We start from the raw sequence: 72089 nt of genomic DNA on the forward strand, positions 1-72089 counted from the left end.
CTACCACTGCTCGTAGCTCAAAACTCCACTACCAAATGTGTTTGCTCTTTCATTTTTTTTGAAGATATTGAGATCATCTGTTGAGCCCAGCCTCTGCCTTTTCGGTAAAGGCTCCTGTTCGAATTAAGAATGGAATTAAGTATGGAATTAAGAATTTGTCCCAGCGTTATGGCTCAGCAGTTACTGCCATGCCTCTTTATACCAGTTTCAGGTGCTTGCCAGCTACATGACTCACAGGAGCGACTGTCTCGGGTTGTACATCCCACCAACCTGTCGGCATTCTGGTTAGCTGGATTTCATAGTATCAGCAAAGTACGACAACTTCTGGCAGTTCAGACAGAAAGAACACAAATGCTTGTCCTGTTTGCATCCAAGAGAGCATCTGCAGCAGGCTTTAACTGCTTCAGAGCATGCGGTGGGAATGCCTTCAAATGAATTTAAATTGTAAGCTTGGCCAGCTAAAATGCTTTTAATTGTTCATTGGCAGCAATTCAATCCATTTTTTACACTCTGATTACAGTGCATAGCTGCTTTGGTGTGTGCATGTTAATAATACATACATCTCTCCATCTATAACCATTCTGTAGATGTATGTAACATCATGTGTCACAGTGAAAAAAGTTACATTCATAGATAATATATTTGTACTGACACATTCCCAGATCCACCTACTAAGCAAATAGTTTCCCTTTTCTATGTTTTCATTTTCTTTAACTGAATCTTTCACCTACAAAACGAAAGGGGGAGGTGGGATGTCAGTGAAGAATTGTTCATAAAAGGATACATCATCTCTCCTTCCCCATTCCTCCCTCAGAGCAGCACTGTCCCTTATCTCAGTGGCAGGAGAGTCAATATAGGAAAAAATGGAGGCAGTGGAAAGGGTCTCTACACACGTGGAATATTTCACTGGCCAGCTCCAGGTATTTTTGTTTTCCATCAAGTATGTCCCAGAGAATCGAGTTGAAAAACTTATAGTAAACATATGTTTTTTGACATGTTGTCCAACTTTGACTCATCATAATTTTCCATTCCTTTTTCTCTAGGCCACTTTACTTTTTTGCACTAACCTTTTGCACAGTAGATTCATTGAAGTTGTTTTGGCTTATGAAGTACCGGTGAAAGCCATGTTTGCTTTATCTCATGCCTCATGGTTTCAAAATTCAATAGTGGAAGTTACCTTTCTGCATTGCAGATCCATTTTAAAACAATATATAGTAGATGATTTATGTGATAAAGAGATTTCTTATTAACGTCATGGAGGTCCTTTAAGTTGGTCAGTAGTTTTTTCCTTAGTTAAATGCTATCTTTGTGAAAGATATTCTCCGCAGTATTGCAGGGTTGTCATTATGGTTTGTGAAAGCTTTGCCAAGATATTCGAAGTGACTGGCTCTAGCACTTGATTATCTAATATAATATTTATGGAGTCATCTGTTCCATTGGAGTACGTAATTTTGGTCTTTGCTTTTCTGGAGTCTTGCCTGCTGTTTCTTTTATTCATATCTATTTCTTCTTTTATTGTGTTCACTGCATTCTTGTTGATGTCTAACAGGCTGGCATTATCTGAAGCATAATGCCATGAGTTAAATTTAGAGAAAATTTCTGCGGATAGTATGCTTCAATCATCTCTATCAAATGATTATTTTTATATAATCTTGAGAGCTGACTAGAAGGATGGAAATACAGCACTGAAGAAAACTGGGTTTTGTGCATGGCAATTGATTTTATTGCAACTCTTATCAGTTAATACTGAAGTGAAAAATTTCCTGCAAAATATTTTTCAATTAATTAAGATAAGGTATATTTTTGTCACTGAAAGCTCTCCCAAGTTTGGTAAAAAATGCAAATGAAAATTTCTAAAGTCTCTGGTTAAATCAATAATGAGTTAAATTAAGACTAACAAGCATACAACATTTCACTGAATTACACTCAGAACCCACATGCAACTTTCGTTTGCTACAAAGTTAAGGCACTAAAAATTTAATTGACTACAGCCTCTATGCTGGTGAGGTTTGTTTTAACCCATAAACTGCTTACTGTAGTGATTTTTCTCTGTGTGTGGGTATAACCTGCAAGCTGAGGTTGTGCACATTACAGTCCCTATAGAGATTAATAACCAGTAATTGTAGCTACTGTGCCAGAGTTTCTTAAAAATACACAAACACCAAAGTATCCCCACAATAAAAAAACACAACTGAATTATACCTGTGACGGGTCCATCTGGGGACTCTGCCGAATGCTACAGCACAGTTAAGTGCTGTTCCCCCCCACACACGCTGGGTTTAGTAATCTTGGATCAACTGGCATTCCCTAGGAAGTCATTGAAGTTGCGCAAGTTTCCTAAATAGAGGGCTTTTTAAAGCATTTTTAATTGAGATATTTTAGAAATATCCAGAAATATGCTCTACTAATTTTCTTTACTTAATAGAGTAAACCAAGGTAAGCCGTTGGAGACTGTGTAGTCTTTCAAGGCAGTGTCCTCATCAGCCGGAGATTAAATTAGGTCATCTTGATAACCTGATTTGGTGAACCAAATTGGTTTGATATTTGATACTACCTTCCCTGGAGATTTGGGTTAAATATAGTGAAATAGTAAAAGAGAATCTCCAAAAGGGATTTGGCATCTCAATGGATGTTTTTCCTTTGAACAAAATGATGTTTCATTTTAGAATTGAAATACAGTATGCCTTTGAACTTTTGGTAGCTAAAGCTATTAAGTAAGAGTATCACATTTTATTTATTGTATGGCAATTTAAGTTAAGTTCATGCATTTTTAATTCTGTTTATGTCTTGAGAGCTTGCCTCTAGTGGAATAAAACCAATCACGAATCTGGAATAAGAATTAAAAAGTTACGTCCTAATTCACCATTGCCTCTGTGCTTGCTTGAATAAGTACAAAGGACAACTAAAGTGAAAGCCTCTAAGTACAGGCTCAGCTACTGCTCGGGTTTTGCCCGGTCCACCTCAGGGAAGAGGCACCCCGCAGTGGTTAAAGGTAGAGGGAAGTGTATTAGGTGTATGCCAGAGCAAGGTGGGAGGAAGACCGGCTGAAATAAATGGTTCCACAGAGAATCTGTGTTCAAAACGCTCCAAAAAGTGAATGAATTGACAGTGGAGGTCAGAGCTGTGCGAGTTAGCCTCCATCTAAACTAATGGTGGTGACTAGCTTCCAAGAGTCTGGGGATAAAAAAAGATATGATAGATGGCAGGTGGAAGGAGAGGAGGTGTCAGGGGACTGGGAACAAAACATTTTAAGCATCTGTCTCTTAAGATTAAGAGTCTTCAGAATGGAAACATGGGAAATCCATTACTGTGGTGTTTGCGTAAGAGGAGAATTTGTAAGAGTTGCTCCAGGCCTAGGACCTGGGGCTGTCTTCCTCCTGTGCTGCTGAGCGGGTGCGTGGCTGTGTGTGCGTTTCTGTTATTCTTTCACTGCCGACCTTGCTGAATAATGTTTAGTTTTCCTTCTTTTAAATCAGGAAAAATAATATGATCTTACAGTACAATCAGAGCTCAGTTTTGTTTAGCAGAAGGATTTTCAGCCAGAAGTTAGCAGGATTTTGTACATTCAGTTATTTTCTTTGTCGTTGATGGACATCATAATTGTGTCAAAACAAAGATTGAAAAAATGACACGTATGATTTAAAATCCATCTTTTTAAAGGGTACAACTCTGCCATGTACGGGGGAAGGAGGATTAAGGGCTCGATGATTCGGTAGCTTTCACACATCTTTACTGTGGGTCCTCACTCCTTTAGAGGCAGATCTACTCCTTGGGAGCGGCATTTCCACTCTTTGCACTTCCATCCTTTCATCTCGAGTCACGAGGCAGTTGTAACTCTTCTGGGTAGGACTTCGGCAGAAATGTCTCAGTCCCCGGTAATACAAACTATTTCTTCCTCTGCTTAATTAGGAAGGAGGGCAAGGCAAAATGAGGAGTCAGGCAAATCCGCCACTTGTTCCCGAGTCTTCCTTCCTGTGCCGGAGGAGGGAGGGAGGTGGAAGCCTGCAGGAAGGGATGCCGCCGCGAGCTGGCACCGTTCTGCCACCGTCTGCGCTGGTGCTGCTGTGTTGAGCAAGGCGCTAGCTCAAGCAAGAGAGTAAGGTTCGGAGAATCCAAACCATAATGCTATTTCATTTCAGAATATATACTATTTCTCAATAAACACAGCGAAGACTTTTCTCGTGTATTTTTGCTTTCACTTGACTGACAGTCTTGCTTTTATCTGGGATGTGGAAAAGTGCAGGAGATGACGAAATGTTTTAAACTTTTCCACAAAGACTTTGATGTGTTGTTTGTTTTTTTTTTTGCTTCTTCCTCCTTCCCTGGCATCCTTCTGCACTCCCAAGGTTTACTTTTTGTTAGAGGGCTGGGAATGGCTTTAGCTGCTTGTGCTCGCGTGTCACACACTTCTCCGGACTTGCTTATTCCCTTCTCGCTCCCTCGGTCTGGCACCTTCTGACCCTCGGATGAGTCACCGCTGCATTATTTCTTGGTTGTTAGATTGATTTCATATGTGAAATTCATTTCAAATGCCTGCTCTAAATATACTTGTCTACCTTGCATTTGCCTGGCGTATTGAACAGCGTTTCCGATTAGATGTGTTTATAAAATGACTTATCTCCCAGGCCTGCGACGCTGCTGGACGCCTGAGATGACGGGGAATTTGTTGCTGGCAAGCTTCAATTGCTGGAACGTACTGGGTCATCAAATATAGGCACCTTTCTAGAGGCTGAGCGCGTTTCACCTTAGGTATTTAATTGTATTGCGCAGCCTGGCTGGGTATGTGTGGGCGTTCGTGGCAGCCAAGTCTAGGGCAGAGCTGCTGAGGAATAGCTGACGAGCCTTGTTTTATTTAACAGACTAGACCTGGGTTCAGACCCCAGAGGTATAACTCGTGTTTGAGAGCGCATGATAAAATGTGAAATTCCCTGCACAAAACTTGACCATAAAATGCAAAATATATGCCACACATTTCTATTCCAAGCTTTGTTTCTAAATCTGATATTTGTCTGGAAACATACCTCCTTCCAACTGGTTGTAAAAACTTAATTGCTATATATAGGGTTTCAGTATTATATCCTCTTGACGGTGTCTAATTATGAGAGTTTACTGTAACTGTTGTTTTAGGCTTCTTTCCTGTATTGCCTTGAGAACCGGTTGTGATTGTATGCTGCAGGCAGTCAGCATTTTGACAAGCATTTGTAATACCCTTTGATAATAGAAAATAACTAGAAAATAATTTAGTACTATTAACAGTGCTGTGTTATGACAATAGCTTTGACCAAATATCTGTTGATAGGTGTAGGTGGATATTTTGAAGATTTTCTTTACCGTCAGAATAGGAATGTGGTTCTACTGTTACATTTACATTTCACTCTTCCTCTGCACCAGGCAACAATGATGTACTATTTCTGGATGAATATAGTCAGCAAACCATGTATTCAAGTTTTAATCAGTAAAGTTTTATATAATTTTAAAACTATAAACACAGAGATGCTAATCTTGCAATAATGGTAATAATCCTAAAATTGCATGTGCACACTGAGAATATTCTCTGGTTTCTTGTTGTGAAGGCAAATTAGAGTAACATAGGTGATATTTTTTTCTATTTATCTCTTTCTCATATAGTATAATTATACTTACAAATTCTAATAAGACTATCTACTCTGCTTTACTATGCCGTGTAGAGTTATATATGTTACACAGAGGGTGTTAATGGCAGGTCAGTATAGAACGTGCAGTGTATCTACTATTATCTTTTATGGAATCTGTGCTGCTGCTGTCTTTGCGTAATATATCATTAAAGTATTTTATCCTTATACTGTAACGTATTGTTAAAACAACAATTTCTGGTGATGCACTACTGTGATGTATCATCAACACTAGGCACCTTACTGCGACATTCCTTAGAGCATAATATTAAAAAAGAAAAAGGAAAAAGGAAGAATGCTACAAAAATATGGTGTTACCATCCTGAATATGTTGTGGTACCTCTTTTGTTGATTCAGGACCTCAATCTCTCCTCTAAGTACTGCTGATACAATGTCAGAAAGCCTGTATGATTATGATTAAAGCATTATGTCATCAATTATCTTCCTTGCTTTAGGATAAAACCTTACTGATATTTGCAATTTTTTGCTAACATTTGCAAGTATTTCCTTTAAATTTGAATATTATTCCAATGAAAAGGCTACATCAAAGCACAGCCCAAATTTGGCAAAGTTCAGGCATAGGTTATATAGCCAAGGTCTTTCTTTAATCAGAATTTTAAACATTTCAGGGAAAAGGTCAATAAAATCAATTCTAAGCAATCTTGGAAATGAGGTAATAGTCCATTAATCTAGTCAATATGAGCATGAAACTTTCTGCTGTGCTTTTTGAGTGTAAATTTCTACAAATTCTATCAGTGAAAATGGAACAAAAGCCGCAGGATGGCTGTAGAGGAGATCACCTCCCCACACCTCTGCTGGAGACTTTCTTTTTGATTTGTTTATTTTTTAATTAAATTTTGTTTCTCAAATGAAAATACATTATTAATTTGTGGAAAGATGCCAGCCAAAACTTGTTATGGGCTCCATGTTAAATAAAAGTTAGTGGCAAGCTTACAATGTATGAATCACATGATAAATCAGTGTCGAGGTGTCAGATATTAAAGAAAGTAATACCGAGATCTGCATGGTGCAATTAAAGATGAGGTCTGTTACTGATCAGACTACTTAGGAGCGGAGATGAAGATATGTTGTTACTTTGGTATGGTTGTGCCTTAGCTTACTCTCCTTTAATTCCTGTAAACAGAAACCGCTAGAGAATATTCAGAAATTGTTTCTTTCAAAGTCTTCCTTTGGGAAGTGTCATGTATGAGCTGACAGCTCAGCCAGGCACCTCTTCTCCCACCAGAGAAACCAGAGCATCTGCAAACCATGCGAAACTGAGGAGACTCAGTTTCTGGGAACTGCCAAACACATTCTGCAGGCTCTTAGAAAACTGATAATTTTATTTTTCTCTTTCCCCTAGAGGCTTCCCACCCTTTAGAGACCTTTGCTATACCTAACAAAGTGCAGTTGCCTTTACAGAAGTGGGATCCACGTGGCCTTCAGGACTGGACTCTCCCCAGTCTCTGGAGGTGAGTGAGGACATCCCTTTGCTCCTCCTTTCCCTGGGAGTTGTTCTATTCTGTTAAGTTCAATTATATTTTCTCACACTAGAAAAATAATCTGTGGTTCATGCCGTGATGGTGGGGGCCGAGCGGAATAGCTCAGCGTTGCAAAGATACCTAGCATACAGCGTGCTGTAGCAGTCCTGATTCATTGAAATCGATGGCAAAATTTCTGTGTCAGGCACACAAGGCATAAATATTCCTGCTAAGCTGTGCAAGGCTCACGTTATTGAGCTAAGCAGAAGGAGAAGATAATTAGAACTGAGTACTGGAAGGATATTTGCCAATATGGCTTTTCTTGAGTTTTTGATGAAGAACTTGTATTTTTCTCAAGTGTATTCATTACTTAAAAATCTGATCTGAATAATTCTGTTTAGTCATGCTTGCCATCTATGCTGTACGCTAGCAATTCACTGTCTCTATTATGCAGAAATCTTAGATTTGTGCTTAGCCTTGCTTAAACTCCAAGGTAAGAAAAGGGGGAATTCTGTGTGGCTCACAAGGGCAAGTTCTTGTTCTTTGGTACTGGTCATTTTTGATCATTTTTCCTACAACAAAATGAAAGATACCCTGTATTCCAATTCAAGGGCTAAGTGCGGGTACTAAGATGACTTACTTCATACTCACTTAAGACAGCTAGTGATATAAATAGTGCTTCAAAAGTTTCTCAGGGAATTCCACTATGCTCCTTATTAGATTTTCATTCTAGACAAAATGCTACAATCTTTGGTACTTATTTTTTCTACTGCAAGATCTATTTGTGAGGCATATCTCACTTTAAATGGAGAAGCAACTTTGAGACTTTATTGAAGATTTTTCCTCTTAAGTAAATTAAAAAAGTAATATTTACTGATATTGTGAGTGTAGCTGTGTTACGTGTACTACATACATAAAGACATACGGCTCAACTACTGTGGAACTATTAGGGGAAGCATACAGTGATACAATTTCTCCATACTGTAAAAAACTTCTTGTATATATCCCTTTTCTTAAAATCCCGATATGTATCTAACAGAACAGATGTTCACTGAAACAAAAAAATATTTTTGGGATTTGGTTCTTGTATAAGGCTCTAGCTACAGGTACACTCCTTCATTATGTTTTCTACTGACATTCACAATATGTTGCTTTTTAAAGCAAGTGCTACTGAAACAGGGCCTTCTTCCCTTTTTTCAGTATGAATATAGTATGAGCTATATCCATAAAGGACGTTATGTTCTCTGAATTTATTGTACAACTGTTATTGTGTGCTTTGTTGCTAAAGGTGACGTTACTGTAGGGTTTTCACAGCCAGGGTGCAGTCGCAACGTCTTCGTCCGTATCTTATGGAACACTTTTGTTCCAACGAGCACTTGCTGGGATAGTCTGCTATTAAAACTGTGCAAGTGCTTTGGTTTTATTCTAAATACTACCTACCTGATCCTGTAATAAATGCCAAACTGTAATATTAACTGTAATTTTTCCCCTCAAAAAAAAAAGAAGATGGTCCTGAATTTGTGTAGACTGTACCCAATTTATATATTGGGACTGTTTGCACAGATTAGAGAACTTTGTGTGAATGCATACTCATATAAAAGAAAAGTTGTATTTATGCAGCTAGTGATTTCAAAATTAGAATCATTTTTATTTTACCTACTTTACATGATTCTCCCCTGACTGATTATCAAAAGCAGTATAAAGCTGTAGATGGAAGAAGTGGTATCCATTTATTCCTACAGCTTTTTTGAAATCTCATCTTAAACTGCTGTAAACCAGAAGATGTTCTAATGAATCAGATGTAATTATGTCCACATGATACAGAAGTGTGCTGTATAAGACTTATCCGTATATGTCCCTTTTCTTATGAAATGCTGCCCATTGTCGTGGTTAATTTTCCCCCTAAACACTTGCCACATAATTTTGCCTTAAATAAAAATGTAGCAGTTGCATGTTAAATGAAGATGTATGTGATATTCTCAGTGCAGAATACTTAAAAATTTATGACCCTATAGTCACTGAGTAAATTATGAGTTTGGATCAGAAGCTGCTGAAAACCGCCGGATACAATATATCTTTGCTTCCTGCAGTAATCTAAAGATTTAGGGAAGAAGCTCATTGACAAAAAATTCTAATAATCTGACTCATAAAACAACTTGTCTGCTTGAGCAAAAGAACTGTTAGAGAGACAGAGAAAATACAATTGGTTGAAACGCTTTGGCATGCTTAGATCTTCCCAGATGGGATGGATGTCCTGCACTGAAGTAACTTCGAGGTGGCCTCCCCTCTCCCAACCTGGATGGCAGACATCCAGCATGGATTTAAAACACTAATGTGAAATTCCCTTTTGATTCTCTGATGACCTTGCACTCATGTCTGCTTTTTTGTTGATTTTTAAGTCTCTCTAAAACAATGCTTCTTGTTGCTTTGCGTTTGATAAAATCAGTCAAAATATGTCTTGGAGAGCAATCAAAAGGAATCAATTATAGCACTTAAATTTTATCTTCCTGTTGTTGTCTTCCCATTTAGCTGACCATCCAATAAATCATTTATCCAGATTAAGTAATAAAGTCTAAGGGGGGAAGAGAAAAAAAGGAAAACCATGAATTAATTCTGTATGGCAGAGGACACTGTATTCTAAATAGCAGAAGTGTTTGAGTACCTGCGGGGAGAGCACCATTACTGAATCTGAAAAAATGTGCATGGACAAAAATCAATATAATCTCCACGATGACTGAAGTTATTTTAAAATTGTAATTTCTTTATCATTTGTTAAACAAAGTTATGATGGGGTTAGCACGCAGTGGACAAGGTAGTGCGATAGCATGCTTCCCGCAAATCCTGTGTGCCTCCTGACAAGCCGTAGCGGGGACTTTTCTAAAAAGGACTATGGGCAGATCTGCCACAAGAGCAGAAAGGGGATGTGGAGGCATCCCAGCCACACAGTCCACCCACAGTGCCCGGTTTGGTTTAAAGTAGGCTTTTTCCTCATTCCCTCCCTCGGTTCCTCTGGGAGCACCTCCAGATTTACCCTGCTCCTGTGAGAGCCGAGGGGCCAGCACGGGCCCTTGCAGAGTGAACCGGTGGGTAATGAGATGTCAGGCGTACCGAGGTACACACTGGTTTCAGTGGGACCACTTAATCAGGGCCCAGAATTACAAAATCATTTAAATGCATAATGCAGGAATTGTCAGGAAAATTGCCGTAATTGCTTTTATGTCTTAAACACGTTTGCTGTTGACTCAGTGGCAGCCTTCACTGCTGGCGAGACGCACCCGTCGGTTATACAGTCCGTCTGTAGGCTTCCTATCCTTGAAGTTGTCCAAGTGAGGTGTTCGCAAAGCAACTGGGATAGGAAACGCAGAAGGTGACCCAGTGAAGCTTACTGCTTTTGTTTCAAGATCAAAAAGGTGGTCTTGTGCTTTGAGCATATATAAAACTAGATTGAAAGAATGATAGCGTTAGCAGTTCAGATGCTCTTCACCCACATAAAAGCTGTGTTGTTCAGGAAAAACACAGAGTAAAGATGAAATAAAGTATGGCATATAAGTTGTTTTGGATCTGCATTTTACAAGAGTTAGATATCACAGAGTTTCAGAAGGGATATTATGTTTATTCTAGCCTATTCTGGACTTTATCCTGACCTGCAGCACTTGCTGTTGGAGCGCACACTGCTGTGTGTCCTTGCTGATGTCCAGCCCCGGAGCGACCATGAGGCGGCTGCAGCCCGCGGATACACATGCGGGCTCTGCTTCAAGTTGTGAGCCTCCGACTTTTTATTCTAGAGGGCTTTGATTCCCTGTCCCTCACGGATTATCAAATGACTGTTTCTGATACAGACTCTCAGGTGCGATGTGAGTGTTCAGTGTATGACATTGTCTCTTCTGCAAGTTTCCCCAGGGAACTGCTACAGATCCTGTCGGCAGCAGGAGCCTTGCCCCTGGCTCCAGCGGTCTGTGGGTGTGAGACTGAATAGGGTAAGTTAAACATCTATTGCCATATAAAAAAAAGGACTACATTTTTATAGGGCTAGTCAGGTAAAAATTTCCATTTGCTGCAATATGCTGAATTAACAGTACTACAATTAAACAATGTTTATCTTTTCAAATACGTTAAGTTCCTGGCAGATGCAAGGCCGTTGCGCCTGTTGCGTTAGAGGTGCAGATTGCGGCAGAGGGCTGGTTTTGGCGTACCTGGCGGCTGCCCTGCTGCTCAGGTAGGAACAGCCGTACGAGGCCCCCGCGCAGAAGCGAGCACGCTGCCCTCCTGCCCCGGCTGGCCGCCGGGCTGGCGTCGTCTCTGCTGGCACTCTGCTTTTCTTCCTTTAGCATGTGTTAAATAAGCAAAGGTTTGCAGTGACAGTGAGAGCGAAATCGAGCTCTGCTGGATGTATGCGAATACTGAGCAGTGACTCTTCCCCCTTCACAGCCCCCTATATAAATCTCAAGGAAGAACTGCATTATCATCTGTATGAGCTCCACGCTTGGTACGCGTTTGGGCATTACATTGCCGCCTGGCTCTGGTAACGTGTCAGAAGATATTTCTGAACAGTTTCTAACATATGAATGAATTTCTGTGAGCGATAAGTTGTGTTCGCTATAATGTCACTCATTATTCTGTTTGACTTCGCTGATGTTCTCAGGTTGATATCTTTAAGATTAATGAGGCATTAGCTCTCAATCAAGGAACTACTTAAGAATATCCATTTAACTTCAGTGGGTTGTGTAGTTGCATTAATTAATACCATTTGACCTTTGTATTTGGGTGGAATGATGTAGAGCAATTTTTTTTCTGTGAGCAGTGTCATAAAATTGATAGCTGGAATATAGCTCGTAGTATGGCCCGGCAATTAATGTAAGTTAAGTGCTGTGCCTGCCATGCAGCTCGGAGAAGATGATGTCCATTGAGTGATGCAGCAGTTGCCGCAGTAAATACTTGCTATGATCGTGTAAATGTTGTCTGAAAAGGCAAGATTATAAGTTGATTAAGTTAGAAATGGCCTTGTGCTGTATGTTCTCACCATTCAAATGCTACTATACATATTTTTTATATGTATAATGTAAAATCAGTTACTGACAATTAACAGAGATGAGTGGTTTCCTGGAGAGGGAAAACAGGTAAAGAAGAATTGGAGAACACAGTCTCTTGGGGAACTTGGAAGGTGAGGGGCCATAACTGAGCTTTTTTTCTTTGTTTTGGAGAGTGGTAAAAGAACAGCAGAAGGAGGTGTGCTGACTCGGTAGTTGGTTTACTTACCTTACTTCTATGAAGAAAAGCTTTTGAGATAAATTCATCTCTTAACATTTGATTGTCAACATGGAATTTATATCAGCAATATTATCTTTGTGGAAGGCTTGTCATCGAGGTAAACAGGAATATTATCTTTTCTTCAGAAACTAGTGTAATGCCCACAAAATTGCTCAGGTGTTAATACACTCTTATTTCATTTAAAAGATGGTAAAGGTGTGTATATCAACATTTCTGCCTACATGCATGTGTGTTTTTGTAGAGTTTGGACTGTGTGTGTTATGTAGACAGAGAAAGGAAACAAATAAATAAACATGCATATTTAGACATAAGTCAAAGCAAAGTGAAGATTCAAAGACAGGAAGCAAAGCCTGTCAGTGGTGGTTGTCTAATCATCATAATTCAAAAGAGGTTTTTTGTCATCATTAAACGGGTGATTCTTGCAAATGTGCCTGATAGCTCTGAATAAGGCGCAATGCACTTGGACTGATATTTAGAAAACATGTCTAGTTAAGGAAATAACAAAGGCAAACTAATGCAAAAGGCTGTAAGAAAGCCTCGGATAAAAGCTTCCCTTCCCCCATGGCTATCCCATCATCTCTTGGTCAGGACGATATAACAGGGGTGGCGACATAGCTCACTTCTCTAACACTATTACTGTACCTCATCATTCAGAATCAAATATAGTATTTTGAAGTCGCTCACAGTTTTTTCCCTAAGATTTTATAACTCACCTGGCAGAAATTAAGGATGAATAATTACTATTCAATTCAAAAGAGTGAAAAAAGAATAGTTTACTTATATATTTGAAAGAATGAATAAATACCTAATGCTAATGACAGTATTTTGCATTTAAAAATATTGAATTGCACATAATATATCACAGTAATGAAATGTTGTTGTTGCAAGGCATATATATTACTGCAAGAGCATATAGAATATGCTTAAAAATGTGACTTGGATGACTTTTATCCATCTTTTAGTCATGACTAGAAGCATAAACCTTACTGAAATACTGGCAAAGGCTATCTTAAAGCAAACTGTTTTCCTCTGTTTCATGACATCAGTTACGTGAAGCAGTGCTCTACGTGACCGTTCGCGACTCTGACTCTGTCTGCAACGGTTGCCCTCCTGTGTTGCTGGGCGGTTGTTCCGTTTCGGCTCACTCCTCTTTAGGCCATCGTAGCTGCTGACCTGTTTGGTGCAGTACCGAGCAGCACTGCGGCTGAACGAGGCTAATCCCAGTTCCAGCTGGTGGGGTCTTCGATTCCTTGTGGCCTCGTTTTAGCCATTTCAAGTGTAGCGTCCTAGAATATTTGCCTAGGATGCACTATAATTTCAGCCTCGTTTAGTTTTCCAAAGCTTTCTGCTGTCTAGAATTCTTCTATTACCAATGTGCTGTAATAAAATAAATTTAATTTTTGATTCTTTTAGGATTTATGATGGTTTTGTTCCTTGCATCTCTGGAATGCAAACCTTACCTGAGTTGTAAGCTGTTAACAAGCAGATGTACGTCTATGCATTTTCATAATGTGATGTCTTATTTTGATTATTTTTAAATGGTTTGTGGTTTGGCTGTTCAGAACACTTCTGGCTCAATTTTTCTACACTTGTATAAATAAGAAGGAAATTCAGTGATGCTATGATAAAGCTATGAAAATATAAACTCAGTATGAGGGCCAAGTCATGCCTGTAAGCTCCTCGGTTACTCCTGCTCTGCTCCGTGCTGAGCCTGTACGTTTGGCACAACTTTCTCTGGTGAGCATCCAGTTTCATGAAGCAAAAAGGATGATGAGTGACAGTAATTTAGTAATCAACACTTTTGTTATAATTGGGTATTTTTCAACTTACTTTCAGGTAAAGATCACAATCAGAAACTGTTTAATGGTCATTTTTAATAGTTATTGTTAGTTTGTAGTGTTGCCAGGTTCCAAATGAATATTCCATTGTTTTCTAAATAAAGCTTTCAAAAAAGTAAATAAGCAAATTCAATTTTACACATAATTGCACTTTTGATTAACAACAGCGGATTCCTGTTTTGTATTACTGTCTTCATCTCCGTGGGGTTTTTATCATTTGTTAATTTGACATAGTGAAGGTGGTTTTCAATCTATTGCTGTAGAAAGACTATGAAAAAGAATAGAAAATCCATACTTGAGATCTCTGTGGAGAATGAGCACCTTCTCTGAATTTTATCTTAGAGGTAAACCACATATATGTGTAAGGTAAACCCTTACATGAACAATATATTGGGTTTTCATGTTTATTTTGGTATTGTTGTTTATTTTGCTTTTTATCAGTTACATACACAAGGTAGCATTTTTGCTTTATTCCTGTATGTCATTTTAATTAATGTCGAGGGAACTGTAGTCTTCTAACTCATGAAAGAATGATAGCAGCATACGTAAAGGTAAGTCGTGTTGCTTGGGTAATTTAAACAGCTGACTCGAGATGAATCCTCACAATCACAATATCTCGTAAAGACATTTCTACTCGTGGGATTGCCTTACCGCTATTAGAAGAAACGATTATGGGTAGCAAATTACTGCAAATAGCACTGTTCTTGAAAAGGACCAAGCTTAGCTTGGTCAAGTCCTGGTAGCTGTTACAGGACCAGTCGTCTGGTCCACAAATTCATCTTCTTCCACAGAGGTTTGTAAGCCAGACTGAATGCTCCTTTAGTTCAAGTACTTTTACCTAGGCTTGCTAACCCAGTTTAGATAGTTTTATGATACTTGTGAACCTGTTGGAGAAGTTTACAAAAAAAACCCTCCTAGCAGAAACAGCAATCAAGAGGTTTAAAGAATTTTACATGTAGAAATGAGCAATACCGACTGAAAATAACAAAAAAAGGGTTGACAAATCTTTTTCCCGTCAACAGTTGTTGGTTTATTTACTGTAGTAAATCCAGTCATCTACTACTATGATCCTCCTGTGAAAAACTTTGGAATACTTTGACCTAAAATGGGAAACAAATTGAATTTCTGTGTGGATATCTGTAGAACAGTGTCAAGTCTCATGGCCTTAAATAGTCTTTCACAAACTTTTCAGTACCTCTTTGTCTTCTGACACTTTACAGAAGATGAAGAATGCTCACTGAAAACACCTAAATCAGGAGACATCTGCAAAACTTCCTGACCCCTTTACTACTTTGGAGCGCTCAAGTGGTGGAGAGCTCACACTCAGCTCTCAATTAGTTGCAGGTTGTCCAGTTAAGAGAAATAAATAAAATAGAGTAGAATACAAGGATATAAAGCCACTATTACAGAAGAGAGAAATGGGGAAAAGCGTAGGTACAAGAAAGAGCATAGGAAGCAATGGAGGATGAGGGCAAGAATTTTATATTTAATGCACTAAAATGAAAAATCAAGAAAAGGGTAAAGGGAAATGATTTTGTCAGTGCTGTGGAAGAATTATGTCTTGCCAGAGAATTTCCATAGATTTTTAATTCTAACAGATAAATGCTAATTGTTGTGAAGTTCATTTTACTTCTTTGGTATTCAGTCAAATGTGTCCTTCAAGGACAGATTTAGTATCCTGATTGAGGATTTCCATTTTTTCTATGTGTTAACACTGAAATTTAAGCATAATCACTTATATGGCAGTATTAATTGGTCTGCTAATGACCAATTCATGGAAAACACTCACAAAAATGTGTATTTTCCACATCCCGAGGCATTTTGCTTGCCTTCTCTGTTGTTTTCTAATGAATCAAATCAGTGATTCTGTTGTTGATGCTAAAGCGAAGCTGACACCAACTTTCCAGAGTGCTGCAGAAACCAGTGGTCCTTGCGAAAGGTCTCTGTTTTCCCTGCCACACAGCTCAGAGATTTTACATCTTACAGTTTTACTAACTGAACAAAATGTTTACACCATCCTGTCCGCCTGTTTACCAAATCCCCCCAAATGGACATTTCCCATTACTATTGCAGAAGCACAAGCCAAACACTGTACAAAGAAGGAAAGAGAAATCGTGTTGTAGATATATACTGGTCACCAATTACAAGGCAAATATTACCTACACAGCAAGTGGATTTTTTTTCCCTATGCTGAAGAATTCTAACTGCATTTGGTATAAGAGTACACTATAAACCCCAGTTTTATATGCTTCTGGCATCTTTTACCTCGGAATCCTTATAGAGAATAGTCCAGCCCCTTTTCAGGAGGGGACATAAAAACTGTGAAATACTTCTTTTTAAAGATAGGGCACATTTTGCCACACACACTCGTGGAAAAGCATTCTTTTACCCTACAATTAGTCCCCTTGCAATCAGCTAAAGGGCATGAGTTAATTGGTGTTCACCAACCCTGGAACCAACCTTGGAATTGTAACTGAAGGGGGTTTGCAAAAGCAGTAGGTGCCGAGTTTAACGCCCACTGAAATTAATGTTACTCATAGTCTTGGTTAGCCTGTCGCACCCTGTTTTGTCCTCAGTGTAAAACTACTGTAGGTTCATTAACACTTTAACCCATAATTAAGTCTGTGTGGGAGACTGGAAAATAAAGTATCCTTTTTTTATTGACCTTATTCTGTAAAAACATAACTTCTTAATGCCTTACAATATTTCAAGCGGTTCTCCAATTAACATGTGCCCTTTATTTGCGTAAAGACAATTCACAAAGGTGAATGGCAGAGCTCAGAGAGTTGTGATCAGCGGCACAGAGTCTAGTTGGAGGCCTGTAGCTAGCGGTGTCCCCCAGGGGTCAGTACTGGGTCCAGTCTTGTTCAACTTCTTCATCAATGACCTGGATGAAGGCACAGAGTGCACACTCAGCAAGTTTGCTGATGATACAAAACTGGGAGGAGTGGCCGATACACCAGAGGGCTGTGCTGCCATTCAGAGAGACCTGGACAGGCTGGAGAGGTGGGCAGAGAGGAACCTCCTGAAGTCCAACAAAGGGAAGTGCAGGGTCCTGCACCTGGGGAGGAATAACCCCAGTCACCAGTACAGGCTGGGGGTTGACCTGCTGGAAAGCAGCTCTGCGGAGAAGGACCTGGGAGTGCTGGTGGACACCAAGTTAAGCATGAGGCAGCAATGTGCCCTTGTGGCCAAGAAGGCCAATGGTATCCTGGGCTGCATGAGGAAGAGTGTTGCCAGCAGGTCGAGGGAGGTGATTCTCCCCCTCTACTCAGCCCTGGTGAGGCCACATCTGGAGTACTGCGTCCAGTTCTGGGCTCCCCAGAACAAGAGACACATGGCACTACTGGAGCAAGTGCAGCGAAGGGCCACAAAGATGATTAGGGGACTGGAGCATCTCTCTTATGAGGAAAGGCTGCGAGAGCTGGGCCTGTTTAGCTTGGAGAAGAGAAGGCTGAGAGGGGATCTTATCAACGTGTACAAGTATCTGAAGGGAGGGTGTCGAGAGGATGGGACCAGACTCTTTTCAGTGGTGCCAAGCGACAGGACACGAGGCAACGGGCACAAACTGAAACACAGACGCTTCCATCTGAACATGAGGAAAAACTTCTTCACTGTGAGGGTGACAGAGCACTGGAACAGGTTGCCCCGAGAGGTGGTGGAGTCTCCTTCTCTGGAGATATTCAAAATGCGCCTGGATGCGATCCTGTGCAATGTGCTCTAGGTGACCCTGCTTGATCAGGGGGGTTGGACTAGATGATCTCCAGAGGTCCCTTCCAACCTCAGTGATTCTGTGATTCTGTGATTCTGTGATTTGTAAAAATATAAAAAGTGTCATTTTTCTACATGAATTTAAATGACATTTTCTACATTGATTGAATGGATGCAAATATAGGTTAGAAAAACGTTGGCATGTATTGAGGGACAGCACCATTCTTATGAGTAAAAAATTTATTGTCTTTATTAAGACAGGTATAGCTGAAATTCACTTGCTCTGAAGAGAGCAGTAGAAGGTTATGAGTCAGTTGTAGTTTTTAATTTCTAAAGATATGAGTGTAGCACAGTGAATGATGGTAAAGGGGGCACTGGACACAGCTCTCCTGTAGTAACCTGAAGAGATGCAGACTGGTCTGCCAGTACAAATCTTTTGTACATCCATTTTGATTACGATGTCAATGATATAATCCACCCTATGAGCAAAAAATAAATACCTGCTTTCACTCATTTTCTTGATGAATCCTTTTCTTGAGGAGAAGGAAATTCTTCTGACAGATTAAGCATGGGCAGAATATAGTCATTTAAACTGGTATAAAATCTTATGAAAATCTGATTTATTTTAAAACTCTGGTGCCATAGACACAGAAATCAAATCAGTGACTATCCATGTAAACTTACTTTTCAGTACAGACTCTATCCGAGCATTAGTGTCCATCAGCATCTCTTCATCTCACACAATGCTGGAGAAGAGCTGCTCTTTGTAGCAGAGCCTAGAAGTCATTAGAGCCAAAATACTGCAGATCAGATTGCTCAGCTGCTACGGCAGTCATCATTTCAAGAATCCTTATCACTTGCCAAGACAAAGGTAGCGATCAATCTCCGAGTGTCCTCTCTTAAACGTGCTAAAAAACGTTTAAGGTTCCATACGTTATCACACTGCATTAAAGATCCCATTAATCTAACCCACATTACCAGAAATGCAAAACCCTAAAATAAATAGTATGTTATGCCCCCCCGCCCCACAGCCTCTAGTAAGTCTGACTGTGACGTACTCCCACCTGACAACAGTCTGTAGAAATTGCTCAGTTAAGAAGCAGCAAAAACATTTTTTTTTTTGGAGTTGCATAGCCAACTGCTGAGAAAGTTTTCCTAATCATTTTCCAATAATTTACAGAGCTTGGCCATTGTCAATAAAGGACAGAAAAACCTCAAAGGTGGTATTTCCAGAGGAGTTTATTATTAGAAAGACCTGATATTTGAGGAGCTTTATTTTATTAAAAATGTGCAAGAGCTCCTAAGTGTCTAGTTTCACATAAAGTTTAGTAAAAGGTTAGAAAATTAGCTCATATATGCTGTTTGCAGAGTTGGGTGGATGAAGGAGGTTTTTGTTTCTGACACGTTCTAAAGTTCCAGTGAATTATTTACGTGGCCACTTATCCCTTAAAAACTGAACTGGGGGTACAGACTGATTTCACAAATGTTACTAAAAAGCCTTCAGGTGATAAGATGGCACTGGATCCTGATCACTGCTGATCCCATGCCTGGACTTTATGGCCAACAGATGAAGGGCTCCATGTCCTCAATTTTTCAGTTTCCAACTTCTGAATTTTTGCAGTTTATGAACAATTCATGAACTTCTCTTTATCTTCAGCAATTGATTTATGAATCAAGGATTTAACTGGAATAAGATCCAGGAAATAGTAACTTCTAATTCATTTTTATGAATCTACTCCTATTTCTAATATGTATTCAACATATGAGAGCAGAGATGTGAAAGTATTAGTAGTAAAAATACTAGAAAGAAACTACCCATTTCTATAACTGTAGTTTAATTCCCAAAGACACATAGCCAGAGATTATCAAGCAGATCTGCCTTTTTGCAGCTTTTCAATTTTCTGGGACTCTCTCCCCTTAAGAATGAAGGAATGCTCCTCTGTAGATTTTTTTCCTCTATTATTCTTTATTTATAATGTGCTACTTTTAGTTTGACTCTCTCTAGAGCAATATGGGTCCACAACTAAATGCTTTGGAAAATATTTCATGATTTCCAGGGAATTTTTCTTTTTCTCCTGGCTAAGCTTTAGTTTCTCCATACTTTCTGTTGATAAAGCTGTTATAATCCTTTCTCTGCTCTCAGACATAGAATTAGGTATGATGTTAGTAAGAGGTTGTAGGTTACATTGGTCCACACTCCAGGATTTGCCATCTTCAGTTTTGCAGTAATGCCCAAATCATGTTGTTAGGCTGAAAGGCACGCGATAATTTTACAGTCCAGTAAGTCAGGAGCTACAAAGGCTAGCTAGCAACTCGTGCTTTGGAGCATTGGGAATCAAGCTGTTTTTACAAAAGATTTTTTTGCAGATTCTGTCTTTGAGCACTGGTATTTAAATAAATATTTTAATTAAGAACTTTCAGTTTGGCATATATGTAAATGCAGGTGTTTATGAATTAGCTCCCCAAACATGGGGGAAGAAGTCAAAGCATGTGATGAAACAGCACGTTCTGAAGAGGTGATAGATGCCAGTTGGTTCAGACAGCTCTGGAAAGAGGGAAGTCCATAATCTGCAAGTATGCAAAGAGAACTTCCAAAGCCTGTACACGAGTCACAATTTAAAAGATTATTAATTACAGCATAATCAAAAAGTTGCAGTTGAAGAAACCATACAAACTGTCAGTCCTCCCATCCCTCTGAACCCTGCTATGGCAATCCAAGAATTAAAGACGACCTATTACAACGCTGAGTATACCCTGAATGCCTTCTCACATTGCTTAACCCAACTCTCCTGTTCAGGTATTTTCCTGAAGTTTGATCACATGAATTATTACCTCGGTATTCAGAAGATGAGTATGCCCGCTACTCCGTCACCATATTCATGATAAAAGCTACAAAGACTTTCTGTAGCATCTGCAATATTTATTTTGCGTAAAAAGAAGAGCATACTCTTGGATCAACAATGGCATAATCCATACAGGTCAGTACTGAATTTCTCAGTAGCTTGGCTACATCTCTGCAGCTGAGTAGTCCAGTAGCTCTTAATGTTTTACAAGGAAAGCCAGGATCATTATTCTCATTTTATGGGTAAGAAAACTACTGGAGAGCTGAAGAGAAAGGGAAAGCGTCTGGTCCAGCAGCAACCACCAGGCAGAGCTGGAATTGAATGAAAATTTCCTGAGTCCTGCTCTGGTTCTTTATCTAGTAGGGCAGGCTTCCTCCCTTGCAAATGCCCCATAACAAACTAAAAAAATGCTTAAATCATTGCTTTTAACAATTCTTTTCAACACCTCTGCAGCCCTGCATAATTTAAATGGAAATGAAAATGGAAATGGAAAAGGAAGCACAGAACCTGATAATGTTTAATCTGTGAACCAGTCCATCCACGTAGGATAACAAAAAGGCAACATGCAAACCTGTAATTTTCCTACGAGAAAGGTCAGTTAAACCAGCTTGACCTTTTTCCACATACAAAGCAATAAGCTATCAGCCCTATCTGAAGAGTCTCCAATCCCAAGGCTCTCTCAAAATAACTTGGAGATCAAGCATGGAGATAAAACTCAGTAGATGCTGATGAGTTGGGCATGCGGTTGTTTCTTCAAGATGTTTCAAAAGAAATTTTACATATGCTCTAAGTTGAAGTAAGGAGAGAGAAAAATGATATTTCAGAATAACAAATCCATGGAGAAATGAAACAGATGAACATTTTATCATACACACAAATAAATTGGACTTTCTCTAATTTATAGATATTTAGACCTTATAACAAGCACATGAGGATGATGCTCTCAGGACGTTAAAAATAAAACAGTTTTAGTCTTCTACATCTTAAAGGTTCTACTAAATTCCCGTTGTTTTCTAATTAAATAGATGTTAAATCTAAATACATCATCAACTGCCACAAATGCATTTACTTTACTCTAAGGTTGCATATTTCACAGCAAGTGGCTTATATGCTCCCTTACGCACTGGTGAGGGAATGAACAGCCCTTAAAATACCATAACGCATTTGCAGTGGTTGTAGATGTGTTCATTCTTTGGTGCAAATACATTATAAATTTTTAAATCATTAAATATAAGTGTATGCACATGTACACACGTGCCCATTTGGTTTCCTGTGTTACACCTCTGTTGTTGTTCTCAGCCTGAAATACGGTTTGGGTCGTGCTGAGCAATCACTGCCGCACGCTCGTTGGGAGCAGCGGCCGGCGAAGGGCCCTGGGCAGCTCCAGCCGCGGCGTTTTCGGCGAGTTGCACGGAGGCAACGACGAGCCTCTCGGCGTCCTGGCGCTGCTTAGACGGCAGGAAGCAAATCCCACCCTCTCTGCTGCCAGCTCTGCTCCCCAAATCCTAGGTGCAGAATTTAGTCCAGCACCACTTGCAGTCGCTTTATTGGCGCTGATACCATGGAAGAAGGCGACCGAAGGAGGGGGCTGGGCGGTCTGGCCAGCTGAAAGTGAGGGTGCTGACTGCTTGGCAAGGGCGTGCGGGAGGAGGGCCAGGAAACTCCTTGAGGGCGTCTGAAGACACCTAAGCAGGCCAACGGCAGACGGAACATGGCCTCGAGGAACCCGTGTCACTGCGGCCTCAGAGGATCAAGACAGTGGATGAAAGAGGCAGGAAGACTAAAATATTTCAGTAAAACTGGGGGAAACTTCTGCTCATTGAATGATTTCCTATAAGAACCCCATCCTCAATTCTTGATTTTTTGGCCAGAAACTTCCAGTAGTTTATTAGGTTGAATGAGTTTTATGCAGGCATGCTGGGTCTTGCCCTTGTGGTGTGCTTGGTGCTGCAGCTCCCTGCAGCTCCGGGAGATTCCATCTAATCCAAAATTCAGCAGCCAAGAAAACCAGAACAGCTTTTCTTTTGCTGACCAGCTATTTTCTTTTAACTAATATATACGATGTACCACATTTATGTACAGAAACTAGAAACAACCAAATAAATCAATTTGTCACAGACTGTGAGATTTGTTCCTATTTCTTCCAAGTATATGTGGGAACAATTTATTATTTATAAACCGGTTCTCCATAACTCAGAGCTCTTAAATCCAGAATTTGCATCTTTCTACTAGCTGTACTTTTTTTTTCAGACAGATGCTCTAAGTTTGACATAGACATTATTAGAGGAGGGTCTTTGGGCATGCACAGATCAGGCTGAATGACTGCAATGACCTTTGTCTTTTGCCTTGAAAATCTGTGACAGTGCCAAACTCTAAGGCATTTAACTAAGATGCAAAACGTGTTGTCTTTCATAAGAATCTGTGTGCAGAGATTTATATTTTAAATCTAGTGTATACTAATAAATACTTAGTTAAATTCTAGAAATAGGAGTACAGTCTGTAAAGAGATGTGAATTAATCTGTCCTCTTTTTCAGCGTTGTTGAGCCTCTGATGGAAGTATTATATCCAGATTTGGGCCCCATGTTTCCGAAGTAGACTGGGGAGAGTCCAGAACAGAGTAGCAGCAATAATCAGGAATACAGAAAACACGAGGGAAATTTGAAAGATGAGTTGTGGGGTGTATGAAGGAGAAAGGGGCACGTGTCAAGGAGGGAAGAGGAGAAGGGATGACATGATAACTTGTTTTCCCTACATTAAAGACTGTTGCAAACAGGACTGGAACAGTGGTTCTCTGCGTGTTATCTGAGGGACAGGACAGTAGGAAATAGGCTTAAATTACAGAAGAAAGATTCACTTTAGAAGAAAGGCTTTCTAATAATAAAAGGTATACTGCCTAGTGATTTGCAGAATCCTTATTACTAAAGCTCTGTAAGAATGAATTAGGAATGACACAATTATGGTTTTCCCAGTGGTGGGCAGGGAGGGACTAGGTGACATCTAGAGGACCCTCCAGGTCATATTTTTGAAACTAAAATCCTGTTGCTATTGAAATGAATCTGTGCCTTGTGATGAATTCAAATGGATCAAAGAATCACCTGTGCTTTTTAGAAATAGAATTATGTTCCTATGAAGAGTTAGGCTGTATTATTTTGTATTGATTCTGGTACAGTTCTGAATTGCAGAAAAGTGCTTCTCTTCATCAAATAAAACTTCTCTGTGTGATTTTTCCTCCATGATCATCTACCCAAATCTGTAGCAATAAATACTCTGAGGCACCTGGCTTGGATGTATGATACCATGATTTTTTGAGATGACTAGCTCCTGTGAAATAAAATATATCACCAAGTGTGTGATATATTTACCAATTTTCCTCTTGATTATAATAATTGCACATCAGTTTTATTACCAATACTATCTGAAAAAATCTAAGATTGGAATTAAACTATGAATACATTTTTCTTTAAAGGGAAAAATGTTTCAAATCCTGACAAAACTTGAAATAGGCTTTTATTCAGAAAAGAGGTCTGTTACAAGATTTTAATTAATCCCTGTTTGGGAATTTGTTCAAAACATTGCGTTTAAACAGAACTTCTCATTACCTGCCATTTACTTAGTTCTCCTTACTGATAATTTGCTTTAAAATGGGAAGTGTTTCCTTCATAAGCCAACTCGTGTAAGTGCATGACTGTTTTCTTTGCGAATATTTCTTACTGGAATTAGTATGAATTGCGGCTTCATTGTCTTACCACTTTAGGGTAAAATTGCCAACACTTTTTATCAAACGCTTAAAACATACTCTTGTTTTACAAAGCCTAGCAAATGGCAAGATCTCTTTCTGAAAGAAGTTACTGTCTAAGTGACATACAGGCAATTACATTGGGACACAACATGTAGGAAAGAAAATATTTTAGTGCCGGGAGCTCTGCGACGGAGCTGGGCACACCTGGGTTCTGTGCTCTCCTCTGACTGTGTGAAGAATATGCTGCCATTTGTGTTGGCTTCTGTTTCTCTGCCATCATGTACCCATTATATCTTCTAATCAGTGATGATTTCTTCCTATAGCTGCCTAACAAAGCAAAAATTTGACCTCAGGCTATATGTGCTAAGGTACCACCGCACCAGCAATGGAAAACTTCTGAGTGTGGAGAGCTTTTAAGAAAGATATTCAAAGATAACTTGCAGTTCAAAGTTCTTTTATGTGAAGGGAACAGAGGGAAAATGGACATGAAAACTGAAAAGAAACTTTTAAAACACTATTTCTATAAAAAAGTGAGCATGTGATTATTGAGACTCTAAAATTAGACGACCTCTGCTGTAGTTGATTAAAATACACTGATTTCTGTAATCAGGTACAGATGCAACTAACGAGCACCTGGGCATGTTTTAGTTTTAATCCTGTGAGTAGCTCTTACTACTCTAGTGCGTATTCACTGCTCAGTGGCAGCACTCCAATGGTTAAAGGTAAGTGTACGTCTAAGGGTAGCAATGTTTTATTAATTGCAATTTTTGAGATTTCAGTGTTCTTTAATGAAGGATTTTAGTACAGCTTGCATATTTATATGAACTTTGCCTGTTTGTTATTTTAGAGCCTTAAAATAGTTTTCAATTGTTCATTCTTCAAACAGCCAGATGGCTAGAGAAATATTATCACCGTTTTACAGATAGATGAGTGAACTAAGGGTCAGATTTTGAGAGAAATCCATTCTAGAAACCTGTCTAGGTTTTAGTAGTGTTTTTGTTTTTTTTTTTTTTTCCCTTTCTAGGAACCTTGACAAGTCTGATTATTGGTGCCACTCTGCAAATCACATAAATAGAGAAAAGGAAGGAATTACAGCCTGTGTAATCTGGGATGTTACTGGATGGTCCATTTTCCTTGCTGTGTTTCATAAACCTAGACCCGCAAGGCCCAGTGCAAGTGTCTTTGAGGACATGTGCGGTATTATGTAGAGTGAAATCGATAGTAAACTCTATGGGAGCTGGGATTGACCCCGAAGAAACTAATGGCAAAACTCCCAAAACTTCAACAGGAAGAAAGCTGGGCTCATACCGCATGAGCGTTTATCACCCAAGGGTAGTATTTTGTGCACCGAAGTTTGGCTTTCAGGTTTTTTATCAGTTCAGTCGTAACAAAAGTACTGAAGAATTAGGAGATATTTGGGCACATTACAAACCTGTCAAAGTAGGCAGTAAAACTTAATCAGAAGCAAAAGGTAATGTTGACAATTACTTGCTTATAAGGGGACCTAAATACACACAAAAATTGAGGAAGAGCTAAGGAAATAATGTCAGCATTGTGTTTAATTTATACTCTGTAAGTTTCTATTAACATCACTTTCTCATAGACGTATTAGTAAATATGGGTTTAGATATCTTCTACAGCCAAGGATAACAGTAGATAGCCACTGTAAAATAATTCTGCAGGAGTTTAAAGAACTTTAGCATAACGAAGCCTCCCATTGCCGCCTTTGTTTTGCTTTTTTGAGTGAGTTAGAAGGCTGAAACAAGAATCACAGAAGACCCACAGAGGTGGCTTTAGAGATGCATCTGAGATCTTTAAGTTAAATTAATAGGGATCAGCCAACCTGGATCACAGAGGGAGACATAGATTTTTGAGAGAATCCATCATAATTATTTGATACTCTAGATTTTGAGCCTGCAAACGCACATTTGACTAACTACACCTCTCAGTAATCTCACGGACTTAAACAATATGGTGTTAAAGGTTTCCAGCTGTTAGTTTGACACAGTTTCATGTTTGATAAACAAAAATAAATTCTAAATTTCTTGATTAGAGCAACCTTGCTCCATAAACCAGTATGATTTGGTAAATGTACATGAGCAGTTCCACTAACTCCACTATTTAGAGTTTCAGGATCATACCTGGGGCCATAAAATAGAAGATGAAAGAGGCCAAGCCTTGAGGGATAGGGTTAAGGTTAGGGTTAGGAGAGAGAGAAAGCCTAGAGCACCACATGGAGTGGGGCTGCAAAGGGCAAGCCAAAAGAAATGTGGGGCTGCACTGAGCTTGCTGCCAGGACAGCTTTTTCCTTGAGGGCAGGAATGGGGCTGGTGAGCTCAGGTTCGGGTTAGCCTGGGGTTAGGGTTAGGAGCACCCTTGCTGAGGGTGCACTCTGTCTCTCATCCAGGTCATTGATGAATAAGTTGAACAGGATTGGAGCCAGTATTGACCCCTGGGGGACACCTCTAGCTACAGGCCTCCAACTAGACTTTGCACCACTGATCACAACCCTCTGAGCTCTGCCATTCAGCCAATTCTCAATCCACCTTGCTGTCTGCTCATCTAACCTGTGCTTCCTGAGCTTGCCTGTGAGGTGATATGGGAGACAGTGTCAAAAGCCTTACTGAAGTCAAGGTAGACCACATCCACTGCTCTCCCCTCATCTACCCAGCCAGCCATTCCATTGGAGAAGGCTATCAGGCTGGTTAAGCATGATTTGCCCTTCGAGAATCCATGCTGACTACTCTTGATCACCTTCTTTCTCCAGACTTCCTCCTTGGTCTCCAGGGCCTGGGATTCCTGAGGGCCGGTCTTACCAGGTGAGACTGAAGCAGAGAAGGCATTCAATATCTCTGTCTTTTCTGTGTCCTTTGTCACCAGGGCCCCTGCCCTATTCAGCAGTGGGCCCCCATTTTCCCTAGTTGTCCTTTTGTTCCCAGTGTATTTGAAGAAGCCCTTCTTGTTGTCCTTGACATTGCTCACCGCATTAAACTCCGAATGGTCCTTGGCCTTCCTAGCCCCATCCCTCCATACTCCGACAACATCCCTATATTCTCCCAGGCTATCTGTCCCTGCTTCCACCTTCTGTGCACTTCCTTCTTCTGTATGAGTTTTGCCAGGAGCTCCATGTTCATCTGTGCAGGTCTCCTGTCCCCTTTGCTCGACTTCCTGCTCATTGGGATGCCCCATTCTTGAGCTGGGAGGAGGTGATCCTTGAATATCAACCTGCTTTCTTGGACCCCTCTTCCTTCTAGGGCCCTATCCCATGGTTTCTTCCAAGCAGGTCCCTGAAGAGGCCAATGTTTGCTCCCCTGAAGTCCAGGGTTGTGATTCTGCTTTTTGCCCTGCTCCCTCCTTGCAGGATCCTGAACTCCACCATCTCATGGTCACTGCAGCCAAGGCTGCCCCCAACCTTCACATCTCCGACTAGCCCTTCCTTGTTTGTAAGCATGACGTCCAGCAGCACACCTTGCATCCGGGGCTGCATCACGCCTGCTCCCAGGACAAGTTTTTCCATTAGGTCAGCAATAGACCTGTATGTATTTGTCTTTGAGCTACTTCTATTTTGTGATATACATGCAATCTGGAGTTGAATTTAAGAATATTGTGGCTCTATTTTTTGCACAGACAGAATAATATATAAGACACTGTTCCTGAAGAGCATGTTAAAGAGTCATGAATGTATGATTTAAAGCTTGCTTCCTCACATCACCTGTATTCCTATGTTATTACTGTTTTCCATTTTCAGTCTATACACTTAAAACAACTCCCTACTGCTAAACCATAGGGAGTACATATCTATCTCATTCTCAGAGTGCCCATATGTGATCCATACAAGTTTATATGTTAATTTAAATGTGAGTGACACTAAGGTATTGGAACTGTATGTTGAACATCACAATAATATATGATCATTCCACAATTAATAGTTAATGTATTAAAAAGGATAAGCCCCTCTTTTGAGAGGTCTTAATATTTCTTTTTTCTTTTTTTTTTCCCCTAAACTTTCGCATAAATAGCTGCTGTCAGCTTGATTTAACAGTAATTCCTGCAGTTCGGGATGCCGCAGTGCTCTTCTCATCAGTCCTGTTTTAGAATTCTGGTAAGATTTGGGCAGGAGGAGGAAGGGGAGGAAGGCGGCAGAGAGGCCCGAGTACCGCCGAGGGCGTAATTCTAGTCACCGGTCTCCCAAGCGCCGCTTTCTGCACCGGTTTATTTCTCTGGCGGGCGCCCGCAGCAGTGACGGCCCCTGCCCGCTGCTGCCGGTTTCCCGGGACGGCCCCGGTGTCGGGGCGCCGAGCAGAAAAGTTGTGGCGGTGCCGGGGGCGGCGAGGCGAGGCGGTGCCGCCCCCCCCGCCCGGCTCCGCCGCCGCAGGTGATGCGCGGCCGCAGGTGATGCGCGGCGGGGGGCGGGGGGCGGCGGAGCGGGGCCCGCGGGGAGCCGGGCGCCGCCGCGCGGCCGCCAATCCCGGGCGCGGGCGTGCCGGTGCCGCTGCCGGTGCCGCTGCCGGTGCCGCCGCCGAGACCCGCTCCCCGCCCGGCGCAGCGGGGGCTCCGCGCCGCCGCGTCTCGCCGCCGCCCGCCGCCCGTGAAGGTCACCTCCTGCCGCCCCGAAGCCGCTTCGCCGCGCAGCGCCCGCGCCTCCGCCCGCAGCCGCGCAGCGCCTCCCGCCGCGGCACGGTCCCGCCGCCGCGGCCGGCCGCGAAGCCGCCGCCTCCCGCCGCGGCGCCCCGGCTCGCCGCCGCCCCGCGGACGGGCGGGCTCGGCGCCCCGCTGCCGGTGGGCGAGCGGCTCCCGGGGCAGAGGCGGGCGGCGGCCGCGGCATGCGGCGGTGAGCGCGGCGGCGCTGCCCGCGGGAAGGGGCTGCGGCGGCGGCCGCCCGCGTCCCGCCGCCACTCGCGAGCCCGGCGCCGCGGCCGCCCTGCTCCGCCCGGCTCTGCATGGTGAGTGCCCGGCGCGGGGCGTCCCGCCGGCGGGCGGTGCGCGGGGGCCCGCGGCCGCCGCGCCAAAGTTTCGGGCGGCGGCGCAGGGGCCGGCGCCGGGGGCAGCGCGGCGGCGCAGGGGCCGGCGCCGGGGGCAGCGCGGGGCGCGGCCGGCGCGCAGCGGGTTGGCGCTGCGCTGCGCGGGGCGAGCGCGGCGCAGCGGCTGCGGGGAGCTGCGCCTCCGCCGGCGCCCGCGGAAGGTGTCGGGGAGGAAGCGCTGACGCGGGAGGTGGCTCAGGAGAGGAGGAAGAGCGAGGAAGATGGCTAGGCGGGTTTCCGAGGAGTTGCGGGCTAAAAGAGTGCCGCTGTTTGGCTCCTGGAAAACTCCGTGCCCGTAAGTCGTCAGTATTGCCCCGCTTTGGGGGCGGTCGGCGTCGCGCCGTCTCCCGCCCGCTTCACTCGGGGAAAAACACCTGCGTTGCCTCTGTGTGTGTGTGTGTGTGTGCGCGCGCTTCCGCGAAGCGGCGGCGGGCCGGGCGCCGCGCCCCGCGCAGCCCCGCGCCTGGCACCGCGGCCGCGGAGCCCGCGCCGCCGCTCGGGCGGGTCGGGTCGGGTCGGGGCGCTGCGGCGGCTCCGCGCGGCGCGGGAACGTGGCGCGCCGCGTTCCCACGGGCGGCCCCGAGCGGTTCCCTCATGATTGTTTTTCCGCTTTAAGTGAAACTCGGCTCCTTCCGAGGTAAATTGAGTCATAAAATGTAACCGACTAGAAGACGGTGTCCCGAGACCGTAACGTCCCTTCCTCGCTTCCCTCTCTAGGCTTAACGCTGCTTGAGGAAAGGTATTAAATGCTCCAGTTGCTGTTTAGAAGTGTCAAAGCAATCGTATGGACGGGATTTAAAAGCAGAAGCAAGGTTTTGCATTCTGTGGTGAAGACTGATATTTGCAAAGGGGAAACATAGTGAAATTAAAATGAAAGTTTTTATCTTATGATGGTATTTTTACAATCTAAAAAGTTAGTCATCTTTTTGTAATCCAAGAATTCTGTTTTATAGACCAAATAATCATAGCTCCTCAATGAAACACATATTGGGAAGGGTGGTCGGGGGAAAAAGTGAGTTTTCAATGTATGTTCTCAATAGGCCACTTTAGTTCTTTAAAAAAAGTACTTTGTATCACATGCTCCAGTCATTAGAATTATAGTAAGCAATTTAGAATGGCTTAAGCTATGGCATTTATTAACTTATCTCCCTTTACTAGAATGATTTGTAGTTACAGAGTTTTTGGGGAACAATTTTTATGTAGCATTTGTGATTATAGTCTAAATCTAGATAGTAATCTAGCTGAAACAAGTATCTCATACTGGCTTTAAAGGCTTGGCTATTTAAGTTTCATTTACAGTTTAGTCTTCTGGTAAATACATTAGACAAAGGATTCGGTATTTCCTGAAATGAAGACTATATTTCTTTTTTCTATTAGTACGTAACTGATTATCGTTAATATAGCTGACAAATGTAATGAAGAAAATTCACAGTATGTTGATGACTTTTATAGTTCTTGTAATTGCAGTACTTGGTGTCCTTGAGGTGATGAGGATGCTTTTTTGGTTTCATAAAAGAGTATCCTTAAATGACAGAAATACTGGCAGGAGTCAGGTGTCAAAGAAGAGAGCAGGGCTGTGAATTTTTGGATGCATAATGTGATATACTTCCAGTATAAAATTTGAGTGCACATGTAGGATTACGAGATCCAGTTCCCAGCACTGTGAATTATTATAGTTACATTACATGCTTGAGGCATATTTAATCTCGTACTAACGTCCACCGCTGACTTGCTGCATGGGAGGGTGCATGTTGTGTCCTTAGGCCGTGGCCGCCAGTACCGGTGTTCCCGAGGTTCCCCCTTCCTCCCCGAGCTGCTGCCCTGCGCAGCCCCCCGGAGCTAAACATGGAGCAGCTGGGCCGGAGGGACTCTGCCCCGGGCAGGATCAGCTGCACCTGTGTCATCCCTGGTGGATGTTCGTATACTCTTTCATTCTCCCTTGTATTTGCCTTTCTGCTTTTGATACTTTTTTTTTCTTCATCTTGTTTTTCTTATTCGTATGTGCTCTTACTTCATTCTTGCCTTGTTCCCTCCAGCCTGTCTCTCCCTCTGCTCTGCCTAGTGCTGTCCCTCTTTCAGCATTTCGGGGGGTTTTGTCCTTCTCCGGAGGGGCTGCTGTGCCTCCTGCCGCAGCTGCCCGGTGCCGCGGGCATGTGGGCAGCGTCGGGCTTCAGGAATGGGCTTTTGCCTGCCGCTCCCCACTTCTTTGTGGTCCCTGGAGATTAGTGACAGTGCAGCAAAAACGTTTGGCATGGGCATTTGTATCGCAAACATTTGTAAATGTTGGGGTGTTTTTCTTTTTCTTTCTTTCTTTTTTATTTTTTTTTGAAGTGTAGTAGAAAAATGGTAGAAGACTATTTATCCATTTGTCTTAGGTTTTGGTACTTTTAGGTTTAGGTGAGATCATAAAATTGGTGCTAATGAAACATGAAATGAGTGGATGTGCAGTTTGAACTCTGTAGATGAACTGTGTTTTTTTTTTTTTTAATAAAGCATCTTTAAAGTGATCGTTATAGGTACACATGAGGTACTTTGTGCGGTGTAGCATTGACATGTTTGCAGTTTGTATTCAGCATTACTTACTTCCAGTGCTGTTCTAATGCTGTTTATCAAGACTTAGTTATAATCAGTTGCAATAAAGTTGCAATAAAATTTCCCGGTTGTTGCCAGGAGATCTCTAACCTGACCGAAAAGGCACGTGTGCACCCCAGGAGGTGTTGCGGGTGTCCGCAGGCTGTGGCAGCGCAGGGGACCGCTCTGCTGGCGTGGGTGCTGCTTCTCCGTTAGCCAGCGATCCGCATGCAGCATCCACAAGCCGTATGGAAAATCCTCGCAGTAGTGTGATGTTGTAGTCGGAGGCTGGGAATGGGGCAGTATTGTATGTTGTGAATGTGTGCGGGGTTTTTTTTTCTTTATATGAAGCCACTCCCTGCTTCAGCATGTGAATTAAGAATGGCTGGTTAACGCGTAACCAGCTGTGTCTGTCGATGCTTCTTTTCCCATCTAGTAACTTGAGCCTCTGCACGTGGCATTTCCCCCCCAAAGTTTACTGAAGTTGTGTGTAGCTTAATACTGTGATAGAGGTGAAAATACCACTTGTGGCCAGAACTGAGACATTAATAAGCAAAAATTAGTCATAAACATCTTCATGAATCACGTATCAAAATTGTTTTTAAAAGGGATCTAATGGAAATAGCATTCTTGTTCCCACTCTGCGCAGGCAGGGAAACTATTTAAGACCGAAAGAGTTGCTCAGTATTCATTCGTACTGGGAGAAGCTGAGCCATCCAAATGCAGGACACAAGAGACCTACAGCTGAATTAAATAATTCACCATCACTAATTCATCATGCTGTAGCTGTGAAATGGGATATCTGAACTTTAAATCTAAACAGCAGCATTATATCACTCTTAGCCGTGGCCATGAGAAGATGCGCTATTTACAGTTATGGAAGGCAGGGTACCTTGAACAGATACATTCGGTATTGCTCTGAAAAAGGTTAATTACTTCTTTAATTAAGATTGAGTATATTATATTACTACAACCTGAAAGTAATATAACAGCTGAAAAAAATGTTCCTTTTAACTGTATTTATTTTGTATATCTGGCAGAACTCAGTATATATCTACCATCATTTTGGTAGATATTTCTGACTTTGTGTAGGAGACTGGAGATATTCTTGCCTCATGCCCTTATGTAAAGGGAGTACATGAATAAAAGTGAAGAGATAGGAAACAAGTACATGAACAGTGCTTAAGAGCGTAGCAAACAGGGGAGGGGCGTTAGGTGGCATGACTGTCTGTGATCTTGACTATGAAATTATGGAAATCAATAGCAAATCTGTTGTTGACTTGCTCATGCAGAATTTGAGCAGATAAGAACCTTAATATTTCTTGAGAGCAGAAAGATCCTATGTCTGAGGATCTTTTCCCAAGGAACTAATGAGAAGTCTTGTTGCTTTCTGTTTTTAATTCTAATTCTTCAGTTGTGCTTTTTGAGTTGTTTAATTTTTTAAATTAAATAATAATATTTAAATAATTAAACTGGAGTTTGTCAGTACCCATCATTATTTTTCCAATGCAAATCTTTCTTCTTGAAAGGGTAATGTCATCTCTGAAGCTTCATGTTCTCTATTCTTGAATATACTACTAGTAGATGCTGGTTTTATCACCTATTCTGAATGTATGATTTATGATTAAACAGGAACTGGTTATGAAGTTCTCTATTGGTATTTATTACACTTTCCATTGATAAGCTTATTATTTTGCTAAATTTTAGTATGCATAAAATTACAACTTATTGTAAGTAAGATAATTTTATTTGTGTCTTTTAAGTTGATGTGCTGAATAATGAATATAATCTGAGAAGAAATTGTATTTGACAGACGAAAGCACTTTTGGGATGCTGGGATTTCGCAGTGGCATATAGCAGAAGTACTGAAGCACGTGTAAACAGTGTGGAGGGCACACGGAAATGGTTGCATTTAGTTCACAGTATGGACACAATTGGGTATCAGCAACATCAAATGCCAAAAATATGCTTGTCATGCTTCAAAATTTAAATTTTTGCCAAGTAGATGTTGTTTAAGGTCTCTGCTCTTCTGCTCTGCAGGTTGTGCTTTGAAGAGAACCTGTCTAGAAGCATGAATTTTTATAAGTGGAGTTTCTAATGGATATTCAGAAATGCATGGTAGTTTCTGAAGTATTTTATAAAGTATTAATTATTTGGCTCTTTAACAGGGAGAGAAACTGCTACGAATTTTGGAAGTGTGTGCTGTGCACAAATGTTCAAGTTCTTTGAAAATTCTCTGCTATTAAACATGTACACAAAGTAACAATCTAAAGGTTTTTGATAATTTTCTCAAAGCCGGTTAAAAAACAAAACACTTGGCAAGTTCGGATGCAGTTCTAAAATCCTGTGTTTCCAAATAGCAAGGTGGAATTGCAGTTAATACCCAACAGGAACTGGGTGAATATGTGCATTTAGATTGACAGATGCATTAGTGCCTCGCTATGCAATACAGTCCCTTAAAATTAAGATAATTGTCTAGGGTGGGAAACACTGTATCGCTCCTCGAGTGCTTGGGTGGGAGGCTGCAGTCAGTCAGGAAGATTTAACAAAAATAACCAAGCAAACTCATATCCGTTAAAGTAATTACCCCTCCCCTTCAAGTAGGAAGAGATGTTGTTACTGCAGGTTGAGCTGCAAATTTTGGGTTGTGTTAGAGGGCAAAAATGCAAAACTAAAGCACTTTTAAAAAGATAGATGGCATAATGCTGACTATGGGGGCAGAAGAAACAGTAAGAGATCAGTGTTAAAAGATGCAAATTTTTTTTCAATTTATGATGCGCTTTGTAGTGACCTTCTGGTGTACAACTCCTGACCAAGCAGCAAGACACTCTACGTTAGGGTACAGGAAGAAGAAGTTACAATTCCAGTATAAGGAGTTTTAGGGAAACAGTCTAGACTATGTTTCAAACGATTGTTATTTTTAAGTTTCTCATCATTAAACAAGCAGTGGTGAGAACCGGAGTTAGTGATTCCTGGCTTCCCGCTATGTTTTGTAGTTTATTGTTTTTTTTTTTTTTCCTGAGTCTATGAGGGTGCTAGCTGTGATTAAAACTTTTCCTTCACCTTTGGGCATTTATTAATCACCTTTCTGTTGGATTCTTTAGTTTCTAATGAAGTGTGAATATACGCAGAAGTGTTTTTCTTGGTGTACACACGTGTAGGATCTTGCTCTTCTAATTGTTTGCCAGTTCCACAGCTTTTCAGGAACGTTACTGCTTCTGACCTCTGTCTCCTATTAGACGTGAGCAAATGTGGTATGATAAGAACCATAAGAAACCAGCTTGAAAACTTACAGTTATTCCTGTGAAACCTCAAACCGGAGGCAGAAAATTACAGCTCTAAATGTTTGGTTTGAAGGTGTGAATATGTGAAAATGTGGGGAGAAAATATAGGAGCAAGTTTTGAGGAGGAAGTGCTAGTGTTTCAAATCAAACCATTGTAGTAGTTAAGTAATTGCAGGGAAGTCTGCAGATGGGGAAAAAAAAAATTCTAGTCTTACTGGACAGCTGTGCTTGTGTTAAAAATAACAGGACGGAAGACTTGTTGTGTTGAAATGAGCTTCCTGATCGCGTGCGATGAAAGGCTGGCGAAGCTGTCTGCAGTGCCCTGGTGGGAGGAAGGCCCAGTGCAGTTGCAGTTGGGTGCGTTGAGCCTCCTTGATTGCTCTGTAATCTATCTCCTGGGTTTCTCGTGGCTTCTTCACCCTTTAAGAGTCTGTAGCTTACAAATGTGAAGCAACATGCAGAGAAAAGTTACGTATTTAGCAGTATTGTCTTGCAAAATGTGACAATATGCAATGGAGTTTCCTCCTCGGTAGCAGAACTTGAAATTCTTCCTTAGCCGTCGGGAACTGCGAGGAGCTCCCAGATCACTGGGTCTGCATGGAAGACGGGGTGTAATAATCTCTTGTCTTGAAAAAAATGTATCTTTTATCTGCCTGTCCATTGCAGAAGGACAATTTTGTTGCACAAGGTAGCCTGGCTGATGAATAGATATGACTTTTCCTCTGGATAGTCAGTTCTTGAGTTTCTGCTTTTATCTTTTGAATTCTGTGTTTTATCATATAGGTCTTAGATATCTGACTTTTCACCATAGGTTGTAGAGGATTAACATTTTACAGTCTGGGGAGAGAAAAGTAGACAACGTTGAATGGCAGTGGCCTAGGAAGACGGCTCGATAGTCTTTGACAGAACCAGAACCTTTCCGTCTGCCCTGGCAAAAACATCCATTTTTCTCACAAGTATGGGTTTTTGATTTAGTCGTGGCCCAAACATGTTATGAGTTGTTTCTTGCGAAGTGCCAATTAAAAATATTGCATAATAATCACTGTGCGTAGCAAACTAAACACTTCTTATGATAAATCTGTTGCCAATCGTTACCGAAGCAAAGATTCTGCAACATTACACCGATATTTTGTTGAGCAAATGAGTTCAATGGTAAATGCAGAGCTTGCAGACAGTCTCCTTATGAAATACAGAACGCAGTATAAAACACTGATTTCAGAATAATCTTCCATCTTCAGATCTATGGAATTCTGTAGCACTTAGTGGCTGGCTGCACTGAGATGCAGCTGGATCTATGCCTTGATCCCAGAACCTGTGGTCTAGCCTCTCTGGTAAGAAAGGACACGGAGGCATCAGTTTCAAGTCGTGCTGCTGAGTCGTTGTCTTTGATTTGGCACCAAAAGTTTAGCAGTGCCACAGGAAAAAAATTGATGAAATATTATCTTCTGTGGCAATGAAACTCTACTGTGAAGTTCTAGGGGGAAAAAGCTCTCATTCCACTACAACCATTCCCCTTGGTTTGTGAGTGAGTAGTTACTTAAACGTCCTTTCCGTAGGCTTCAAAGATGCGCTACCAAAAATGCCATCTGCCACATGGTGATACCAGTTTTAAGTCTGGAACAATATAAATGCTAAGCAAGTCCCAGAGTGCAGTTTGAATCGAGCCCCCTAGAGTTACCCAGCAGGGAGATTAATGGATCGAACTATCCTCCAGATCCTGCCGTGATATTAGACCCCCTTTTCCACTCCTTAATTTAGGACAGTCTCCAAATGGCTCCTCCACTTCATGATGACCTTTTCTGTTGCCATCGTGATAACAGGTTAGTCTGCAGCTGCCTCCCCAGGGGACTGATTGGGTTTCCCCTGGTCATTATGAGTATTGAACTCTTGCCAAATACCAAAATTGTCCATGTTGCATGTTTTGCACACTTGCTTCATTGTGAACATCTTTCACTTAAATATGGGTTATTCCGTTATTTATTGTGTTCCAATCCCAGCTACCTACCCTGAGCTTTTTTTTTTTTTTTTAACAAATTTTTCTTTCATTGTTTGTTTTGCAGTGTTGCTGTTATTTTGGTTCAGCACCAAATCTCTGACTATAGCTGATTTTTAAGTATTTTATGCTGCTGTGGGATAAATCAACAATAAGCCCAGTTGTGATACAGAGCAACTTGAGGGCTTACCTAGCAGCCTAATGCGAAGAGCACTTTGGGGTACAGTACTCCAACAGGACCTTTTGCTTTATATAAGCCTTGCTCCAAAATCAAATGTGCTTTGATACTGAAACCATCTTTTACTCATCCCACCGTAAAATGCTGTAAAATTGGTAGGCTTTGGTACCAGTAGGATCTTTCATTCCTCGTTCTGTGAACTGTAATTTCCCATAAACCATCTGACTGATGAGCACTCGTTGGGACGTGCTGGTTCAGGCAGAATCACGCAGTCAGGGAGTTTGTCCTCTTCGATCACTTTGAGCATATCTTCGTATTCAGCAAATGCTGTTTTACTGCAGCGTAAGTGTGTAAAACTGCCTTTGGTGATAACACTTCATACTGGCTTTCTCTTTAACTTGGTCAACTTGGGGTTCTCTGTCTGCGTTCTTTTCGGTCCTTGTGATTGTATATTTGTTCTTGAATTAGCTCCAACTTTTGCTTCATTGTAGCGAGAGATCCATGTTTCTTAAGGTGCGTATGTCGGAATGTGAGAAGATTTTTAAAAGGACTCAAGTGTTCATAGAAATTTCAAGTGTTCTTAGAAATTTCATTATTCACAAACTCACCTATGTAGGAACCTAAATATTTTAAATATATTCTAACTACTGTTCTAACTACCTTTTTGATAGCTTTTTGCTATAATGTATCCAGATGTATATTACAATAAACTTCTGCTACTGTGGTATAACAAGTCCTGCAGGACTGTAGGGATTTCTTGGAGGTGACTGGGAAGTATGGTGAGAACATAATACCCTAATACCAAGCAAAAACCCTGTCTTTAGCCAAAATAACCAATTTAATTGTTGCTGTTTTTAATTCTTTTCAAAAATATTTAAAAGCGATCAAATGTAGGAAGACACAATTTGCTTCTAGATTTTATACAAAGTATGTAACTTAGCAGTAATACATGGTACACAGTAAGAGAATGAAAGCATACAATAAAACAGAAACTAATAGTTAAATAATTAGACATGTTTCAATCATAAAAATGTCTTATTATGGTAAGAACTGTCCATCTTTTCTGTTCCAGGAGCCCATACTGTTGTTCCATTTTTTCCAAAAGTCAGATAATTTCTGCTTTGGCACTTTTCGGTATTGCATTCTTATGCTAAGAGTTCTCTTATGAAATTCAATCACGTTACTGCTGTGGGCGCACGTTGCTTTTGCTTGCTACGATCAGTAGAAATGCAAGGCTTTCCTGGTCAGTTCAAGGGGTTTTTTGTTCTTTTAAAGAATAGCAGCGGTGTTACACTGCCATATATTGTTATGCTCTCCGTTGGTATCTAGTAGAGTTTTCTCCACTTTTAAAAGAAAACATTGGATTTTTGCATCCATATCATGGCAGCCACTGGAGGACACGTATTCCCTGAATGTGGCACGTTGCCAGCCCTGATTTTCCTAGTTTTTCTTCTCTGTTGACTCTGGAACTACTGGGGTAAAGTAGCGGTTAACAGTTTTATTTTTGCTGGTATTAGGGCTGTGTAGCTATGCCAAAACCGCTGTTTAGCGTGGGCAGGAGAGGAGGGGTTGCGTGGGGCATAATTTCGAGGGGTGAAGGCGCTCTGGCTCTGAAAACGCAGGGCGCTCTGGAGGCGGCGCGCGCCGCCCTCGTCCCGGCGCGTTCCTCGGTCCGCCCGTGGTGGACACCGCGGGGGCGGCCGGTGCCCGCGCGCGGCTGCCACGTCCCCGGGGGCTGCGGGCCGGCTCGGGCGGGCGGGTGTTTCTCGGGCTCCGTCAGTACTTTTCCGGTCGGGGGTAAACGGTGGAGGGCACTGCATCAGCAGTTTGGCTCGCGCAGCCAAATCCCGCTTTCGGAAGGGGCATCGGTGCCTCTCCGATGCCCAGGACGCCCGGGGGCTTCTGCTCTCGTACAGCCGCAGTAAACGCCTGCGTATTCCTTAGCCCTTCTGCTCTTGCTTGGACTGTAAGTGGTTGTGGGGGAATGGTAATAGAAGAATTTCTTGAGTCTTCTTTTATTTTGCAATCTATAATAGCAAATTGCTTGTCTGTGTGTCACTGCAACGGTGCATGCATGCAGAGCACCGACGCGATACGTACGGCACCAAGGCTTTTGCATCCCCTCCTCTAACCACCTAGCGCTTCTGACCGGTTTCTGAGGCCAAAAGCTGGAGTTTTCAATGTAGTGCAGAGTAAAGAGCAGGCAGCCGGGGTAGGAAGTCGGCACAGTTGTATTTCAGGCTTATCCGGGCTGATTTGGCTTTTGGAGCCTCCTTGACCACTTTCTTGGGCCACTTTCTGCGTAGTTGTCGGTAGTAGCAGCGAAACAGGTAAAAGCCACCCTGTGAGCAGTCCGTAGCGGCCCAGGCGCCGGGGGCTTCGGCCCAGCCCCGCTGTGCACTGCGCTCACGCTGAATAAAGGAGCAGTAACCGGGTATGAGTCGCTCTTAATACTGTGTTACTTTATAAACGTCTTAGAACAGATGCAAACCCTAATAAACATATTTCGTAGCCAGTTTAATGCTTCTCTGTGTCAAAGCTTTGCAAGGGGGCAGAATGAAGGAAAGGGAGGAGGTCTGTGATGTTAAAGTAACAATCTCATTTTTTTTCTTTTTAGAAGGTATGGCTTAAGAGTAGCTCTTCCTGTTTGCCATGTTAAAAAAGTAGTAGAATAAAATGCAAATAAATCTAAACTTCTAAGGTATTTATATTCTTTTGACAGATAGTAAAACAGTTGCTCTCCCCTTGAAGCTGTTAAATATTTTGCCATTGATTGTAGAAGAAGCAGCAGAAATGGATCTGATGTTATAATTTGTAATGTGGAAAGATAGTTTGGGGTTTTTTTTAGTTTTCTCAAGTGGGAATATCTTCCAAGTTGCTAAGGAGTTACTGATTAAATAACAAACTAGATTTAAGTGATGATTCACCGAGTGCTTGCCGTAGTGGTGTTAGGAGCTTTCGTGGCGCATGGTAGTGCTAACTGCGAGAAAGTAACGCGTGCGAGTGGAGTAGAGATTGAGAGCAAGTGAGCTGAGTGGTAAATTTTTCCTTTCTTACTATTTCTGACTCTTGTTGGCCAAAGTCAGCCTGTTTGCACCGGCGGTGTCTGTGCGTTGCTGTGGCCGGGTTATGCTGTACCTGTAAATGAATGCCTTTGCAGTCGTGTAAGTGCACGAGTCTTCATTACAGTTGAGGTAAATTGTTTCAGCAGTAAACTGGCTTCATTATTCCTCAAAAAGGGTTTAAATCAGGTGCTACGCCTGTGCCGGTAGTAGATACTAGGGTTACAGTATGGTTGTCCTTTAATAAACGCATCCTTAGCCAACATGTTTTCCACACTGCCAGAAAGATAACATGCTGATTTACGTTGTACTAACGCCGCATATTACAGTTGCTTTATTTCACTATGTAAAATACCATTTAGCTTGGCCTCGTCGTCTCCAGAGCGGGCTCTGGTTAGCGCTAGAGACAGCCAAAGCAGCGACAGATCTTCTCCCATTTCAATTAATGGGAAATAGCATAGATGATGACAGCGAAGCACAAGCCGGCAGGTGTGTCTGCAGTCCTGTTTCGGTCGGGCTCCTCGGTTCCTCCCGGGCCTTGCAGCAGCGCGGTTGCTTTGGCCATGCACGTCAGAGCAGGTCGTAGTGGAGCTCCACCCTTAAATATCGTCGCGTGTCGTTGAGCCGTCTACGTTGCCTAGAGAAAAGCTCTTCTGAGGGCCTGATGTTTATGCAATGAGCGCGGCAGCGGCGTTGGCTTGGGGAGGGCAATAGAGGGGTCCTTCAGGCCGAGACTGGCATGGGGGAGCTCCAGAGGCTGTGCCTCCTCCTCCGGCTCTGCTGAAACACTGGCTGTGGTCATCTGCGGATTTTAAGAACCTGGAATCGCATTTCAGAGAGTAGGAGGATTTTAGGGTAATGCATTATTTCCCTCTTTTTTTTTAATAATTTTTTCTGCAGATGTTTAATATGTAAGAAGTTTAAATAATTTAATAAAACTGTCTCAAACGAGGAAATTGAAAGGGAATGCCAAATGAACGTGATAATGCGGTGCTATTGCAGCTCGAGGTTTCAGCATGTGGGGTCCCTGCCGGACAAGCTGCTAAAACAGTAAGAAAGGCCTCACGGTAGGACGGTGGTACCGTGCTGGTGAAGGCTGGAGACAGGGAAAGCGAGAAGGAGTTCCCTCTCCGCAAGGTGCCGCATGCATTTCGTGCAATGGTTGAACGTGGGAATGGGACAATGTCTGCCAGGGCGCGCGTCGCGTCGGGGTTACCCATGCGCGTGCGGATGCTGGGGGTAGCGCAAGCAAGCGTGCGGCCGTGGCGTTGGGCCTTCCACCGCGTTGGTGGTGCCTTTGCAAGGAAGACACCTATGGATTTTTTCATGTTTAAAAATTACCGTCAGTTTTTCTAGTATTCCTAGCCTAAGAAATACAGATGCTGGTTAGTACATACAGTAAAAACTACGTACAAATAATGGTTTAGAAAGGTGAATTTGGTGTTTTCACATGATTAGACCTCTGTTCAATGGTATTTATACAGATAGTGAACTGATAAAAGGAAATGACTTTGTACCTGACAGTTGATTTGGAAATGGTAGAAAATTAAGGAAGGTATTTATGGTTTCTGTGAAGCACAGCTTGACGGTTGTTCATATTTAATGCTTTTTATCATTGTGTCTAATACTAAGTTTATACCTTTAGTATGTGCAATACATCTGAGTTGTTGGCTTCTTGTAGACCATAATTTTGAATTTCTTCTAATTTGCGTGTGAATTATCAACCATAACTTTGCATTATAGCACACATGAGGGAGGCAACTTTTAGCTGTGATTTCCACTGCAAGTGTTAAATGAATATATGGCACACTTTTGAAGTAGTAAATTTAGAAGTGCATGAAGATATAAAGAATATTCCATATTCACAAAGATGCAAGATGCAGCTGCTCTAGGAACTCTACCCATTAACTAGAATTTTTGACTTTTTCATATGGGCTTGAAATCTATCCAGTCCTGTAGACTATATTCTGAGCTGGTTATCAAAATAACTGTATCAATTTACACAGAAAACGGATCTTGTTCAGTGTATTTTAGGTACTATTTTCAGTAGGTGGTCTTCTAGATGCTTAGTATGCTGCGTATACATGTATCTTCTCATCATGGTGCTAATGCAAATAAAATCTGTTCATTTAATTTGTTAGCTGCTGCTGTGAAACAATACTTACCATTGTGAGTTTTGCCTGAGTGATGGCTCTAGTTATATCCTTGGATAGTAAATTGGAAATACTGGCCTTTTGTTGGCAAGGAAATTAGGGAAATAACTATTTGAATGTAAATTGTCTGCCCTATAACAGCGTTTTTATGTGGATTAAGCAAAAATAATTTCCTGTGGTATTTTAGAGATCAAATATTGAAGAGAAGTATATTTATTTGTGTAGACTGTTCACCTACAGAAAGTCATGCCCATTTTAAAATTTGGAAGTGGAGAATACTGTTTTCATTTGTCATGTTCAGATATGGGCAATATTAATTTGTTAAGCAGCGCCAATTGATTTTGGCATTAGATAATAAAAAAACGTTGAGTGCATTAAATCCTGATCTTCTTGAAAAATGCGTTTATAGAATGCCAGCAGATGTCAGTATGTTCTTGCAATATAGCCCTTTTGTTTTTAAACAATGTTTTTCCTTGAATTAAATAATAGGGGAGGTATTAATAAGTGCCGTAACACTGTCTTAATGCAGGTCTAATTCAAGTATCTTACTTAAAAGAGGGGTTTTCTTTCTGTTTTCTAGATTTGGTTTGGCACAGCATCCACGTACACCCTGTCACTGTTGCGTGTAGCTGCTCACCCGGCTGCATGAAGCACGTCCTGAGAGCGCAGCTTAAAAGGCTTTGCTAAACGGGGAGGTGTTATTGATAGTGTAGCACCGTGGTGGTTTCTAATTGAACGGTTTTTTTCTCTTTAAAACTTTTTTATGATAGATTTCCTGAGAGATTTTGAAAATACGGCACATATCTGATCCAGATATTATTTTATTTTGTCACTGTTTAGACGAGGTCTCCTCTCAAAGTGTGAGCTGATGCCATCTAGCAGGAAAGGATGCGTCAAGTGTGGAGTCCTTACCATGTTAGACTGAGCGCGGTTTTTCAAGCAGTGGCTTGACGTGAAGGGCAGGTCCCCAGGCCGTGCTTGGCCGGGCGGCCGGAGGATGCTCCCGTGAGCTCTGGCTGAAGCGACGGAGCCGCAGCCCCGCGGAGGAAACCTGCGGCGCCTCGTGGCTCATCCAGGCTGCGCCGCTGGTGACGGCGAGGGGCCACCCAAGCGCCAGCTCAAGCCCTTGGGGGGGTTTTCTCCCTGTGTTGGTCCCTGTGGCTTTCACGAAGGACATTCTGCACCTCAAAGAGAACACTTCAGCTTTTCCTAACGTAAAGTGGAAATAAGCCCTGCAGACTCATTCTGATGATTTGGAATCCAGCTTTCCTGCCCCCACCACCAGGAGGGTAAAACCAGAATTTACAGCTTAGGTTACCTGCACGACTTCATGCCTGGATCTGGTAGAAATTTGCGGAGGAGAGATGGACCATGTGTGAAGACAAAGGGGCGCTTGCTTAGGCTTCCGGTAGGGAGCTAAGGTAGAGTTTAGCCTAGTGGCTTTGCAAACCTGCAGGCATAAGATGCTGTAGCTGTCGTTTCAGGATTTCTGAATACATTTCCAAGCAGAAATTCACTTTACATTTTCTCCTTCTGCAACCCAGTTTCCTTTCTTCTCTTTTCAAGCTCTGTCATCTTTAAGAGGTTGTTTTACATGCAAGATCTATTTATGATTTGTTCCTTGTTTCTTCTCATCTCAAGCTGCATGGTTTTCAGATCATGCAAATCAGAATAGAGGCACGCAAGACAGGTAAGAAAGACACATCTCTAGAGTAAAGAATGTGTGGCATTACTGGGGTTGTAGCTCTGGAAAAAAAAAGGCTTTTTGTTTACAAATAGTGTTTTTATTATGCATTTGCTCCAACTCTATTTATAGAGATACTGATAGACACCCAAAACCCTGTAAAGCGGCATGTCTAAAATGCATTCTAAGCAATTTTTTTACAAGGTATACTAACATAATCAAATCAGGGGTTTGCCTTTCATGCCTGGTGCTATATGGAAGAGGTTAGAAAATTATAGTGCTGTTGTCATTTTAGTTGGGAAAATGTAGATATTTGAAGTTCTGCTTGTGGAAAGGTTGGAAATTTATCTTCTCTCTTTCCCCCTCCCCCTTAAGTGCAAATAGAAAGCAAAAAATAAATTTTCCTCAATTGCTTTAAAAATAAGAAGCGCCAAGCAGTATCATGTATTGTTTGGACTATTTTCTTAGATGGTAATATAAACGCTTTCTCCTAATTAACTCTTGTAAACAATCTCCTAAGTATGCCTCTTTAAAACCTGCAAAATATATATGTAAATTATCTCTTTATGTGGCTGACAATGTATTTCACCTTGGACTAAGGTTAGCAAAACCGGATAGAGTCTCCATCCTGCTTTAACATACTTAACAATAGTTTAAAAAAACCCTGATTCACTGAAATTAATGATTGACCTGAAAGATTTTTACTACTACTTAGGTTTTGTTGCATACAGACTTTTTTTATGAAGATATAGACTTTACAAATAGGGAAGCAAGTTAAGGGAGCTGTCTTTCTTATGCTAATATAGACATATGGATCCCAATTTCAAATGTGAGCATTTACATGTGGCTTGCAAAGCTTTTTCATTCAATCTGCATGTTGACATACGTAAGTTGAGAACAGACAAATGACTCACAATTGCTCATTTTGTCCCTGTACTTCATGCATAAATGTTTGAAAATGTGAACTTGCTATCAAGATGGTGAGCAAGTAACACAATAAATCTTGAAATTCATTTCAGTCAGTTATGTATTTAGACTGATTTTAAATCTTTTAGAACTTTTATTTATAGATTTCTTTTTCTTGGAATACAACTTTAATTGGATTAAAACAAACTTTCCTAGAAGTTTGTGCTTTGTGAAAGAGATTAACAAGAAAATGATACTATAAAGGATGTATAGTTTCTGAAAATACTTTGTGTTTCAGATAAGCTCTTAGTTAATAGAGTGCAGCTGTCAAAGACTGTTTTGAGTTGATTTTCATTTTCTTGCAAGTATTTAAAAGTCCTCTAATTGTTTGTTTGCGCTTCAGTAAGGGAGGAAGGTGTTCTGTTCTAGATCATGGACTAACACTTTATAGGGCTTATACAAGGGCGTGCTTTACGACCCCAGCTGTTGGTATGAGATGAAATAAGGTGACTGGAGATAAGGGTGGTGGCTGTAGCTTCCAAATGGTCTTGAGCCTTCAAATTTCCAGAGAGATGGCTACTGTTGCTGTGCACTTGCATTCCTTAAAACTTAGTATTTTATGTAAATCTAAATTCTAAAATGAACTATAAAGCATTTGAAAACATGCTGGAAGTATATAGAAGTCTGGATGGATATAGTCAACTCTAATACAAAAACTTAGGAAAAATCATGCAAGTTTAACTTTTTTTGCAATATATAGTAGTTCTAATGGCATCACTTTGTTAATTTTGGCTCATGGTAGCTTTGGAAAAGGCCCATGAAACTATCCAGAGATTTGCTGTGATATTTTCCACACCCTTGAAAAGATACAAGGACCCTAACTAACTTGGACCCTCAAATCCATGTAGGTTTGTTTTATTGCAATTTGTTTATGACATTTTTCACAATCCACTGAACACATTTCTGGGAAAGGCTTTTTGAAGTAGAGTGTTCATTGAAAGAAAATCACAGAAGGGTTTGCTCGTGTCATCCGATCTCTGTATGCTGGAATATAATATATACAGCTCGTGTGCTTTCCTGCAAGAATAGTATGAAAAACTTCCCAAAAAGCAAAGAATGTCACTTTGACTGTGTTCATTAGGAGGCTTGCCATGTCGAACGGCAAAAAGATTGTACAGTGGAAGTGCAGTGCAAAGAGTGGCAGGTGCCTTGATGAAAATTGGCAGGTAACTTATTGGAAAGTAGTCATCTAATATGGTAATTGGTGAAGAGAATAAAAGAATCTAAAAGAGGAAGGCACCCCAAGATACATTTCTCTTTCTGAAGGAAATGAAAAATGGGCTGCTCCTGATAGAGGTAAAACAAAATGCTGTAAAGGTGATCTATAATAGGAAGACAGAAGTGATAACTCCACAGGAAGCATTTGCGGAGGTCATACTTCTAGTGCCTGGCAGAAGCAGCCCTGCTGCTGTACCATGAGAGATGGATGCTGAAAGCCTGGCAAACTGTATTTCCAGATATTTCTAGCTGAAGAGTTAGAAAAATGCTAGTTTAAAAAACTATTTATAAAATCCATGAAGCCACCTTCAGTATAAGGTGATTTGGGAGACGACTTGGAATCCTTAATGTGTTCTTGCTAAACTACATTATTTCATATATGGAGAACTATTATGGAGTCCTCAGAATAGCACTGGGATTATAAACTGTTCTAGCAGTGAAGCATCTGATTGTAATTCAGTTTTAACATCGAATTTCAGCACAACTTTTAAGGTAAAGACGTTTTAAATTGGCAGTTTCCTTTAGCAAGGCTTTCCAGAATGCCAGGCGTGTTATTTGTCGCCTCTGCTCTCTTCCCTCCTCCTCCTCCTTTCCCATCTGGTGCTGTGACACCCCTCTCTCAAGTTGCGCAGGGAATAGGGAAGCAACCAACTAGGCTTTATATGGATCTCTCATGATCTCACCTAAAGCTGTCTGTGAGACCCTAAGTTCTCTGTCTACTAATAGCTAAATTACCTTTCCCTGTCCTCCAAATTTTGAGTGTCCAATACATTTTTTTCCTCACCTGGGAAATAACAATGTCTGCAAAAGTGTTGCCACTGCCCCACCAGCTAAGCAGCGCTTAAGTGGTCTGTGTGTTCAACTGTGCAGCTCCTGCTCAGCTGCTGCATGCGTTGTCATTCTGCTAAAAGCCCAGATGTTCACTGCATATTCAACGGATTTGACCCCAAAAGAAAAGACCATCAAGATAATCAGTAACAGCAAGCTCTGAATGCTGTGGCATGAATGAAGTTGCATCCTAATCACAGATGATTTGGCAGCACTAGCAAGTAATAGAAACTCAGATTTTCAAATTGCAGGTTCTAGGCTAATGAAGACTATATTCTTCCTGAGTGCAGATGCAAATTTATGCTTGTGTTTAAATCCTTCTATTTGTTCCGAATAGAATTCATAGAATTCCTGATGAGAAGACCCCAAAGTGAATGCTATAGAAACAGTTCAGAAAAGCAAAGCTTCACTCCCACTCTTTCCCATACAGGAGAAATCAAGGCTGCGCACGCAGGGTGGTGTGACTCACCCTCCCTGTGAGCTCTCCATCGCTGGGAGTCTTTGCACGAATTGCAGTCAGCATAGTCCTCATGTCCGAGTTGCTTGCATACAGCCCATGGAATGACCACAAGGTATAAAAGACAGATAAGGTTACCCTTGCTTGAAAAAGACATAAAACCCAAAGCGTTTCTGGCAAGAGGATAGGTAGTGATCTAATTAGAAAAACTCATGCGAAGGAAATACCAATAGTAATACCACTGCCCCACCAGGCCTGTGGCTGGTTCTGCTGTTCACCACCAAGATGAAGAAAATGCCCCACTGTGCATCCCTGCTGTTTCTCTAGTGGCAGCTGGTACCGTTGCTTGGGGACACGAGGGAGGGTCAGTGACGAGCGAGTCACAAAGACGGAGGAGAATGCTGAAAGAGGCCGTGGACCTCAGTGCTTGTCATCGGGCAGCTCCTCTCTCTTCCGTTTCACTAACTCAGAGTGGATTTTGCAGTAGTCCTCTGATCAGGAATTACCATTAATTGTCCATAAAAAAGATTTGTAATGAATGGATCTTTAATTCAGGTTGGTGTATACTTCATTTGAAGTACCAAATGGTTTTGGAAGAAGTGTCGTTGTTAGAGCTTCTGCAATAATATTCAGGGCTATTTGCTGTCTGTTGAAATGCAAATTCACATTTTTACTCTGATTCCTATTCCTGTTTCTAATGGTTTCAAGACAACATATACAACAATGACATTTAGACACACAGAGAGGATGGAGACCTAAATAGGTGATGTTGGAAATAGTTTTTGAAATGTAAATACCAAAATTAAGGATGGACTTGTATTTGGGATGCCCTGTTAGCAACACAGCATAGAAGAGAACAATCTTTGTTTTATCTCCTGATCGTTTAGGTGCTATGTTGTATTGGGAGGCTCCTGCTCAGGCATGCTGTATTCCTGTTTTCCTCAGAAATAGGGCTCTCCTCCCTGTGAGCAAAGCAGTAAACTTTGATTTGCTGATTGGTTTGCTTCATCCCAGGAACAGATTTCAGATATATTCAGTCTAGCTGCAAATGAGGCACAGTTTTTAATGAGAGATTTAATTTTAAATTGTTGAACACCTGCAGGGATGTTTGTAAGCAGCTACTAGTTTGAAAAAAAAAATTGATGGCACATAGCGTTCGTGGCTTTATTTTACTCCAGGTATTGTAGTGGGGAATAAAGGATGATTTCTTACATAGCTGTTGGCAAATTCTGTGTTTTTCTATGGACAGTGCTATTAAGTATTTTAAGCTTTGTATGTAAGGCTCTTCACTGTCCTCAGTAAATTTCTCTTACTTGCTGAATTAGTTCTTGAGGCTCTGTCCTCATTTGTTTTAAAAACAGACAAAAAAAGCTTCATTTTCCAGATGAGAAAAATGTCCTTTGTAAGGCTAATATATATAAGAAAAAGTATATACCCATGGAGGGATTCCCTTAAGAGGAAAAACAAACTCAAGATTGGGAGCACGGAGCCCTGATGAAATGGTGTTGCAAGGACAGTGATCTTGCCTAGCAAGATGGAAACAAATAAACCTTCTGGAGCTGGGGCAGTATAACTGAGGTTCGTTCATGCCAGAAAAGCACAGTCAACAAGCCTATTCCGTTGAGCTCAGTAATTCCTTAGTGGCATCGTACCCTGTTCAAAGCATTGGTTATCTCTGAGTCAGTAATTTGCAAGTTGATTGATTCATTAATGGAAAGAATATCCACAGAGGCTGCAGGAGCCGCTCAGCTGTCCAAATGTAAAGGTACTTCATCCTGAGACAAACTTATTTTGTCCAAGTTGTTAATATAGTATGTTCTACATATATATAAAAAATTTGCAAGAACTATTTTCAGCTGCTGTTGGTATTACAATGATTCACTCTTAATACCAGTGAGAAAAACATGAGAGATGAAAGGCTTTTAAATATTTTAGTAGCATCATTCTGATCTATTGGATAGAAGTTGTAGAATTACGGAGTAGACTATATGGCGCTCTCATTCAGAGTTTATTTTATCAGGGTTGTGACTGTCTCAGCTATCACGAGAAATATTTTGCATGGCATTTATACGGAGACTCTTAAAAGTGATAGTAACTTGCTTAATTAAAACAAGTCATCTGTGTAATCATATGGGCCTCGTTACTGCAGTATTTGGCTACATTCTCTCCCTGGGACCAAAAGCAGAAAAATGGTTTTATTCTCTTGCTTTACCTTTAGATATTCAGCTGTTTATCGTAAGTTAATAGGTAAGGCAGGGTCAAGCAGTTGTTTTACATCTAGCTGTAGCAGGGCAGCTGGCTGTTTTTTGTTGTTTTTTTTTTCTGGTGGCAGCTTCTGTGAAGGTTCAGTTTTGCAGGAGCTTTACCAGGACCTGTGTTAGCCAGCAAGCAGAAGGCTGCAGTGGTGTTCAGCTGTTGCGTGTGGTCCCGCCTGTGGCGAGAGCCGTGAATTAAGAGCCAGTATATAAAGCCTTGGAAGTCAGGAAGCTGACCTGGAACTGAAATATGTATTAGCAAAAAGCAGCGTTTTGCGTTGCTGAGCAGGTAGGATGCTGAACTGCGAACGAGCCAGCGTGTCCTCGGGGCCTGGCAGCAGGCGATGGTCGGGTTTGCGCGTTGCACGGGTGCCGCTCAGAACGGGCGGATTTGCACTTTGTGAGCCGCAGACGGTAGCGTGAGCCCCCGTGAGAGGAGACGGATTTTCAAAATACTTCTTTTTTTTTTTTTTTTTTTTTTCTTCTCTCTTCAACTGTAACCTCTAGGATTTGAAACAAGATTAGGTATGTTCTTCAGAGTATTGGACCAAAAAATGAGCAAAGATGTCTCTAGGGGGCAGTGAAAACAAAAAGCTGATTTTGGTGTTGAGATACGTGCTTTATATGTTAAGTCGAGGGTTTGGAATAAGCTCTTCCCTTGTGCCTTTCAGCCTTCTCAGATAGCTAGATTCTTCCTGTGCTGCGTAAATGGTGTTCTTACAAAGTTAATATAATCCTAAATTTGAATCATCAGCTTTCTTTCCTGTGGTATTTTTACCCTTTCAGGAGCACTTTCGTGGTATCTTTCAGCAGGAGGATACAAAGGGATTAGCAGCAATTTGCTTCACCTGTCTGCAGCTCAAGTTTCCTTGGAAAGTTGCATTAGCACGCTATCATGATTTAAGAATAAACCTTAGAGAGAATTACTCCAAATTTCATCACTTAATAGTCTGTACTGGGAAGCTTTTAATTTTGTATCATAATTATTTCAAAATAGTTCAGACTAGCTGTTGCTCCGTTGTGGAAAGAGTTTGGTGCTGTTTTCTTAATCCAAAATTACATTTCTCAGAAATTCTATATCTGCAGGAAGATTACCTGCAGTGCTCCTGTTGTCCTTATTTCTTCTCTCCTCCAGAACTGAGAAGGGAAATTCAGTAAAATCTTAAATGCGTTGCCAGTTGCTGCTCGCTGTGCGTACGGAGCCCTGCAGAGCGGCCCGAAGCAGCGGGGGTACCTGCGGCGGTCAGTAGACTGCAGAGCATGGCCTGGGTGACTTCTTGTCCCATCCTGTCCTCCCCCTTCCCCCAAAAGAAGAAATAGATATTCTTGGTAGTGTTTTGTTAGTTGGACAGCTGTCTCTTTGCAAAACAGTTCTTCAGTGTTCAGCTATTGAGTGTTTATGGTAATTACACACAAACTTTTGTTGGCATCTAAAACAAACCAAACAGCAAAGCATTTCTTTTCTCTTATTTTCCTCGAGTGACACATCACCGGGTCATCAGTTTCTTTGGAAACTAGGCAGGAAAAGATTCTCAATCAGCTGGTTAACTGAATTGAAACTCAGCTTTGAAAATATAATTTGCTTCCTGGGTTACATTTTATAAATGTCAACTATTTATGTAAGGAACCAAATTATAATTTCCCCCTTTTTTAGTACATATGTATGTGTATGTAATTTGTGTGTAAATACATATGTTTAGTTTCTTAACAGGAAGCTTTCTAATTCATCCAATTTACGCTAGTATTTAAACATACTTTCTCTACAAAAGCAGTACCACATTTTATATTGCCCTGAATTTTATTTATTGATTTGGCATGGTCTCTTGCCAGCGTGCTTTCCAGAGAGTTTTATTGCAGTACCTCAGTTTCACTGGAACAGTTGTTATGAATTGCAGGTGGAGCTTTACGCGCAGCTTCGTGCTATACAGGTACTCCAAAAGTTACCGCCTTGCTTTTCCATCTCCCCTGAATATTGCTTCCTTTCGAACTGTTCTAACTGCAAGGGCATAGTGTGATTTTTGTGGTTGGAAGGCACAGTGTTAATCCATAATTTCGTACTGGCATCTTTGCAAAAATGTAAGGTGAACAGATGTAACAAACTAGTTGCTTGCACAGCCATGCAGATTTTTCATGAAACAGCAGTCTTTTCATATTGCCGTGTTGTCCAGATGGCTAAGTATATGGTAGAATGGAATTAACGGATGTTGGGGAAATCCACCTCCGTGTGGAACAGACAGTAACACTGGCAACCAGTCAAAAACCCTCAGAAAGGTTGCAGCTGAAGGACGACACTGTTGGAAATGCAGACGAAGATATATTCCTGGGCGCAAGACGGAAACAGAGGGTGCGTTATTGTATGGAATGATTAGATGACTGACTAATGAGCCTTGAGGGGCAAGGAAATTGGCTGCAATAGCAATTAAATAAGCACCTGACATTCTGATGTACTCTGTATAAACATTTAAACTCTTACTATGTTTAGTTTTCTTCATTATATACCATTAAATCTTTATAAATGTACATAAAAGTACATTAGAGATGTCAGTGTTTATGGTATTTTAATGCCATTTTACCTCGCTGCTAAGTTTTTGAGAAATTCACAGAAAGAATTAAGTTGGCAAAGCAAAACAAGTGGCTTTTAAACTATGTATATGAGACAAACGGTTACAGGGAAAAATCCTGTGTTAAACAGATTGTTGTGCCAAAAGTGCGGTAGCAAACGGTTTTCTTTGTCAGAAGGTGTGATAACGCATTGTAATGTCAGCCCTACAAGTCACTGTCCGCAGTTTTTTGTTCTTTATTTTGGACATGCAAAGCAACATGATACTGCATTGCAACCCATATTCTGCATTAAGCAGTCTGTTGTTAGATACCGTTAGGTATCAATGGCAGGTTTTTGCTCAGGGAATACTACCTTGTGTAGGTGGTTGAGTATTTTTGTTTTTTGAATAGAGGTTGATGGACCCACGCGTGATACGGCTTCCTGTAACACACTATGGCATCTGTGTTACATGCGTTAGCCAGCCAGCAGGTGGGTGTAGCCTGGGTCCAAAGAAGTGTATTCAGCCTCCCGACAATCCTTGCAGAGAGGGGTAGTTGACTGCAAAAGCAATCAAATGAGCAAGTGACGTTTTGCCAAATTTACTTTTATAAACTGACTTCGCTGAGGTGCGCTCTTAGATGGAATGATTCTGCCCTGCTTGCTGACAGATAAGCTATACGATACGAAAGGCATCTAGATAAAATGGAACTAGGCTTTACTTTCAGGCTTAGACAGTTAAACTATATTATGCCAATTCACATAACATACGACTTTGGACTGCCAAATTCTTGTCCTTGTGTGGTGAGGGAAGGGAGTTTCCTGAACTCTTGTGCTGGTGGAGTGGGCTTTTCCTACAGAAAGGGACCTGATGTGAATATTTTGCCCAGATTCCTTTTTTTGAGTTCGTTCAAGTTATCTGATAAAACATTTCATGTGTAGTCCCATCCAGTGGAAGCAACAACTTAAAAAATGTTTCTATCTGAAATTTTCTGAGAGTTCCTGCTGCTGTTCAGCGAACTACACCAATTCCAAGTGTTCATTTAGAAGAAAAACTCAGACTCTTACCCTTCTGTTACTCTCCCCAGAGGAATTCGCTTGTCAGATAATTCTGGGGAAGCCTATCAAGGTCAGGCAGTAATTTGAAAAGCAGCCCTAGTGAAGCAAAGTTGATGTGCTCATAATAATTTGAGAGCAGAACTAGGCTTGCTGTAATATTGCTAGAGGTGATCTTCAGCATTGGTTGCAGTAGATCTCCAGCAAACCACTTCTGTGCAGAGGTACTGAAAGGGTCATTAATTTCTTTTTTCATGAGAAATGTGTGCAACTAAAAAAACTGGTGATTTGCAAGTATCTGTTGTAGTTGTTACTCTTTATGGCAATGATTTGAGCTAGGTGTTTTCAGCAAGTGGTTTATCTCCTCTGTAAGCAGATGGAAGCAAAGAAATTGTTTTTTTCTTCTTAAAGAAGAAAAACAAGCACTTCTTCCAAGTGTCAAATGACATTAACTTTGCTAACAGAAAATCATGCCCTGTTTATAAAGAAAACATTAAATTAATCATGTATTTATCTCTCATTTACCTTGTTAAAATTAGATGCAAAGGTCCACCTACGCTTGGAGTTTATAAGTCTTATCTCCAGCTTAAATAGGTAAAGCTGAACCCCTAATATGTTGTGTAAATCCTGTTTTCTTGACAGGGTGAGAATGCTAGATTTCTGATCTGAAACAGCTTTAGAAAGTGGCATATTTGGCTTTAGAGACAGAGGTAGAACTGGTACCTCTGAAATGAATGAATAATGTATAGGGATTGATAGTAGCTTTGCCTCACTAGTTGGCCTTACTATTTGGCCTCAGGCAGAAACTAGAAACACACATAAAAGAAAGATTGGTAAGGTGGAAAGTTAAATATTTAATATCAGCCTCTGTGCTCTACATTCTGGTTTTGCTCTATTCATGGAAACTTGTTTTGGAACTGAAGGAAAATGTTATTTATATCACTGTAGTGGCAGAAGCTGCGTTTATCATTGTGGCATCAAAGTGCCAAACTTTGTAAAAGGCATAAGAGAAAATTCCTCAACTAACCTTAAAATTTTTCCTCAGTTTATCACCCCTTTTCTTTTGGCTGTTGCTGAGTCTCATTTTGGTTTTCATCTGGGATCCGACTGTAACAAACCTTTTTTTATTTGTGTTTCGTAATGATGGAAATAACCGGGTAGCAATGAGGAGCTGTTGTTTTCCCAGCAGCAGTTTTATCTTTCGAGCCCTCCGGAATTCATGCCCAGTCAGTTGTGGCACACCTGATGTAACACACGTCTTGTGTGCCGCCTTCTGTCGCAAAAAACATGTCATCAGCCTCTCGGGTATAAAAATGGCGTTTGAGTTTGTGTTCTGGGCAAAACAAGGATTGGGGATTACAAGAAGGAAAAGGGTTAAAGGGAATGCATCTTCTTTCCCTGGGAACATCAGAAGTTAGATTTTTCTATGGAGAAAAACCTAGACATGAGTGCTTTCTTGTCACCCTGGCAGATGTAATTACTGCGTTATGGTGTGTTGGAGAAGTTTATGCTGTGATTTCTCCGTAATAAGCGAAAGCAAACCTGCCTGCGTGTTTGTGACCAATACTGTCGCAAGTGTGTCCTGGACTGGTGGTGATCTGGGCTGTGAAGAAAGGCAGATGTTGTTTCAAGGCCTTTAGCATTCAAAATGAATGCAGATTCAGATATTTTAAAGAAAAAATTAAGGTCATTACAAAACTCCTAATGTTTTTCCCTTTGGAAGATTGAAAGGTTGTTTCAAGAGGTTCTGATCTAAAAGGTGTAAAATGTACTAGTTTATTCCTTAAAAGTCTGTGTCTACCCTCTGTCTCATAAAGTTGAAATAAGGACTCTGCTATTATGCATGGACCCCTTATTTTATTCTGTCCTATGAATCCTGCTTTACTGGACATCTTTCATACACTGAGCCTCAGATATATCAAATACTTCATTTTTACTGTAGACATAGGAGAAATTTTATGGTGTTTTTTTTCATATGAAAAAGTTATTTAAAGAATATGTGGGAAGTAAGTAATTTTTTTTTCTTTCTGTGCAAAGCAAGAAGTTTCAAACTTTAAAAAAAAGTTAGTTTTGAGACGATAGACAATTGTGTGTAATACTAGGGGTATAGAACCTCATGATAGTTAGTAGAATCAATTCAGAACCGAGTGCTTTTCTCCTCTGTGATATTAATTATCTGTTTTTTCTTATGTTTGTTTTGAAGTACTTCACGTAGTTAACCTATATCAAAATTAGAAATTTTTCGGCACCATCTGGTAATAGTTTTGCAGCCAAGCACATTGTCTGAATAATATATGTTTCATAACTGGAGTTGACTTAAAGATCACTTTCCGCCACTTGGAGGGCATTTAACTATAATTTTAAAATTGAAAAGAGTGCCCTGAGACACACAATAATTTGGTGGGTAGAATAAAAGATTGTTTTTTATGCAGCGGGTATAAAATCATAACGATTTCCCCCTGTGTTTACTTATGAAGGGCAATTAGCGCTCTGGGGGGGTTGATTCTCCAAATTTCTGACATAAATGATTGTGCTATACTTGCCCGCAGTATTTTTTGCCTTAGTAGCAAACGCTATATGCTGGAGCTGCAGAAGTTTAGCTGGCATTCACTCTTTGAACAATCAATGTACATTATTATAGAAGGCAACATTTGCTTTTTAAGCATATGCAGCAACTGGGACTTCTTATATGCTACATTCATTTTCTCTTAGAACCTTCGGTTGGAGTTTTCCCAGCTAAGGATCCAGATTCTTCCTGTCTTCAAGCAAGTTTAGGATAGGTCATTATTCCTTGGCTACAGCTTGTAGCTTCTACTATTGTATGCCCTGGTAGAAATACAGTGCAAATAACCTGTTTGTTTCCCTTTCAGGTAAATCTTGGTTTTAATCATAGCAGGGTTTTAGGTGGAACTTCTCTTTCTCCATGAAGTTAGTTGATATATTTTCTCTCTCTCCTTCCCTTTCTGCCCCAGTTAGATTTAGACCTGAGTTGTTCCAGTGTTCCCATTTTTTAATGCAGGCCTGTGACTGATACTCTTGGAAAAAACATCTTTAGAAGATTCAGGTCCCTAAAATGTGATACAGACAGACTGTAAACATCTTAGTCTCAGACTTCCAGTCACTTTTACTGTAAAAATCAGGATTATTTTAACTCTCTGATGTCTAAAATTGTCTGTCTGTGCCATGTTTTTGAGGGGTGTGTTTGTGAGTTTGCATCTGTTTTTAGATCCCATCTGAACACAGATGTAAACCTAGGTACTTTTCTAAGCAAATCTTTGGGTAGCTGGTTGGGATGGTATTGTCTGTGTACGCTTAACATATCTAAAGCACTGGGTTTCTCAGAAGCTGTTACTTCTTGGATTGTTCTGGGGTGTTTGTTTTCGATAGCTCTCTGTAAGAACTGGATGTGATATTTGTAATCCTTGTTCCTACTGTAGCTTAAATGGTTTGAATATTTGTCCTAGAAGTGGGTGGAAGATGCATGTTCTGTTTCCTCTTCTGGTGGAAGAAACTCTAACCCGCATCCTCCTCCTCCTTCTCAGAGAGGTCCTGACTCATGTAGGCTGCTGGTAGGCAAAGGTGGTGCGCTTCCCTCCTCCTGTTGAAGCTGTGCCAGCTTAGCGCGTGTGCGTGTATAAACGTGTGTATATATATAGCACCACTTTGACTGTTACTGAAATGAAAAAATTTGTTTCAGAGAATGTGAGGTGTTGTAAGTGTCTCTGCATGAGCTCAGAAATGGAGTTCTGTAAACACATATCTGAAATATTTTTACAGAAATATTTATATAGTTCTGTTTACAGTGTATACATAGACTATATCATTATAAACCCTTGTTGCTAAAATACTGGAAAAGGAAGGAGCTGCATTACTTTAATGTTTCATAACCTCACTTAGTACTAAAATATATGTAAGTTATGAATGACAGTGTGCATGTTACGATTGCTGGTTCTTTCTTTTTTTCTCTAATATGTCATTAGTAAAGTAATTAATTGAAAGAGTAGGACTGACTGAATTCAACCTTTCAAAATTGCTGTCATATGCAGACTGAGGGGGAAAAAAAGATACAGAAAAGCTACATATTCCTTAACAGATGTTCATGTTTTCGAAGTTTCTTAGTTCCTTTTTGACTCAGTCATCCATAATGGTTATATAAATTACTTTTAAACCAATCTTGCTGAAGAATTTTGTTTTTACTTTGCAGTATGTCATTATTAGATATGATGAAAAAAGAGGTATTTGTTTGGACTATATAAAAGATATTTAAGAAGAGGAGATGATTTGAATAAAAAGAGAAGGAAACTTATACTTTTGTCATGGACATTATCTTTATAAAGGATATGTAAATTGTAGCATTGCAAAGTTAACTAAATGGAACATCTGTGTGTCCTTGCTTTCGTTCTTCAAGACTCGGTTCTTTTCCATTTCTCTTAGTTTTAGAGATGAGTGTTAGTCTTGATCCTGCTTCCATCTCCTAGTAGCTTCAACAATGTTGGACAAAGCTGTTTATGAAAAGACAAACAAAGAAATTAGTTAATATCGCACTATATCTCATCCTGCTTTTCAAATTCCTGGATACTACGAGTTGGGCAGCAGTTGCTGGTGGAAATGCAGACACAGGTGGAAGGTCAGTGTGGGGTTGTGGGCACAGAGAGAGCCTGTCTACTCTTTGTGATAAATGGGAGGAATATAAGAAATGTAAAAGAAAAGCTGTTTTATTTTCTCTTTTGTTATTACTGGTAGTATACAATAAGTTAATCTTGCTTGGCTATGGGGTGGTACACAGGCTGACATTGAAGATACTCAAAGCTGCAGCCCAGAAAGAGGGGAGAGCACTTAGTGATTACAGTCTCACTCTTCATTCTTCTGATTCTGGAATACTTTGAGGTTTCCTAAGTAATTTGTTTAGCTCTTGAACAGTTACAGCAGACTGATCAGGCTGCTCGGCGGTACTCAGTGGAGGCTGTGCAGCAGTACATGCTCCTGCTGTGCTTTCAGTTCATCTTCCCTGTGCTGCATTTTGTCCTTAGGTATTCCTAAGCCAGTGTTCAGGGAAGAGTTCCCACAGGACACTCCTCTTGCTCTCTTCTCACAGATGGGTACTCACAGACTGTTCAGTTGGCTGTAATGGGGAATTTACACTATTCTGACCTTCCAGAGTAGAATAATGTGAAGTGTCTTCATTTGTGCCCTAGCCCATCTTTCCTGTATGATAATCACCTGAAAAAGAAAACCTTATCACAGTATTCAAGACAATCTTGTGTATGGTCATCTTGCATATTGCTCCCAGAGGCCCTTAGGTGACCAGGCAGTTCTCGTACTCAAAAGCTGTAAGGACTCCGAGTGCTGGCTCGGCTCAGTTCAGTATCTGGAAAATTTAGTGATGCCTAACAAGTCCTGACTAAAAAACAGACTGAAACAATATTGTCATAGTATTGTGATTTGGAACACTGAGATTCTTGTGGTAGTTTAAAAAACAGAGGAAGGAAACAATCTCCCTTATCCACCCTCTTTCCTCCCCAGTTCTTGCACTTAAATATTACACCTTAACTTCAAGAATCCTGCCTAGCGGAGAGCAATGCAGAACCCTGGGTTAGGTGCCTTTTAAGTGACATAAGGGAAACTTGCACACAAAAAAACTGAGATTAGCACTTCTGTTCCCTGATGACAAGGAACCCGTTTATAGCTAGTAAATAGGAAATCATCGAGGTCACTGCTTTATTTTATATTCATTTGGTTTGCAAGGAGATGCATCCATCTAGAATGGTTTCATGGCTCTGGAGATAAGTATCTTGAGTGTATTCCTTAAGTATCTAGGTATCTACAGTGACTGGCGGAGTACAGCCAAATTCACTTCTTTCCTTGAGTGTGGAACAAGTAAACCACCACTCTGTAAATTGTTCTGGGATAAAAGGGAAACATTCTTACTCCTCAGAATGGAATTAAACAATTGACAATAAATGTAGTCTTAGGATGAATATGAATTAATTAATTTTATCAGGCATTTATAATATATAAAGATTAAATCTAAACTGGGAAACCTGAAAACAGTTCCAGGTTCCATATCTGCATATGCATTGGTTTATGCCTTGGTTCCCCAAAAAGTTGACCTGTGTGTGTGGACTGGATGTCAGCTGAAGTTGCAGCTTTCCCGGAGTCAGCTTAGATGCAGTCAAAAAGTCTGTCTTTGGAACAACAAGGTTACAGGGTTGTCTTTCTCTCACTGAGCTTTATTCTAGGTCTGACCCTATTCAAATCTGTAGGGCCACTGGTAATTTGCAGTCCTGTGCAAGTAAGGATATCTGCAGCTTTCCCTGATCTATATTTATCTTTTAAAATCTTCTACAGATGGAAAAGGTCAGTTTAGCTTTCCTGAAGATGGTGATTTATGTAAGGAATTAAATGCAGTTATAACTGAAAATAATTTGATTAAATTAGGAAAAAAAAGTCTGGCCTGAAATGAAAAGCGAGCAGACATTTCCAGAAAGTCTTTCCTATCACAGTCTTCAAAGTACTGTGATAAGAACTTAATTCCTTGGGACTTCAAAAACAGAGTGAAACATATGCTGAAAAGGAGCAATCATTTATTGGGTTGAAATTCCATAATTCTTTACATTTCTGTGGTTGCTTATATACTCACCCAACAATCAAAGAAGCCCACTTAAAACCATTTACTCTTTTCAAAATATTCTTGAAGGGCTGTTATAAAACACTATGTTAATAATTAAGGTAGCTGAAAGTTCTTAAAATAGTTACACTCATGACCTGTGAATAGTTATGCTCGTAACCTGTGCATTTAACAGCGAGGTAGCTCCATGCAGGCTGTTTTCTTCAGGTAGGAATGCAGTACTGCAGAAACAGAAGGGCTGTAGCGTCCAAGCTCTATGGCTTTGAATTATCTGAGATGTTCTGTTCTCCCCTAAAATTAATGAATGCAACATATTTTAAAATTTCATGATATGTATAAGGTTCACAAAATGTATTTATTCACTTCTGTAGTTTAATAAATTCAACTTCACATTCTACAAAATAATTCAATATTCACAACAGTTTTTTCAGGTTGTACTTGGTTGACTTTCTACAATGCAGCTGTTTTTTAATGCCAGTTAGTCCTTTCATGCCTTCAGTTAAATGTTATTTTCTTACTTGACTTAATTTGCCGTTACAGTCTGCATAGATAGGAAAATCAACAAAGTCCATGTAGATATACTGTGATCATCAGAAAATACTTTTAGATTCTGGTAATAAACATCAGCTGAATATATTTTTGATCTCTTCTATAATCTTTTCTTTGAAATTTGTCGGTTGGTCCGCACTGTCCCTAGTAAAACTGAGTGAATCCTTTTCTGCCTGGCTAAAAACATGGTGCGACACTTAATTCCTGTTGTTATCGCGTATTAGGAAATCGGCCTGGGACGTTTTGTAGTCAGTGTACCTCAGTGCCGTTCTCGCATCCCCAGGCATTTCTGATTCCGGATTCTCTGGAAGCGGCAAAGATGTTTCCCCCTGCGCCCCCGGGCCGGGTCTCGGGCTCGGTTTCTTGGTCCAAGATTACTCCAGTGCGAGATTCTGCAGAATTCACTTTGGACAGGCTGCAGTTTCTTTTTCTCAGCGCTTAGATCAAGAAAAACAGATTCTCAACTTTAAGAACCAAAAGCAAATAACTGGAAGGAAAAACTCCTCTGAAGAGACGCGTGTCACGGTGCCTTGAGGATAGACTAGAATTTAACGGAAGTTGCAGCCAAAATACATCAAGGAGTACGTGCAAGGAAATGGGTCTGTAGCGGGGTCCCCCCATCACGTAGATGATGGATTAATTAGAGCTCACCGGCTGTAGAACAGAAAATCGGAAGTAAAATCTGGAAGATGAACCCCAGGCAGGTTCTGCAGGGACGACGGCGCGTTGTTTTGCGCGGTGGGGAGGTGGTTTTTCACCGCGGGGCCTTGGGGGGGGACGGGGGGCTCCGCAACGGCTGCGCGGCGCTGCCAGCTCCGAGGGGCCGGGCAAGGCGCCGGGAGGGGACGGTGAGGGCCGAGGGCGGCTGCCGGCTTCTGCCCCGTGCGGTGGGGACTCCCCCAGGAGCCCCCCCAGGAGCCCCCCCAGGAGCCCCCGCTGCCCCCGGCCGGGCGAGGAGCGGCCCCGCTTGCGCCTTCCCCGGCCCCGCGCGGCGGAGGCCTGTGCGGCCGCCATGGAGGCGCCGAGTCCGGACCTTGCGAATCGCAGCGCTTGGGGACCACGTGGTTCTGCTTTGTACCTTCCTTTTCATTTTGTTAAATGCCGCTTCCCAGATGCCCTCTTTAGGTCTCCTGTGAAAGAATTTTAACGTTGTATGTTTGGTGCTAAAATGCAAAGTTAGTCTGATTTTTAACTTCAGTCACGGTATCTTTTCTCCTCGAGTTGGGTTTGAAGGTCTTTCTTTAAATGTTATTTCTAACAGGAAAAAATAGTTCTATTTTTCTGGCATTTCTTGCAGTATTATTTCAGGGAATGCTTTTCATTCAAAATTCTTTAGCTTACAACATGCTGCGTAATAGATTTTCTTTAAAGCACTTAAAAAAAAAAAAAAGCCTTTGGAAAACCAAAAACCTTCCCTACCTGCAGTGAAAGCCACCAAACTTTTTTTTCCAGCCCCCAGAAGATGGCTTTTATATTTGTTCATCTTCCTTGTGCTGACCAGGCACCCAATACCTGGCGTGTGTGTGGGTGTGTGTATGTATGTCGCACACTGGTGTATTTTATATATATATATATATATATATATATATATATATATATAAAAATGACTAGTCTACTTGTTTGTGTCCACTTGGGTTTTCTGCTTGTTGAGGTTTTTATGAATCCCTATCCTTTAGAAGAAGTACAGCTCTGGAGGCTGCGCAGCACCGTGAGCAGTGCTGGCGCGGTGACAAGGCCTCCGAGCCAGAATCTGCACCTGCTATTTTTATTTCTGCAAACAGGGGGAATCTGCATTCTTGCATTCACTTCATAATATCAACGTGAGTCTTGTGGAACAACCAGTAAATCATGACAGAAGAGATTGGCATGTGCGGGATGTATGTTTTTAGGCCATCATGTTATTTGTGCAGCTGAGAGTGGTTTTAGTTTTTCCTTCTGTTACTCAGTCTTTTAAATTTACCAGCCAGCAGACAATTCGTAGAACCTGTTTTTACGCATTGATCAGTAATACAGTACAGAGCAGCTCAGTCCGTTTGACGTAACGGTGTTAGCATTTTCCTTTAGTACTCAATGAATGCTTGAGACAGGTTTAAATTGAAAAATGTCTTTTTAATATATTACACACATTAAAAATGTAAGTCAGAGGTCTGAATTCTGGCAAGGTAGTGTTGGCCAAAGATAGCAGTTTGATCACCGTTTTGGATCTGAACAGATATGTACACGCGCTCATGCTCACCGCTGCTAGTTCCTATTAAAAAGTGAGATTGTTGTGCACTGTCACTCTAATGCGTATCCCCCTCCAATTTTAGGAAAATGGTATATTGTCAGGGCACAGCAGGGACATTTTCATCACCACAGCTAGCACCGTACCTAGTCTGTGAATAAACTGACTTCATCTTCTTTTGCTATTGATCCATCACCTTTCATGCAAGCACTAAATTCATCCTTAAAAAATAATTAGCTTCAGTGTCTTGGCAAAATTCCAAGTAGGCAATTACATTCTGCCTACTTAAAAATACCCCCTGTAGTTACAATTGGATAAGTTATAGTGACAGATGATTGTGTGTTTTGTGATATGTTTTCTGTGAGGCTTTTTATCAGTGTGAAGTCTGCTGTAATGCTGCAAATATCTTGCACTGAAAGAACCTGCTGACCAGGACGGCTTATTAGCATGACAAAGAAAAGTGTCTGCTGAAAATATTTCCCCAGTATTTTGAAGACAAAAGAAGAAAGGTTTAGATCTTCTTTGTACATTTCAAAATCCAAAATTTATTTTGAAGGCAATATCTATAATGTGCCTTTAGGAATATGTTTGTTTATACATAACAAAAAGCAAAACTAAACCTTGCTTGCATTGCAGAACTTAATGTTCGTTATTGATCCAGAGCTGAAATTTCATAATAGTTGAGAAAAGCGGAGGGAAGATACTGATTCTGTTTGACTGTAGCACTTAGGACTCAGTTTGATACTGGGGGATTTCAGAAATATTATTTAATTGAAGAAAAATTATATAGGGAACAAAATCTGTATTAATCTATGCTTCCCTTTTCGAGGGTGGTAAAATATTGAAGATTAGGGTTTTTTATAATTTTTTTATAAATTTGTATATGTTCTTTTATATTATAGGATCTAGATAGCTTTTTCTGATATTAGATAGTTTGAGGCTAGAAAATAATTTGTGTTTATAGGTATTTGGGGAAGCACTAGATGATTAAGAAAAATCCTTAAATAGAGTGAGATGAAACTTCCATCTCCTTCCACAGTTAATTGGGTTTGAACCTTTTGCAAAAGGTCAAAGCTATAGTTTGATAAAGAAAATTATCTAACTGAATTGGTCTGGTAACTTTTGCGGTTATAAATTTTTGTGATCTCCATAGTAGTGAACGAGGTGGAAGGGGGATTTTGCGTTACCTGGGGTTCCTCCTTGTTATTGACACACATACTCAAAAGGGCAGACATGGGCTGGACATCAGGTCCTTGCCCAATTACATACCGTCAGTATAGAGCTTTAGAAGCATAAGAGATAGAGGAAAAAATGAAGTTAGCAACCATTCCGAGAGGTATTCTTCCCTTTTGTTTACTTTTAATGGGAAAAACTAGCCTATTTTTTGGATTTTCCATGGCCCAACAGAGGTAGGTGAAAAATGTGGTATCTCTTGACACAAATTACAGGGAGTTATCAAACCTTCTTGCAATTTAAAATGTGAGGAGCTAATCCTTCTAGTCTTTCCAGCTCAAGCATTTGGAAATGAAGAGTCAGTCCTTTCCAAATAATGAAACTGACTTCAAATTTATTAAGCCTTTTTTTTTTCCTTTTTTTTTTTTTTTTAAGGAGTTTCTGCTTGACATCTAGATACGAAGTTTTTAGGTGATTGTAATAGAATTTTTAGGCAGTTTGTTTCATATGGTAAGGCTGTTCTGCCTCAAATACAAGGGCTCAACTTTGCACCTTTATTACCAAGACTCGGGCAGCTTCATGTTGTATGAAGAGCATCAAATATAAACTTATTGATCTTGTTATTCATGCAAGTCGGGAATTTTCTGCTGAACAGAGAGGGGAAAAACTGCTGTTAAAAAGTTTCATTTAATCTTTTCCTCATAGTGCTCTTAAATTGAGCAAGGTTATTGGTTGTGTAAGTTCTTAAAGTTCAAAACAATTTGGAGGATAAGGTAGCAGCTCAGATGGTTAATGAGTGTTTAGGGGTCCAGTCATTGCCTTTGCCTTTGCTTCTGTTTTTCAATTCTCTTTATGTTCTGTTCTGTCTTTAAGCAGAAAAACCTGTCTGTTTGCAAATTGCGGAAGTAGTTCCATCACATAATACCTATTTTTGAATTTAGTATTTAGAAAACGATCAGCATAGCTCCTTTCTGATTCTGATGTGGATCTTTAGTATAAATCCTTATATACTTTTAAAAATCAGATATGAAGAATACATGCACATTTAATAATGTAGTTTTAATTTTTGCTAGATCATGTAACTTAATTAACACTACTTCCATGTAGTGCAAGACTGGTGCAGTTGTGATAGTGTGATAATGGTTTTAATGCAATCCTAATAATTCATTTAACATTTGTTTTGGCTTTGAGGTAACAATTTCTGTTTATTTCCTTTTTCTGAGCATTGGTCTAATCATTCCAAGTTAAGCAAGCAGGAAAAAACCCAAAGCTGATTTTTTTTCTTGATATACTTTGCTTTTTGCAAGACCTGATTTATTACACTATTTCCGAGCATAGTAAGATCTTTGATTTCATTTCAGTTTCATTTCAGAACAGTGAAAGTTGTGGTAACCTCTTGCCATGGGTGTTTTGTGTTGTCTTAATTTGCTCTAATACCTGATAGAGCTTAACCTGCGTATGTAGCTGTTTCCTCTCTCAGCAGGTTTGCTTGGTCAGTTCCTCCTTTTCTTTGCATATCCTTTCATAAATTCACCCTCTATGGAGAGATCTCCTACTACATAGTTTATAGATCTCAGATTAAATTCAAAGGTCAGAAATTAGAAAGACATTACTTTAATGGTACCCTTAAAATTGCTAAGGAGTCACTGAGAAGCAACTGAGGTAAAATTATTCATTGTGCCATTTGTTTGCAAAGTTGCATTTCGGTTTTGAATGGTAAAACTGAGGTAATACAACAAGTTTCTGTAAACTCTGTGAGTTGCAGTGTTGTATGAAAAGGATTAATGCCAGCCTGATCTGCAGACCTCAGCCTGAATCGCAGACCTTCGTAAGGAAGAAGAAAAGACTGGAAACAGTCAATGTTTCATAAAACTAGTAATTCTTATCTGAAGATACTGAGGCATTGAATTTGATACTAACCAGCAGTGCTAACTTCAAGTTAGAGAAATACCTTTTTTACTTTGAGAAGGCTAAACTAGGAGAAAGAATTCTGTAGTCTTCTGCAAAGAGAATATTCCCTGTAAGTTCAGAAACATTTTTCTGCAGCATAGGAAGTCTTCAACGAAGAAATTTTCACAAAAGTAGGAAATTCTTTTCTTATGGGGTAAGTTGGAGTAGTATTGACTTCTTGCTTAGGAACCTCACAGTGTACCTACCTTAAAGTTCCTGTGTTAGAATATTAATGTCTTATACCCTTTGACTTTAATGCATCCATTAATCTGTGACCAATCTGTTGCCCAAAGCTGCATGTATGACGTGAGAAGAAAAGAAGCCACAAAAGTCTGAATACCTTAAGAATTCCTTACTTTTTCACTTAAGATCAAATTGCCCTAATGCCTCTTTGTGGCAGTATCAGGTGTTTTAAAAAAATTGTAATTTCCTACTTCAGATAATTTCAAACTGGGTCATATTGCAAAGCATTTTTTCTGCTTGCTACCAATAGACAATAATTTATTTGAAGTTGTGCTTTGCCACGGCAGAGAATGATGCTTTGCTTTGCAAGGCATACAGCCTTGCTGCGTGTGGGTTACTCTGTGGGTCTGCCACTTGGAGTAATACCTAGTCCTTCTTCAACGCTACACATTTGACATGGTAGTTGTTTTGGATGCCGATTTTTGGAGTGGCACCACAAAGAGGTGCTGATTGACAGGGGCTGAAAAATCTTTATTCTTGATTTACAAGGACTATAGCTCTTTACAGGTGTTAGTTGTAAGATCCTTATCTGTCCTTTCTCAACAAAAGAAGAGTTCTTCACACCACAGTAACAGTGATTCTTCCGTGCAACTGTGATCGCTGCTACTTTATTGCTTCTTATTTCCAGGGGAACCTCAAAACATGGGGTCTTTAAGAGCAGAGGACGTGCAAGTGGGCTGTGGCTGTTCTGCCATTTATTCTTCTTCGGTACCTAGACTTCTGAGTAAACATGCACTTCAGAGACCTCTGTTCCTAGGCTAATATACCCAGACACAGCCCACCTGCTGTGGAGTCTCTTTGGATTTTGTCATTCAGAAGAACCATGCTTTTTGCTGGTGAAGTATTTATTATTTCTTGGTAAAGCCTAGTTTTGATCAGTGGATCACCGGCTGCCTGCTTTCATTACTAAACCCCTGCTGTCAGAGCTCACTTGCTTCAGCTTCCGGAGAGCATCGATTCTTGGTTCAGAATGGAAAAGGAGTCCCAGTGGCTTTCCGGAAAGCATTTGCCTCTACTGAGTGTACAGGTTAGAAAGACAAGTTTTTAAGTCCTAAAGTAAGGCATTAATTATATAGGTCCAATTGAAAACTTGCAACATCACTGTCACTTACAAATTAGTGGTTGATTTTTTTTTTTTTTTTTTTAATTGAAAGAAGACAAGGTAGAGGATATCGATAGGCAGAGTGACCTGTATATGACTCATGACGAACAGTGAATGCTAATCACACTGTTTTAAAGGGAATTCTAACTTCTAAGCATACACCCACCCACACAGATGGATCAAATTCATGCCAGATTTTGAGACAACATTGCCTAAAAGAGGATCAAAATCCTCATCAATCATGTTTGGTTTTCTTACAATTTATGCTGGTATAAATTTACAGTACCTCCACTGAAACCGGTGAAGTTACTGCTGGTAGAAAACTAGAGAAAGTGAGAGAAATCGGAAGTCTGCGACTTTTCAGGTAAACCCTTCTGGAGGAATCGCCAGTCTCTTTCAGGTAAACCCTTCTGGAGGAATCGCCAGTCTCTTACAGAATGGAAACATCCTGTAATTTTTACTGGCCCTTTTTCCCTTGTTGCCACACATTTCTGTTGCCGTGGTAACTGATCATGAATTGTTCGTAGTAAGTGACCTTGTCATCGCTTTTATATATGCCATGAGTGACTGTGCAGAGGATATTTATAGAATTATAGAGGTGATTGTGACTGTCTGAAGACAAGCAGGTTTTTTTTCTCTTAATTTTTTTCTATACAGTAAGAGGCTAAAAACCACAAGAGAGGAAAATGCTAAGATTTGTCTGTCTGCAGGAAAAATCTTGCTATTATTCAGGAAGAGAAAAATGTAGCTAATAAGTCATAAAGCAGCTGGATGAAAACTGGTCAGCTCAACCTTCTATGCAGTGTTTTCAGCCGATACTTTTCTGGACTGGACTTAGATATCTACCGATTGACTCTTCTGTGCTTGATGTCTTCATGATATAGCAGAATAACCAGCATTTTTGTTTGTGTTTTGTTTAAACTCAGTCTACAAGAGTCCATGATCCACGCATGATTTTGTTTTTTTATTTTTTTATTTTTTTTAAACCTTGCTTTCTCTACCATTCTGAATGGCAGGGGTTCTTACTCATTTTCTTTGTCCTTTGTATAGGAGGAGTTAATTAAAATAAAAGAAAGCTACACACATTTTAAATATAATGATAATCCAGGAACAGAGCAAATAGACCTAACAGGAAGAAAAAGGTCAGGTTTTACCTCCCAAAATGAAAAGGAACAATTTTTCTTCAAAGTTGGAAAGTGCATCCTTGAACATGAGTTACATTTATATGAGGATATGTTTGATTATGTGTATTGGCAGTTGAGAAATTTGACTCGAAATCTTGCACGTACTGAGTTCACAAATTTCACGTTCTACAAAAATTGGAGCCCATAAGCTAGGCTAAAAAAAAAAAAAAAACTTAGCAGTCCTATGTACAACCTAAAATAGCAACCTCGAGTGTAGATCAAAGATGCGTAAACTGTAAACTTATAATATGATGTTAGTTTAACCATCCTAGCCTTACAGCTCATCACAACACTTCACTTTCATGTAACCAAATTACTGAATTTCAAGTAACTGTATTAAGTCACTATACCCCATAGGAAATACATAAATAATGCTAGTTCAGATAGGAAAATAATATTAAGAGTGTCTGAGCGCCAAGAAAGCCTTCTTAGCTGTTTGGTGCATTCAAGAAGAAAATAGGCTTTTATTATGTGGTAGCCGTAGTTATTCCCTTCTAGAGAGGCAGCGGCCTGGCTGGAGACACGGGGTCTCCCTGACCCCAGCCACCTTCCCAGCAAGCCTTCACTACTTGTTGCAGGAGCGCTCCCGGTGGGAGTTTTGGACAGTCCCAGGAATTGTCCTGGGCGGCTGCTACTGTGCATAGACCAGTTAATGGGCACTGCTTGTATCCTCAAAAAGTGTTAATTAATTCCCTGGGCAGAAAATCTAGCAGTTTCATAAACCATGTATATTATTGCTGCAAAATGAACAAAACTGTGGGCAGATACTTTTAAATACTCTGTAGTAACTGTTATTGCACATGCAAGAATGGTCGTGTAGGACAGTTAAGATAATTAGGAGATGTTTTGTACATAATTTAAGATAATTAGTAACAATGGACCATTCATATGCTGGAGGGGTCCTATAGGACCACAGGGCAGCTGGATTATGAGAATTCAGCAGTTCAGGGAGTCTCACCCAATCCAGCTGAAAATGCCACGGCAAGTACACTTGTGGTGGAGAAACTTGTCCTGAACTGGATGGCAGCTGACTGTCCTGTACAGGAGATTCAATTCCCCATGTGAATACGATGCAAAAGAGCCAAAATACTTTTTTTTTTTTTTTTTTTTTTTAACAGTCTGACCATGAGTGTCAGTGTAGCAAAAGAAATGGGCTTATTTCATGGTAACAGCCAGCTGGAATTTCATGATGAACTAATGATGTCATTAATCTGTCATGCCTCTGGAAGTACCTATAGATAACAAAATGTATATATTTTACCAGTCACCTATTAACCTCAACTGAATAGTAGCATAGTACTGAGTCTGTAGTAGAAGAGCTCTTATTTCATATTTTTTACATATTGCAAGAAAGTAATAAGCAAAAATACAGAAAGGGGTTGCCCTGTGAATTTTGTATGCTAAACATCAAGTGCTCGGTTGGACTAAATGACATAGTGCAACACTGAGCCATTTAAACTGTCATTTTTAAATAACTGGGAATGGTAATCTCATGGGAGGGAAAAGTAGCCTAATGTGTCCTCCCATTCATTACCCACTTAAAATATTCTTTTTTTCCTATGTCATAGGTGTATATTATAAGACTAAGCCTACCAGCCTGAAACTGAAGGGAAAATACAAAGAAATAATACTTAATTTGTATGTAGTTCCACTTAACCTAATTCACCATCAAGTTAGTCTAATTTTATGCAAATACTACTCTGCTTATGTTTAAGGTATCAAACCATTTTGTTCTGGCTTTTGCACAATTCATTGCTTCCTGGAGATCTAGTCCACAATGTAGGTATAGCTACTATAAGCTAAATAACAAGTAGTGGATCATTGGAAAGAAGGATCTAGGGCTTTTCATAATTTTGCCTAACTGGGGCTAAAGACATGTAGCAGAAACCAACTCCTGGGGTAGTCTTAAAGACCATTAGACTTCTTGATTAAAAACATTTGAAAGAAATATTTTCCATGGCAACATTAAGAGTAGTATTGGATCTTTAGGTTTTCTTCATGTTCGGTTGGGCACCATCTTATTTTTCATTCATGCCTATAACTAACTAGGAAACACCCCTTCTTCTTCATGTCTGATAAAATAAAAGTAATTCTTAGTATCTTTCAATTTGCTTGTTATCAATATGATTGCACCTAGCTCTTTGAACTCATTTTTCTTGTCTTGTGTGCATGCACATACTGATTGATAAAAGCAATGAAGTTACTACTGGTACAAAACTAGAGAAAGAGAAAAATTTAAAGTCAAAAAAAGCGAACAAGTTAGCATTCTATTGACAGCAAATGGAATAAGTTTTATTGTTTACAGTTGAGTGTTTTAAGCTAGGCTTAAAGATACAGTATTAACAAACTTCTGTAAATGGCTTTGAGGAAACCATTTATTGTCCTTTCTCTTGAGGTATTTCCTGAAAGTGCAGTGATTGTAAGCAGTAGATTTACATGCAGAAGAGATGAGGTCCACCACAAGGCTGACCCATAGTCCTCACTTCTTGGGATTTTTATTGTCACATCGCTTTCTCTTCCTTGCTGCCTTTTGGGGGAGTTTTCACATTGCCTTGCTCTGGTTTAGACTAATGCAAGTCACATACTCTGTCTTGTAGAGTCAGCTTTTCTTTTTCCTTGTCTGGCAGCTAGCTGGCCTGGTTATTTTGGGACTTACAGCTGTTCCTTTTCTTCCAAAGGAGATAGGGAGGTCATCAGCAGAAGGGAGAGGAGTCCGAGGAGGTGGACTAAGGTGCTACTCCTGTCTATAGACTTGTTATCCATCCTCAAACTTCAAGAAAAGATCTTAAGAACGCAGCTAGGCAAGCGGGAAGGTGAAATTAAGGGTCAGGGTACAGGACCTTGTTGTGAGGGAAGCAAAGGCTGGCGATCTTCTCCTGTCCAGCAGTTCTCTTTTCCACGTTAAAAGCCTTTCTGCCTTATTGTAAAGGGCAGGAGGAGGGGGAGCTACGTATAATTTTAGTCTGTTTCCATCATGCAGTTTATCATGCTCTATTTTCCATTAGATAGAATGAATGACAGGAATACAACTTGTAAAGTCCATGACATCTTTTAAAGTATAAATAGCTTCATGTCACTGAAGTTCTTGAATTTTCAAACCATCATTCTTATTAATGGCAAATAAAAGCCAAGTCTCGTTTACGAGGCAATGTTTGTTTTTCTTCTCTTAATATCCTGCATTTCCCCTTTCTTTAAGAAAGGTTGAAAAGAGAGGAAATTGATGCCAGTTAAGCTTTTCT

Source organism: Apteryx mantelli, chromosome 16 (genome assembly GCF_036417845.1).
Source record: "Apteryx mantelli isolate bAptMan1 chromosome 16, bAptMan1.hap1, whole genome shotgun sequence".
In the NCBI taxonomy this organism is placed as follows: domain Eukaryota; kingdom Metazoa; phylum Chordata; class Aves; order Apterygiformes; family Apterygidae; genus Apteryx; species Apteryx mantelli.